The 71,265-nt window shown below is 39.5% G+C and overlaps 9 protein-coding genes and 1 pseudogene across 9 annotated transcripts; 4 read left to right on the top strand and 6 right to left on the bottom strand.

Annotated features, from left to right (window-relative positions):
* Nucleotides 1-3,997: 3,997 nt before the first annotated feature.
* Nucleotides 3,998-4,987, bottom strand: LOC112543160 (olfactory receptor 11H6-like). The gene has a single exon (XM_025177366.2). It carries the CDS (start codon nt 4,952-4,954, stop codon nt 3,998-4,000), a length of 957 nt encoding a protein of 318 aa, XP_025033134.2. The 5' UTR covers nt 4,955-4,987.
* Nucleotides 4,988-9,232: 4,245 nt separating this feature from the next.
* Nucleotides 9,233-10,192, top strand: LOC103062744 (olfactory receptor 11H6-like). The gene has a single exon (XM_088144112.1). It carries the CDS (start codon nt 9,233-9,235, stop codon nt 10,190-10,192), a length of 960 nt encoding a protein of 319 aa, XP_088000238.1.
* Nucleotides 10,193-15,990: 5,798 nt separating this feature from the next.
* On the bottom strand, nt 15,991-16,950 carry LOC103062982 (olfactory receptor 11G2-like). Its single transcript, XM_088144111.1, has one exon. The coding sequence runs from the start codon at nt 16,948-16,950 to the stop codon at nt 15,991-15,993; it is 960 nt and encodes a 319-aa protein (XP_088000237.1).
* Nucleotides 16,951-25,390: 8,440 nt separating this feature from the next.
* Nucleotides 25,391-26,353, bottom strand: LOC103063220 (olfactory receptor 11H6-like). Its single transcript, XM_025175917.2, has one exon. It carries the CDS (start codon nt 26,351-26,353, stop codon nt 25,391-25,393), a length of 963 nt encoding a protein of 320 aa, XP_025031685.2.
* A 4,794-nt stretch (nt 26,354-31,147) lies between these two features.
* On the bottom strand, nt 31,148-32,110 carry LOC103063458 (olfactory receptor 11G2-like). The gene has a single exon (XM_088144162.1). It carries the CDS (start codon nt 32,099-32,101, stop codon nt 31,148-31,150), a length of 954 nt encoding a protein of 317 aa, XP_088000288.1. The 5' UTR covers nt 32,102-32,110.
* Nucleotides 32,111-42,732: 10,622 nt separating this feature from the next.
* On the bottom strand, nt 42,733-43,713 carry LOC103063689 (olfactory receptor 11G2-like; annotated as a pseudogene).
* Nucleotides 43,714-50,003: 6,290 nt separating this feature from the next.
* LOC103063921 (olfactory receptor 11G2-like) lies at nt 50,004-50,969 on the bottom strand. Its single transcript, XM_088144161.1, has one exon. The coding sequence runs from the start codon at nt 50,955-50,957 to the stop codon at nt 50,004-50,006; it is 954 nt and encodes a 317-aa protein (XP_088000287.1). The 5' UTR covers nt 50,958-50,969.
* A 6,360-nt stretch (nt 50,970-57,329) lies between these two features.
* On the top strand, nt 57,330-58,283 carry LOC112543207 (olfactory receptor 11G2-like). The gene has a single exon (XM_025177438.2). The coding sequence runs from the start codon at nt 57,345-57,347 to the stop codon at nt 58,281-58,283; it is 939 nt and encodes a 312-aa protein (XP_025033206.2). The 5' UTR covers nt 57,330-57,344.
* A 4,254-nt stretch (nt 58,284-62,537) lies between these two features.
* Nucleotides 62,538-63,476, top strand: LOC103064270 (olfactory receptor 11G2-like). The gene has a single exon (XM_007445060.3). The coding sequence runs from the start codon at nt 62,538-62,540 to the stop codon at nt 63,474-63,476; it is 939 nt and encodes a 312-aa protein (XP_007445122.2).
* Nucleotides 63,477-68,915: 5,439 nt separating this feature from the next.
* LOC112543244 (olfactory receptor 11G2-like) lies at nt 68,916-69,890 on the top strand. Its single transcript, XM_025177480.2, has one exon. The coding sequence runs from the start codon at nt 68,931-68,933 to the stop codon at nt 69,888-69,890; it is 960 nt and encodes a 319-aa protein (XP_025033248.1). The 5' UTR covers nt 68,916-68,930.
* The last annotated feature ends 1,375 nt before the right edge of the window (nt 69,891-71,265 follow it).

The raw sequence follows: 71,265 nt of genomic DNA, 5'->3' as shown, positions 1-71,265 counted from the left end.
AAGTAACTGCCCAGAGTAAAAAATGTTCCAGCTACTTCCTTGAGTCCTTTATTAAATCCACCAGCAGTGAATAAGTGAGTCTCTTTAGCCACATTAATGCATCAGAGCAGAATCCTACTTTAGCTATTAATAGTGAGAGTTTGTGAAATGGTGGGGGCACCACATTTACCACCACTCCAACTCCTTGCCTGGCTATCGTGGAGTTTCACTGGTTGGAAGGATATGTCCAAAGATACATATTTTATCAGATTTAGTTCCAAATCCAATTTTATCTTCTTATAGGAGATCTGGAGGAAAGAGCACCTAATGCTAAATGGCTATTACTCAGTTTTGCTCAAGGAAACAGGGAATAGGAAGAGAGTTAGATTAAGTGCGGAGCTCCCAACATTCATCTTTCCCAAATTGCAGGCATCAGTCAATAAACCTGCTGCTTCTAAGAGAGGTGAAAGGGCAGTGCTGGTCAATTTCAAGCAGCGTATTGCTAATAAGCACCTCTCTCTCTGCTAGTAATTGAAGTTCTGGAATAGGACGTAGCACAGTTAAACTAACGACCATCCAGCCTGTGGCTCTGCTGATCGGAGGTGGAGACAGGACAAATGACTCGGGCCCAGGATTTAGATGTAGAATTTCAGCAGCCTCCTTGACACAACAGCTCCTTTGGATCTACGCCAGTCCAGAGATAGGAAATGAAATATCACAAAGCATTTCCTGGTGCAATTTTCCAGCCAAGGAGATATCTCCATTATTAATGAAAATGGGAATGTTTGTGGGAATGGAATAGATCAGGGGAAATTACTTTTGGAGGCTGGATCTAAACTGGGCATCATATACAGCCATCTCTCAGAAACATTTACAGCCACTGATAAATATTGCTGCTATTTCCTCTCCAGGCAGGTAGTGATCACTTACCATGAGCTCCACTCCTTCATCCAGAGGACAGGGATGGGTGGGTGAGTCTTTGTTGTTCTGTCAAGTGCAAATGTGGAATCAGGCTGAGGCTGCCTTGTATAAGGTGATCAATTAAAGTGACCTCAGTCTGGGCTGAGGTTTTGAATTGCTACAAGCATGGTCCAAAATCATTAGAAGTCACCCCAATGAACAAATGCTACTGTGCTATAAGATCCTGATTGGGCTTTTCTGGCAGATAACAAGTCCTTTTTGCATTAAGCAGGAGCATGTTATCCAGCATAGATCAAATCACTGGGGTGAACAGGATTGCTTGGGTGCACAGAAAAAGCCACCCACTGTCACTTTTAGCATCTTCTCACAACATCAACTGAACACTCCTGATCCAGTGGAGCATTATAAATAATTATTAGCAATTTAAAAAACAACAGAACACAGAAGAAGGTGCCTGGAAGCGATCAAGAGCGGTCGTCAGAGCGAATGCCCCAGATAAATTGTGGAGAGTTGCAGCAACAGGAATTCCCTGGGCTGGAGTGAACTGATTGGCCACCACTCGTGGGTTTAGAAGGAGACAAACTCATTGAACAAAGCAAATCCTTAAAAGCCCCCAAAGGGATTCAGTATCACCTGAATTCACAGAGAATTATTTTGCCTGGGGAGGATGTCAACCCTGGTTTTGGTCTTAACTTACAGTGAAAGATCGGCTGGTATACTCTAAATGCGGAGGGGAGGTGGCCATAAATATCAGCACTTCCAGCTCTTGGAAATCAAGCTAAGTGCTTCTAGCAAGTTTTATTCAAACACTTTGTCTTATTTTAGTGATTTGCACATTTATTTTTGGAACTCCTTGAGTGGCCCTCATAGTTGCATTATACCACAAGACTCATTGGAAGACAACGTGCAAATCAGGTCAGTTCATATAGAACAGCATCTCCATAAGGATGCATCCTTGCTCCACTCTCAGTTTTTACATCAGAGCAATGGGGCTACTTAAGCAGGGAGAACTGTTGTCTCCTGAAGTTCATCAGGAAACGTGTGGCAGCAGTGATACTGGATGAAGATAGAGGAGGTCCAAGAGCCCCAGAGGTTCTAAGCAGAACAGTGAAAGCTTTGACCCTTCACCGCACATCAAATATGAGAAAAGTATGGTTAGCTAATCTGTGAACAGGCCCCAAAATTTGGCCTGGTAGCATAAGGCATTGAGCAGGAGTAGTAAAATGCCCCCATTACGCATGCTTTCTTAAACACCCAAAGGAGTTCTTTGCCCATTCTTTCCTTCTTCTGTTCCAGAAGGGCAGAATATTTCCAAGCTATATAGACCTAAATAAATAAACCATAAATAAATGTATTTGAGGCCTAGACAAGGATGCAACTCCTCTACTTTTAAGGTCCCCTTAAAAGAAAAGAGTTCACCTCGTGTGTCATTGTCTCCTTATGACAACACACTAATTGGCCAGTAGATATAGACTTTCCAGGCAATAGGACATCATAGACAACTTGCAATGCCAGGAGACTCTTGGTGTCTTGGGAGGCAAAGGCAAATTTAAGCACGAGAGCGCTTTAGCACTGGATCATTCCAGTGACCCTGTTTCAATAAGATCTGTAGGAATTTCTCGGTATATTTTATGGACGACTCACATGACTGAATTAATATTTAAATTTAAAGTTCTTTCTGACATTTGGGCTTCAGAGAAAACCTTGGCAAAACTCTTGTCAATTTCATCTGGTTTTTAAAAAGTAAGGAGGTAAAAGAAAGGGCCCACAGTATTTCATCCTTCCTTGATATTTGCACTTAATGTTGCAAGACATAAATAGAAAATATTGGGTTGTGAATAAAACTTTAATCTATTTATCCCTGGGATATTTTCTAGTGTAAAAATAGCATCCCAAAATATGTCTGGGGTGAAGCAGGCCTATTATTTTGGATCAACTCACCTCTGAGGTAATAAAAAAAAAAAAACTTTTTCAGAATTTTTTTAAAAATGTGGTTTACGTTGGAATGCTTCTTGGCAGTACAGTTAACTTAAGTATTTCTTGTTTGACGTGTCTGGTCTAGATGCAATTAAAGGTTCTGAAATGCTTTATATAGCTGGAGGTTTTGGGGGGGCGGAATTATCTGTAGCTCTTATAAAGATAATCCATCTCTGTGGAATGATGAAGGAAATTGATTCTATTGATATTAGTTATTTGTACGACCTATATCAATGGAGGATCAACTTAAACAGTGTGAAATAATTTTCCTGTGACTGTAAATTGAGATTAGTACATTTTTCTGTGTGTGGATGTGTATTGGACACTTCAGAGTATGTTGATGGAAAAGAAACTCAGGAGTTGGAATATTAACCCATATTTATTTAATTATTTATTTATCCAATTTATATAGCCACCCATTGCACAAGAAGTGACTCTGGGCAGCGTACAACAAAGCTAAAATCATAAATACCTGAAAGAGTTATCAATTACTATTAGTAAAAATATAAAAAACTATTTTAAAAAAGCTAAGACCAAGAAATAAGGGGATGTTAATAATAATTAATTAATTTATTTATTTATTAAATTTATTGACTTTGGGTGGCTCAGTAATGGAGCCATCTCACTAGTTCAGCAGTCCCTTGGGGTCCCCAGACCTGATGACACAACCAGCTCTTGAGGAACCTGCAGAAGATCAGAAGTGATGGAGCCAAACTCAGCTCAGGGGGGAGAATATTCCCCAATGCAGACACACAGAAGTAAAATCCCACCATCTAGGGACCGCCAAACATAGCTCCCTCAACAACAGAACCCATAACATGCTCTCTCTGGTGGAACAGGCAGATGTAATTGGGAAGAGGTGTTCCTTCAACCCATATACTTTAGTCTTGTCTTATTATTGTTGCATTTTGAGTTGAGATCAATAGGATTGTTGATATGAGGCTGGATCAATTGCCTGAAATTTAGGATACATATGTTCTTCTTGGCTATGTCCCTGATACTTGAAATCTACTTAAAGAACTGGAGTTTAGGAGCATGGGAGTTCGTAAAATAATTTATAACACTGAAAATAAAGGTGTACACAGCTGGGTGATTAGATTTCTCCTTTCCACTCCTGTTTTCACAATGCCATCTTTTTCCTCAGCCATTGCTCCGCCCTTCTCAGCACTCTGCCCAGGGCTTCCTTCATCTGATTATTCCTCAGACAGTAGATCATGGGGTTGAGAAAGGGTGTAATGGCAGTGTAGAAGACAGTAACTATTTTAGTGACATGTGACTGACTTTTCCCACTTGGAGCTACATACATTCCTGCCACAGAACCATAGAAAAGGGTCACCACCATGAGATGGAAGGATATGGTGGAGAAGGCCTTCTTCCTGCTGCGTTGGTTAGAGGAGTTGATCAGTGTGAAAATGATAGTGCCATAGGAAATAGTTACAAAGATTAAATTGCCTAATATGATGAAAGTATTCATGGCAAATAGGATAAGTGGAGCATTTCCTAATGGAGGGCAAGCTAAGGACAGGATCCCTTGATCACACAAAAAGTGGTCAGAGACATTGGGGCCACAGAAGGATAACCTAGAGATCAAAATTACTGGGCCCGCATATACCAAAAAGCCAGCAATCCAGCAACCTGCTACAAGCTTGAAACAGGTTTTCTGAGACATAATTGTTGGGTAACGGAGTGGGTGGCAGATGGCCAGATAGCGATCCAAGGCCATGGCTGAGAGGAAGAAGTCTTCAGTGCTGCCAAGTGAGTAGAAAATGTAGAACTGAAGGAAACAGGCTTGGAAGGAGATGATCCCTTGAGGAACAGCCAGATCAAAGAGCATACGTGGCATGATGGTGGTCATGTAGCAGATCTCCAGCAGGGAGAAGTTTCCCAGAAAGTTGTACATGGGGAGCTGTGCTAACTGTGCATCTACATGTACCAGCATGATAATAATGCTATTCTCAGCCAAAGTGCTTATGTAGATTACAGTAAAAAGGATAAGGAGGAAGAACCGCTTTTGCTGCCCACCCTCCAACCCTAGCAAAATGAATTCCTGGACTGTGGTCCCATTGGCCAGCTCCATCTGGAATCAGGAAAAAGAATCAGAATCAGACATCCTTAAAGATTCACCAATATATCTATCTATTTCCATAAAGGATTTAAAAATGGCAGAGTGTAGAAATTGGCAGAATTACCAAATCAAGAAGAAGGATATACTGTATTCTGGCATTGCTTACCTCCTATAAGGCTGTCCTTAAGTAAACGCTGTTCAGGAATGATGGAGAATGAACAGCAGGTTAGAGAGGAGGATGGAAACCTTATAAACTCATCTGTAGCTCGATCACCAAAAAAGCAAAAGGAAATCACGTATCAACTTGAAAAATAAAAAATAAACTCTTCTATCACTGAAGTCTTTTCAACGTTATTACTAAAGTATCATAGAAATTCAAGAACAATTTATATGAGTACATCATCCACACTGCTGTCTTGACCTAAATATTTGAGTTCTGAACCAAACTTCAGATGCTTCATCACATCAAAGTAAACCATTCCATATAACATGGGATGTAGATGATACAATAGATAGTAGGAGACATCTGCCAATAGATACAGCTTTAGAACTCATAGAAGAGCTAAACCCCAAGAAGGAGCTGTCATAATTCAATGAATAACAGCACCAGCAATTAGACCCTGGAGGGAAGTCCAGACTTCCAGGAGTCTGAGACAGAAGCTTTCCATTCAATGCACTATGAACATCAAGTTCCCCCCAGATCAGGAGCAGAGAAGCTGATTAGAGGCATCCTACATGTCTAATACTTGTGTCCTGTGGGGTGTAAGCTCTGGCTTGACCTGAGAGGCTATCCTGGAGAGAGGAATGAGGCCAGCGGAAGAGAGGACCAAGAAAAGATCAGTACGTGGCCAGAGTCAAAATCTCTCCAGCTACTTCCCTGAGTGATTCAGTGATTCTTCCAATAGTGAATAAATGAGTTCCTGAAGCCATATTAATGCACCACAGCAAAATCCTACGTTAGCTATTGAACAGTGAGAGTATGTGAGGCAGTGGGGGCTGGCATTATTGCCCCCATACCCTCTCCTTGCCTTCCTATCATGACGTTTCTCTGGTTGGAAGGCTATATCAGTATGTATCTGTATGTATGTATGTTTAATCAGATTTAATTCCAAATTTGATTTTACTTTCTTACAGGAGATCTGGAGGAAAGAGAACACAAGGCTAGATGGTTATTCCTCAATTTTGTTCAAGGAAGCAGGGAGTAGGGAGAGAGTTAGATTAGGTGGGGAGCTCACAGCACTGGTTTCTCCCAAACTGCAGGCAACATTCACTAAACGTGCCACATTTAAGAGGGGTGCAGTGAGACTCCTGGTCAAAGTCAAGCTCTCCAGTACATTGCGGATAAACATCTCTCGGTCTCCTAGTGTATTAGAGATCTATGGACTGGATTGGGAAAGAGCACAGTTACACTAACAGCCCTTAAATGCTCTAGCGCAGCAGCTCTTAGGTAGAAAGTGTACTGACAGGACAGACCAAATGACCCAGCCCTGCATCTAGAATTTCAGCAGCCTCCTCGATGTAAGAGCTCCTGTGGGTCTACATTGTCTCCATTATCAATGAAAGGGGTGAGGAGATATGAGAAAGTTACCTTGGGGGCTGGACCTAAACTGAGCATCATATACAGCCATCTCTCAGAAACTTTTAAAGCCTCTGGCAAATGTTACTGCTGCTTTCTCTCCAGGCAGGTAGTGATCACTTACCATGAGCTCCACTCCTTCACCCAGAGGACAGGGACGTGTGGGAGAGTCCTTGTTGTTCCTGTCAACTGCAAATTTGGAATCAGGCTGAGGCTGTCTTGTATAAGACGGTCAGTGAAAGTGAACCGAGTCTTGGCTGAGATTTTGAATAGCTACATTACAAGCCAACCCCATGAAAAAATATTTTGGTGCTAGGAGATCCTGACTGGGCTCTACTGGGAGACAATAAGTCATTTTGCAGTAAGCAGGAGCATGTTACGCAACATGGATCAAAATACTGGTCTGAACAGGATTGCATGTGTGGAAGAAAAAAATCAGTGTGTCGTCTATAGCCTCTACTGGCAACATTAGAACACTCCTTATCCAGTGGAGCATTATAAATTGTTCTTAGCAATTAAAAAAAAAAAGATTGCAGAAGAAGGTGCATGGAGGCAATTGTGAGCAATTGTAAGAGTGAATGCAACAGGAATTCCCTGGGCTGGAGTGAGATGATTGGCCACCACTCCTGGGTTTAGAAGGAAAGAAAGTAATTAGGCAATTAGACAATTCAAACCTAGAAAGGCTCCCAAAGGAGGTTTAGTGCCTTCTGAATTCACAGGAAATGTTTATGCCTGGTGGGGATCCCAACCATGGTTTCCTCTTCCCTCACAGTAGAAGATCAACTGCTCTGTTTGGCGGGGGGGGGGGGGGCGGTTGCCATGATTATCAGCATTTCCAGGTAGTGCAAGAAAGACAATTCCCATAAACTAGCTGTGGGCCATCAACCTATGTGCTTCTAGCTCTGTTCCAATACTTTAGCTTATTTTACCGTTTTTATGCTTATCCTGGAAGCTCCTAGGCTGGCTGGAGACCTTGGCAGAATGGCAGGATGGCTTTAGATCAAACCAATCTGTGTGAGATCTGAACTCAGTATTTTACCATTTGATCCGAAAGTAGCTTTGTCAATTGCATTCATAGACTTTCATTGAAGGCTTATGACTCAGTATCTAGGGAAATCCTTGGGCAGATGAACTGGCTGGGTTTTGATCAAACTGTTCCATGCTGGATCTGAACCCAGTGCTTTAGAATGTGATCCCAAAGTAGTTTTTTCTATGGCTTTCACAGACTAACACAGACTTCTGACTGAGCATCTAGGGAAAGCCTTTGGTAGAAACTCAAAAACTCCTCAGTGAATTCCCCACCAGGCCCAGTAATTCCCTGTGAATTCAGCAGGCACTAAACCCCCTTCAGGGGGCTTTCTGAGTTTGATTTGCCTAATTAGTTCGTCTCCTTCTGAAACCATGAGTGGTGGCCAGTCATCTCTTCCTAGCTCAGGGAATTCCTTTTGCTCTTTATCCAAGGCATTCACTCTTGCAACTGCTCATGATTGCCTCCACACACCTTCTTCTGCAACCTTTTTTTCCTAAATTGCTCATAACAATATATGTTGCTCTACTGGATAAGGAGTGTTCAGTTGGGATTACCAGTAGATGATATAAATGACAGACAGTGCCTTTGTGTTCCTGTTCACATCAACGTTTTGACCTATGCTGGATAACATGCTTCTGCTTAATGCAAAAATGTAATGTGGGCATGTCCTTGAAGAGAGGTGGAGGAGCTGCAGCCTAGACAACAGTCTGATAAACAAAATCCGAAGGGAGGGCGTGGAGAAAGCAATTCAGAAGGACCCTTCCTAGTTTTCGGGAGAGTAAAAGTGAGGAAGGGAAGAGGTACTTTCAGACTCGCAAGATTCTGTACAAGTTACAGTACTGTTACAATAACGGTAGTGTTTGACCTCATGGTTGGTGCTTCTTGTTTGGATTACCTTGAAGCACTGACAAAAAAGGACTTCTTATACCCCAGTAGAGCCCAATCAGGATTGTAGAACAACACAGAAATTTTCGCTGGAGTGCTTTGTAATGATTTTGAGCAATGCTTGTAGTAATTAAACATCTCAGCCCAGACTGAGCTCATTTTGGTTGACCATCTTGTGCAAGGCAGCCTCTCCCTGAATTCTCCTTTGCAGGAGAAACAAGGACTCTACCACACATCGCTGTCGATTGGTGAAGGAGCAAAGCTAGTGGTAAGTGATCACTACCTGCCTGGAGAGAATTCAGTAGTAACATTGATCAATGGCTTTAAATATTTCTGAGAGATGGATTTTCCATGATACTTAGTAATAATCTTAAAAAGAATTCAGTGGAAGAAGGCCCTGCCAATAATGTGTTTCTTTTTATTTATTTTTCTAGTTGATACATGATTTCCTTTTCCAATTTCTGTGAAAGGGTCACAAATGAGTTCATTAGATTCCCATCCTTCTCTCTAACCTGCTGTTCATTCTCCACTCTTGAAGAGACTTTATTCAAGGACAGGCTTAGAGGAGATATGCAATGCCAGAAGATTTCTTTCTGATTACCAGAGTTCTTCATAGTCAGTTGGCACCTAAATCGAATAAATTAAATTAAATTGTTGATTTTGATTGTTTTAGCTCCTGGATGGAAACATACTGTATAGAAACATTTAACCAATTTTACTCCTGGATAGAAACAAATAGAAAGATTTGTGAATGGCGCTTCTTTAACAATGTGTGATCCTGATTTTTTTCTGGTTCCAGATGGAGCTGGCCAATGGGACCAGAGTTCAAGAATTCATTTTACTGGGTTTGGAAGGTGGGCAGCAAAGGCGGTTCTACCTTCTTATCTTTTTTAGTTGTATTTACATAATTACTTTGATTGAAAATGCCACTATTATCACTCTGGTACATCTAGATGACTGCTTGGCCCAGCTGCCCATGTATACCCTCTTGGGAAATTTTTCCTGGCTGGAAGTGTGTTATGTGACCACCTCAATACCTCGTATGATCTTTGATCTAGCTTCTCCTCAAGGAATCATCTCCTTCCAAGCCTGTTTCCTTCAGTTCTACATTTTCTTCTCACTTGGCAGCACTGAATCCCTCTTCTTCTCAGCCATGGCATTAGATCGCCACTTGGCCATTTGCCACCCACTCCACTACCCAACAATTATGTCTCAAAAAAACTGTTCCAAGCTTGTAGCTGGTTGCTGGATTGCTGGGTTCTTGGGATATGCTGTCCCAGTAATTTTGATCTCCAGACTGTCCTTTTGTGGCTCCAATGTTATTGATAATTTTGCGTGTGATCAAGGCCTCCTATCCCTGGCTTGCCTGCCTTTTAAAAATACTTCCCCTAGCATCCAGATGTCCATGAATATTTTGATTATATTGGGCAACTTTTTCTTTGTAATGATTTCCTATGGCATTATAATTGTCACACTGATCAAATCCTCTAACCAAAGTAGCAGGAAGAAGGCCTTCTCCACCATATCCTTCCATCTCCCGGTCGTGACCCTTTCCTATGGTTCTGTGGCAGGAATGTATGTAGCTCCAAGTGGGAAAGGTCAGTCACATGTCACTAAAATAGTCACTGTCTTCTACACTGCCATTACACCCTTTCTCAACCCCATGATATATTGTTTGCAGAACAATCAGGTGAAGGAGGCCCTAGGCAGGGTGCTGAGAAGAATGGAGCAACAAATGAGGAAAAAGGTGGCATTGTGATTAGGGAAGGGAAAAGGAGAAAGCAAATTTATTGACTGATTGATCTATTGATTGATTGATTGATTGAATTTATATGACCACCCATCTCATAAGAAATTACTATGGGTGGGTACAACAATAAAATAAAACAACAAACTTATAAAAACAATCATTATAAAAATATAAAAATCATTATTAAGAAATAAATGTTATTAAAAATTAGCAATATACAAACCACAAGGCATGGAGAGAGTGCGTATATCAACCACAACAGTGGAGCCATCTGAGAATGCCTCCAGTTCCCTGGGGGTCCCAGGCGCAGTGACACAATCAGGTCTTGAGGGGTCTTTGGAACGTTAACAGGGAGGGAGCTAACTTGACTTCAGCGGTGGGGGGGAGAAAATTCCATAAGGCGGGCACCACGGCGCCGATGGCAGAGAGTATCAGTGGTTATGGCAGAGATCATCAAGCTGTGTAATATTTACTGTGAATTTTTCCTCTACTTGTCTTTCTGAATAGCTCCAAAACTGAATCATTAAGTGGAATGGATTAAATTGCATTAGTTTGGCTTGGACTGCATGACAAAGTATCAAGGAATATATTGATATTCATGCAGAGGAATTATTTCTCTCACCTGTTTTAGACTAGCTAATCACATTGCCCAAAATTAATCAAAGGAACAACAAGCTCTTGAGAAATACATAACAGAAGGGGGAAAAACCACCTTTCTTTCTTGAAGTATTAATTATTTTCTGTTTTAACTGTTCTAGTGACTGTTTTGGATGGCCTATTCTTTGAAATGACCTAATGAAATAAAACTATAATATCCAACATCCTAAGTAATATGTAATAGATGGTTGCTTTTTGCGTGCAGGATGAATCAAATTAATTCTCTGTTTTCTGGGATAATTAAACAACTAGCAAATCTGGGGTGATTGGCACAACTTGTGGACATGGATGTACATGGATGCTTGTTTCTAGACCACGACAGTTTCACATCACGTTTTCTGTGACATGTGTCCACTTCGGCTTACCATTGAATTCTAAAAATCCAATAAAATTACCTTTAATTTAACTGACCTCCTGAGTGCTCTGGAACTAGATGAATGAGACCTAGAGCAGGCCTCTCTCTTTCCATCGTGTTTGCTTGAATTTGGAGGAGAGGCGTGTTTATAAGAGCATCGGAAGTCTTTTTTGTTCCCTCGGTCAAATTGACCCCAGACTCAGTGAAGCCCCTATCAAAACTGGACCCATTTTTTTTCTTTTTGTCTACCATATAACAAAAAGAGACGTTCTGCACCATTTGTATTGCACAGGACTACAAAGGGGACAAGAAAAACACAAATGTAGACAAATAAAAAAGAACTAGGTCCCTATCTCTACCTAGCCCAATGTCCTAAACTATTACATTACATATGCTATATTTCTAATCTACTATGCTATGTAGCCTTATACTACGCCTACTCTATTACTCTAATATCCTACTCTGGCTCTACTCTGCCTCATATAATATCTCTCACCCCGTATCTCAATGTTTTGCTAACTTTGACTTCCTCTACGTCTTTCCTAACTTTACTGTCCTCCTAATCTAAGCCGGTCCCTTTCTTCTGGAGTCTGGTTGGTGGTATGGTTTTATACGCTGCCTTGCCTTGTTGTATCGCATTAAAGTTTCTGCCATCCAATGGCTGGTCAGCAGATGGCAGTCCAGAGTTCTGGAATAGGAAGTAGCACAGTTAAACTAACAACCATCCAGCCTGTGGCTCTGCTGATCATAGGCAGAGACTTTATGACAGGACAGACAAAGTGACCCAGCTCTGCATCTAGAATTTTGGCAGCCTCCTCAATGCAACAGTTCCTTTCGATCTACATTAGACCAAAGATAGGAAATGAAATATCACAAAGCATTTCCTGGTGCAATTTTCCAGCCAAGGAGATGTCTCCATTATAAATGAAAATCGGAATGTTTGTGGGAATGGAATAGATCAGGGGAAATTACTCTGGGGGCTGGATCTAAACTGGGCATCATATACAGCCATCTCTCAGAAACATTTACAGCCACTGATAAATATTGCTGCTATTTCCTCTCCAGGCAGGTAGTGATCACTTACCTTGAGCTCCACTCCTTCACCCAGAGGACAGGGATGTGTGGTAGAGTCCTTGTTGTTCTGTCAACTGCAAATGTGGAATCAAGCTGAGGCTGTCTTGTATAAGACGGTCAGTGAAAGTGAGCCGAGTCTTGGCTGAGATTTTGAATAGCTACATTACAAGCCAACCCCATGAAAAAAATATTTTGGTGCTAGGAGATCCTGACTGGGCTCTACTGGCAGACAATAAGCCATTTTTGCAGTAAGCAGGAGCATGTTATGAAACACGAATCAAATCACTGGTGTGAACAGGATTGCTGTCATTTATAGCATCTTCTGGCAACATTAACAGAACACTCCTTATCCAGTAGAGCATTATAAATATTTATTAACAATGAAAAAAAAACAATTAAACAATTAAAAAAAACACACAGAAAAGAATACAGAAGAAGGTGCCTGGAAGCCATGAAGAGCAGTTGTCAGAGTTAATGCCCTGGATAAATTTTGGAGTCTCACCGCAATAGGAATTCCCTGGGCTGGTGCTAAATGATTGGCCACCACTTGTGGTTTCAGAAGGAGGCAGATTAATTAGGCAAATCAAACCTAGAAAGGTCCCAGAAAGGATTAATGCATTTGAATTCATAGAGAATTATTTTGTCTACCGGGGAAACCAACCCTGGTTTCACTCTTCATTGACAATGTAAGATCAGCTGATAAACACTAAGAGGAGGGTTTGCCCATAATTGTCAGCATTTCCAGAAAAGGTATGAAAAATTAACTAGGTCTTGGCCAGCAAGCTAAGTCTTGTCAGCAAGCTGTATTCAAGATCTTTAGCTTGTTTTACTGATTCTTATGCTCATCCTAGAAGCTCCTAGAATGGCAGGAAGGAGAAAATGCCTTGGTAGATGAGCAGAATGGCCTTAGATCAAACCAATCCATGTGGGATCTGAACTCAGTATTTTATCATTTCATCCAAAAGTAGCTTTGTCTATTGCTTTCACAGGCTTTCATAGAAGGCTTTTGACTCAGTACCCAGGGAAATCCTTTAGTAGAAACTCAAAATTTCCTCAATGAATTGTCATCTCCTTACCCTCTTGCTTTCATAATACCATAACACCTATTGGAAGATGAAGTGCAACCCTGTATAGTGAACATCTTTCATGGTCAGTTCAAATAGGAAGGTATGTAAAGAAGGATGTATGTTTACTTCACTCTCAGATTTTGCATTAAAGCAATGGGGCTATTTAACCAGGGAGGACCATTTTCTCCTGAAGTTCATCAGGAAATCTGTGGCAGCAGTGATACTGGATGAAGATAAAGGAGGTCCAAGAGCCCCAGAGGTTCTAAGGAGAACAATGAAAGCTTTGACCCTTTCCAGTAGGGAACCTTCACTGCAGATCAACTTTGAAAAAAGCAAAGTTAAATATTCTGACAATAAGTTAAAAACTTTGGCCTGGAAAATAAGGGATATGGCCCTGAACAGGAGGCATATTACAAATACTTAACATTTTTTACAATCTACAAGGAAGTAAAATGCCCACAGTACTCATGCTTCCTTAAATACTCAAAGGTGTTCATTGCCCGTCATTTCCTTCTTCTATTCCAGAAGGGCAGAATTTCTCCCAGCTATAAATAAACTGAAATAAGTAAATCCATAAATAAATGTATCTGAGGTCTAGGCAAGGATGCAACTCCTTCACAAATTCCAGCCAACCTCATTGATTGATTTTGCTAATTTTCAGCTGTTCAAACCAAATTTTGAAGAAAGTGATTTCAGGTAGGCTGATACGCGCTTAACACAAAATTAGGGCCAAAGTAGGTAGAGAACTGAGCAAAAACAAGCACTGATTGTGATTTCAATGATTGACTGAAGCTTAATTTTTTACACAAAGCTTGGTCCCACTAACTGTGAAGTAGAATCCATCCATGTTAGGGGGAGTATTGGATGTTCCTTGCAATGTCTTAAGTTGCTTTTTGTTCCAGGTCAGAATTGAGATCAAGATTATTTTTATCAGAATAGTTCACCTTGTCTTATTGCATCTCTATAAATGAACAACATGTGGTTTCAGAAGTGAAGCTGAATTTCTTACCAGCAATGTGGAAGGCCAATGGTGAAACTTTTAAAAGGGGGCTGAGGACAGTAACACACCTTTGGCCCTAACATAGGAACCAGCAGCAGGCAATAAAACTTCCTAACAGAGCAAAGATATGCAAACAATTTAGCCAAAATGATATGAAACAGGTATACAAATGATGTCCAAGATATGGGTAGTAATGTCACAAGTGTGTAAAGTATAACTATGTGGATGAAATGTGCAAAACAACAAAGACAATTCAATAAATTTACCCAGAAGTGCCAAAGAAATATGAATTTGAAGATGATTTAGAGTCAAATGATGTGGACAAGGTGAAACATTGGAAAGAAGATTGAGTTGAAACTGTACCTACTGACAAGATCTTCATTCTTTATTAGATTAATCATGCTGTGCAAGTCAGTTTAATAGCTGAACTCACTTTAAAAGGCTTTTTATATCAAGTAAAAATATTAGCAATACCAAATGCGTGAAAAACCATCCCAGGTCTAGAAACATCCAAAAAGTTACAAACAGTCTATCAGGTTGACTCAGTCAATTTAGAATTATCACAGGAAAAAAAATCTCCATGGTTAAGTAGATATGAAAATGTATTTAAAGGGTATCAGTTGTCTTCCAATAACTCATCACATAACTCATGTTAAAGATGTACAACTAGTAGTATATGCTAAGTGAAATGTGCCAATAGCATTGAGAACTGGACAAAATGGAAAAAGAGTACATTTTTTTTTGATCCAGTTGGCTTTCTTCTGTTTATTGATGTCTGGCAGGCTGTTTTCACATTCATCCTTAGCAGCATATTTGATTTCATTCCACAGCTCCTGTGGTTCCCAATCAATAAGGTTCAAGACTTCAAAGTAATTCTTAATGTTCTCCTTGAAAATGGTGGGTGTTTGCTCAAGATCATATTGTGGAAACTGGTTAGCTTGCTTCTTCTGTTTTAGTTTAACTTGGAACGTGCATAAAAGTAATTTGTGATCTGTTCTACAGTCAGGCCCGGACCATGTCTTTGCTATTATAACAGAGCTATTCCACCTCCTTCTATCAATTATGTAGCCAGGTTGACTTCTGTGTTCTCATCCAGTCCATCTGGTATTGTTTTGGTTGTTTGAAGACGGTTAGCACTGAAGAAAATCATTGGATTGGCAGAAATTGATAAGTCATTTTCCTGCTTCATTTCAATTTCTTAGTCTACAACTAAATTGTCCTCCTTCATATTTCCAACTTTGGCATCCCACTCTCCAACCACAACCAGCACATCATGCCTGCATGTTCTGTTCATTTTAAACTGAACATAAACTCATCAACCTTCTCCTCTTCTGCATCACTGGTTGGAGCATAAACTGGTACATAGTTAACATTTCATGAAACAGAGGTGATCTTCTTTCTTCCATTGTGTGGTTTCCCAAAAGCTTGTTCTTTCTTTGATTAATCTGGGGCAACAGATTTGGCTAGTATAAAACATGTGTGTGAGAGAAAATTCCTCTCCATGAATACATGACTTGATTTTTTTCACACAGTCCAATCCAATCCAAACTAATGCAACTGAATCAAACCCAATCTATTTAACAAGACAAATAGAGGAAAAATCACAGTAAATATTACACAATTTGCTGATTTATTTTCTCTTTCCTGTCCCCTTTCATACTGTCATCTTTTTCCTAAGCCATTGCTCTGTCCTTCTCAGGACCCTGCCCAGAGCCTCCTTCACCTGATTGTTCCTCAGACAGTAGATCATGGGGTTGAGAAAGGGTGTAATGGCAGTGTAGAAGACAGTGATTACTTTAGTGACATGTGACTGACCTTTCCCAGTTGGAGCTACATACATTCCTGCCACAGAACCATAGAAAAGGGTCACCACAATGAGATGGAAGGATATGGTGGAGAAAGCCTTCTTCCTGCTACTTTGGTTAGAGGATTTGATCAGTGTATGAATGATAGTGCCATAAGAAATAGTGACAAAAATTAAGTTGCCTAATATGGTGAAAATATTCATGGAAATCTGGCTGATATAAGAAGCATTTTTAAAAGGCGGGCAAGCCAGGGATAGGAGGCCTTGATCACACACAAAATTGTCAATGATATTGGAGCCACAGAAGGACAGTCTGGAGATCAAAGTCACTGGGACAACATATCCCAAGAACCCAGCAATCCAGCAGCCAGCTACAAGCTTGGAACAGTTTTTTTGAGACATAATTGTTGGGTAGCGGAGTGGGTAGCAAATGGCCAAGTAGCGATCTAACGCCATGGCTGAGAGGAAGAAGCATTCAGCACTGCCAAATGAAAAGAAAATGTAGAACTGAAGGAAACAGGCTTGGAAGGAGATGATTCCTTGAGGAGAAGCTAGATCAAAGATCATACGGGGCATGGTGGTGGTCACGTAGCACATTTCCAACCAGGAAAAATTTCCCAAGAGGGTATACATGGGCAGCTGGGCCAAGTGGTCATCGAGATGTACCAGAGTGATAATAGTGGCATTTTCAATCAAAGTAATTATATAAATAAACGTGAAAAAGATAAGGAGGAGAAATCGTTTTTGCTGCCCATGTTCTAAACCCAGCAATATGAATTCCGGGACCGTGCTCCCATTGGCCAGCTCCATCTGGAATCAGAAAAGAAAAAAAATCAGAATCACACATTGTTAAAGAAGTGCCATGCCCAAATGTATCAACACATTTCCATCCAGGAGCTAAATATGCTTACATATGGAACAGTCAAAATCAACAAGAAAGGAAATATTGTTTTATTTACTTGTGGCATTACTTGTGGATAAATAATCCAAAACTGGTGAGTTTTTGTCCGAAGCCCTATCATCACACTGTTACCAGCAGGTTTTGGGTGAACATTCTCTGAAACATATCTTAATGAAACATGGAAGAATCCAAGATGGTGTTGAGTTGACTTATGAAATCTGAGCCCCACACTGCTTTCCTATTCTTCTTTTAAAATTAAAGTTTTACAGCAAACCTCTTCAGTTTAGTCATTGGATTTTCTGTGATTTGCTTCTGGATTTTTTTTTAGGAGTTTGGGAATATGGGAACAAGATTAAACCAAAAAGGGATACTGAACGGTTGAATGAACACCCAGCTGATATCTAAAGACTCAGGAAGTGGTCTGAATGATATAAGCTTTCTAGCCTCTGCCTACATATTTGAGAATCGCCACCCCCAAGTTGGGCAAGAAGACATTGGCAAGTGCATGGCATATTAACATTTACAGAGTCAGCCATAGGCTCTCAGATGTGGCCCTGAAATGCTACCATTATTGTAAATCTGTATCTGAATTTATAGCTGATCATTGCTTTCAGATTTTGTAACAGTGATTTCTAGTTTGGAATGCTTATATATTGTGAAAACTAAGGTAGATGAACAAATATTGATTGATTCACAACTGGAGAATAGGGCAACCAGGTTCAGATAAGCTGGGACTGAGTATGAGCAGAATGGTGAATAATGAGAGTGGGGAGCGAAAAGGGAAAATGCAAGTTAAAAAGAGAAAAGAGAATAAGCATATGGTTATCTTTACCTCTAAATCTTTAACTCCAGGAATTAGCAGCAGTCCCGGATTTACCCATAGTCTTCAATTAAATTGATCATTTCTACAGATGTATTTTATGGTTGATTGCACTTCTAACCACCACAATTGCTCTTAGTAGTTTACAGTAATAAAGACAACCAAGGAATAAGAAAACATCCACCATAATATAAGCATTGCTGCAGAGAGGCAATGCCTATGAACTTCTATACGATGTACCTCATAGTAATGGGCATTACCACCACTTTCTCCCCAAATGCAAGTGTCAGGCAGGTCAATTCTGGGTGGAAAAGGTGTTACTGTAAATATTGTGGTTCCAAGCCTTATAGGCTTTTATAGGTAATGACCAGCAGTTTGAATTACACTCAGAAGCTAATAGGAAACCAGTGTAGGACTTGGAGCACATCTACTGCAATCTGTATTCATTGAATCTTCTGAGTGGTCTTCTAGGTCTGTCCCATATAAAGCACATTGCAGTAATACTACCTTGCATGAGTTACTGTTGCTGAGTCCTCCTGTTTCAGGTAGGGCCACAACTGGTGCACCAGCTGAATCTGCACCAAGCCCCTCCTGTACATAGCCTCCACCTGACCACGAAGAGGTAGCCTTGAATCCAGGAGGGCACCTAGGTCACGGACCTGCTCTTTCAGAGGCAGAGCCGCCCCATCAAGGGACAACACCAAAGCTGACAGCACCATTTCCCTCTGTTGATGTTATTTTTGGCTATCTTCTCTCACTTCGACAGCTGATTACATAGTCAACTTTATCATAGTGACTTAAAAAGCTTGTAGGCTTGCCATTTCATCCTAGGAAGGAGAGAAATGTATTCAGATTGAAAAATGTGGCCTTCCCTTTCAATGCTGTTCCATGTGGAAGAATGATCAGAGGGACTTCAAATAGCATTTCCTAGAGTCTGTTAGGATGTTCCTCAAACACTATTATTATCTCATCATGCAAAAAATGATGAAGCCCAGGAAGCCCAGCTCACATACAGTGCATTCATTGTTCATTGAACAGAATAAGGCAGGTGATCTGAAATATACAAAGGTGTATGGAACTTCTTTTATTTCCTCAAAGGCAGTCCTCAAAGGCTTTTCAAGAATGACAAAGAATGAACAGGAAGTTAGAGACAGGAATGGGAATTGTATACATCCATTTGTGGCCCTCTCTTAAAAGAATCAAAAGGAAATCACGTATAAACTGGAAAAATAAAGCAAACATATCAGTGGCATTTTCTTCTAACACGGAATCATAACCAAAATCATGATAGAAATGTTAGAATATAAGTCATGATCATATCATTCTATGAACACCTCATCCAAAACCTTAAGCTTTTGACCAGAACTTTGGAGCTTAGACTTCTGCACCAAAGTTGAGATATCTCCATCCGATCAAAAGCTGAACTGCGCCATAATGGACCAGAGCAGAGAGAAGTACTAATATCCATACAAACCTCACCCCAACACTTCAGATATAGACATCCAGGTCTTGTATCCTGTGGGTTGTAAGCCCAGGCTTAACCAGACAAGTAGTCATGATGAGAGAAGAATGAGATTGGAGGAAGAAGAGGGCAGGGAAAAATGGGAACAACTGACTAGAGCAGTGTTTTTCAACCTTGGCAATTCGTTATGCCAAGAATTCTGGGAGGTGAAATCGACACATCTTAAAGTTGCCAAGATTGAGAAACACTGGATTAGAGGGTCAAAATCTCTCCAGCTACTTCTTCTCTGAGTGATTCAGTGATTCCCACATAGTGAATAAGGGAGTCACCGCACTAATTCATTAAGGAGTGAGAGTTTGTGAAATTCTCTTTTGCCCCCTCTCCTTCTCCTTGCCTTGCTGTCTTCGAGTTTCTCTGGTTGGAAGACTATATCCAGGGATTTAATTCCAAATTTGAATTAATTCAGATTTAGTTCTAAATTTGATTTTATTTTCTTATAGGAGATCTGGAGGAAAGAGTACACAGTGCTAGATGCTTTTGCTCAAGGAAATAGGGAATAGGGAGAAACTTTGATTAACAATATTTAGCTCTACCAAATTACAGGCATTATTCACTAAACATGCCTCTTTTAAGAATGGTGCAGTCAAATTTAAGAAGGGCAGCACTGGTCAAATTCAATCTCTGCAGTGTATTGCTGGTAAACATCTCTCTCCCTCCTAATAGATTAAAGATCTATGCCCTGGATTTGGATGTAGCATAGTTATACTGACAACTGTCCAGCCTGAAGCTCAGCAGATCTTAGGTGGAGACCTTAATGACAGCGGGCCAAATGACCCAGCCCTGCATTTATAATTTCGGCAGCATCCTCGATGCAACAGCTTCTTTGGATCTACATTAATCCAAAAATGGGAAATAAAATATCACAAAAGATTTTCTGGTGCCATTTAACAGACAAGGGGATGTCTCCATTACAAATGGAAGCATTTGTGGGAATGGAAGATACCTGGGAGGTTACTTGTGAGGCTAAATGTAAACTAAGCACCGTACATAGCCATATCTCAGAAACATTTAAAGCCTTTGGTAAAAGTTATTGCTGCTTTCACTCCAGGCAGGTAGTGATCCCTTACCATTAGCTCTGTTCCTTCACCCAGAAAACAGCAATGAGTGGTAGAGTCCTTGTTGTTCCTGTCAGCTGCAAAGGAGGAATCAGAGAGAGGCTGCTTGACATAAGATGGTCAGCCAAAATGACCTCAGTCTGGGCTGAGGTTTTGAATTGCTACAAGCATGGTCCAAAATCATTGCTTTGAAGAATGAAGAAAAGAAAAGAATAGTTGACTGAACACCCTTTATTCAGAAGAAGCAGTAGACATCTTTATGAGCAATTTCAAAAAGCGTAGAAAAGGCTACCTGGATGTAATCAAGAAAGGCAGCAAGAGTAAATGCCCTTGATAAATATTTCAAACTTACAGCAACAGGAATTCCCTGTTGCTGGAGTTAGATGATTGGCCACCACTCACAGCTTCAGAAGGAGACAAACTAATTAGGACAATCAAACCCAGAAAAGCCCCAGGAGGTGATTTATAATTCTTAAGCTGAACTCTTCTATCTGGTGGGCACACCAGTCCTGGCCTCACTTCACTTATATCAAAAAATCAACTTATATATCCTATTGGGGGGGGGGGTTGCCATAATTGTCCAGGAAGGGTAAGAAAGATGAGTGCCTTAACTAACCCTGGGTCAGCAAGCTCTACATGATATCGATTTGTAGTTAATCCTTGAAGCTCCTAGACTTGCAGGAAGTTGGAAATACCTTGGCAGGTGAGCAGGCTAGCTTTAAACCAGAATGGTTTACTTTAGATCTGAGCTCAGTGCTTTACCATCTGATCCAAAAGTAGCCATTTCTGTTGCTTTCATAGACATTAAAAGAGCTTTAATTCAGTAACTAGGAAAGTATTTGATACAAATTCAAAGTCTCTTCAATGATTTGTCATCTCCTTACCTTCTTATTTGCATTACACCACAATATCTCTCTGAAAATAAGGTGCAACCCTGTAGAACAGCTTACAGGAGCAGTTCAAGCAGAAAGGCGTGTCTATAAGGATGCATCCTTGTCCCACTCTCAACTTTTTGATCAAAGCTACAGGAGTATTTGACTGAGGAAGACCGATGGCTCCTGAAGTTAAATACCCTCAAGAAATCTGTGGCAGTAGTGATACTGGAGGTCCAAGAAGCCCAGAATTTCTAAGGAAGACCATTAAAGCATTATAAAGAGGTCGCTCACTACAGATCAACTCTGGGGAAACCAAGGTTAGATACTCCAAGAAAAAGCCAGAATTTTTGTCCTGGAGTAAATATTTAGATTTGTTGCAAAGTATAGGGAAGTTAAATTCCCATATTACTCATGCTTCCTTAAGCACTGAAAAGAGTTCATTGTCCCTTATTTCCTTCTTCTAGTCTAGAGGTGCAGAGCATTTCTCAGCTATAAATAAACCTTAATAAATAACATATTTGAGATGTAGGCAATGATGCAACTCCTCTACAGAACCCAGCTAACTCCTGTGACACTAGGCTGAAACTCACAATTGCAGCCATGAATTAAATAGGAACTGGACACATGTGCAGAGAGGACAAAAGCTAGAAACTTGTCAAAAGATGACTTCAGAAATATAAAGACTCAAGTCATGAAGAGCCAGAATTTATACAAAAGAGATGCTATCGGAAGAGGAACTAAGGGAAGCTGGATGTGAAGCACAAGGAAACCTTAATTCCTTTGACAGCTGCCAAATTAACAAATCAATGAAACAAGAATATTTAGGGTAAAAAGGTGTCCTGGGCAACACCAGATATTTGAGTTGTTCTGCATCCAGTTTTGGCAGCTTCTGTTCTTCTAGCTAAGAGGCCAGAGTTGAGTTGGATTTGGGTAAATGGGGTGTGAGTGAGAACGAGTGAGTGTAGGCACAATTGCATAAATGAATCAACAAAGTTTTATTGTGGCCTTAAATTCAGAGGGTCTCTGTGTATTCCAATAAAACCTTGATTGTCTCAGTGCTTGATTGAAAATGGTTTGTGAGTTCTTCTCCCTGCTGTCAACCAAGACTATAAGATCCACTTGCCTCAACAGATTGCATGATTGAAGCAAGCAATCTTACATAAAGTACTTTGTAACACTCCATGGATTATTTTTTTGTAATTCTGAGGTGATCAAACCACGTTTCTAATAAAGTGACAGTTCATATCTGACCTTGGATGGGGTGGCACTTCCTCATTCAAGGGTGAGGCTCAACTTGAGGGTCTTCCTGGATTCACAGGTCCTGCTCAATGGGTGTGTGACAGCTGTGGTCTGGAAGGCCTTTGCATAGCTTCATCTGGTGCACCAGTTGTGCCCTCTCCTAGATCAGGGGACCCTTTAGATCATTCATGCCTTAGTCACTTCAGGGCTTCACTACCACAATGCTCTCTATATGGGGCTGCCCTTGAAGAACCATCCAGAAGCTTCAGCTGGACCAGAATACAGGGGCACAGGCAGTGATGGGCATGCCTTGGTATCCCCATATAACACATCTGCTTTGCGAGCTGCACTGGTTGCCAGTTTGCTTCTGGGTGCAATTCAAGGTGCTGGTTGTTACCTATAAAGCTTTACTGGCGTAGGACCTGGTTACTTGTGGGAGCTGTCTCCCACAGTATCTGCCTGCCCAATCTGATCTGTCATTGTTGGTATGCTCTAGGTTCCTTCAGGTAAACCATGCTATCTATCAGGACCCCAGGAGCGTGCCTTCTCTGTAACAGCCCCTGCCCTTTGGAAAGAGGTTCACCCGAAGATTTGAACAGCCCTCACCCTATTGGTGTTTCAAGGGCCCCTATTGGCTCTTCATCCAGGCCCTTGGTGAGGATGACTGGAGCCTTCTTTAACCTTGATTGATTTCCTTTGTTCCCATCCAGTTTTGTCATCCTGACAGCATATAGATTTTGATGATGATGATGATAATGATGATGATAATGATGATGATAATGATGATGATGCTAGGTTGTTTATGTGCACTCAGCATACAAATGGGGCTAAAGTGGGTAGAAAACCGAATAAGGACAAGCACAGCACCTTCAATGATTGACTTTAGCTTAACATTTTATGCAAGACTTGAGCCCTCTGTTAGGCAGTTGGGGCCTATCAAAAGTTGAACCCACCTATGTTATGGGGAGTAATAGGCTGTTCTTTGCAATATATTAAGTTCCTTTTTCTTCCAAGTCAGAGTGGAGTCCCAGCTGATCTTAAAAAAAAAACAGTTTACCTTTTTCACCATTTCTCCTTATCCACGAACAACATACATATTTTCTAATAGTTATAGATCTTGTAGGCAACAGGTCCCTGTGGACAAATTGCAATGCTAGCAAAGCTTTCCTAGATATTGCTGCTCTTGGGTTATGAAGATGGCACAGCAGAGCTTAAGCAAAAATTCTGAACAGGGAAACCCAGATTGAATTTAGCCCAAATTTATCAATAGTTGGGCTGGAAAATCATAAGAATCATTTCCCACCAGTTAGGTACCTCAAGCAGCTCACACTTCCCACATAACGCAGAGCTCCCACACCAATGCGATTTGATATCTTGTTGTCATCAGTTCTTGAGAATAAATTCAGAAAGGTCCTCTTTGCTGAAACAACCCATTCTTGTGTAATGGTGGCCATTGAAACATTGGCCCATATCCTATTATAGGGTGACTTTTAGAGAGATTCCCATAGTACTCTTTTTAGTGTCAAACAAGATACTAGAACCATGCTTGTAGCTAAATAATTTGCAGGATTTGTTCAGTATTAATCATAGATTAAGCTATAGCAGACCTCTTACTCAGCTGATTTAACATAAGGGAGCAGCAAGATCATTGTAATGTGGTTTGCAGCTCCTCTATCTATAATCTATCTTCAGGGATGTTCTGATGTGTTATTTCTGCTATATTTTGTTTTATCTTACATTCTTTACTTTTATTATTTCAATATTGGTCAGGGTCTTTGTACAAATTATTTAATTGTTAGGTCTGTTACCGGGATTATTCATCTGATTGAATTACTGACGTGTTTGTTTGTTATGTGTTTATTCTGCCTCTGCTAAAAATTATTCCATTGGCTCTTTTATGCTACTTTTAACTTTTGCCTCCTACTTACATTGATATTTCATATACTATACTACTCCTCCAACCTCAAGTGAACATGAGGGAGGAGGGAGGATCCCTATGGATCTCATTCATTTAGATTCATAGTACTTAAATAAACAAGTGCTCGCTCTTTGCTATAGACAAGGAATGCTAAAGGATTTTGTCTGGTCTGTATTTTTAACTGAACCAACCTACTTCACATTTTCCAGATGATTATGATGATCAGATTGAAGTCAGATGATGCTCATTTCAAATTTTAAAATGCAGTCCTCTGCTCAAATAACAAAAATGCGTCTTAGGGAAGGGAGTAGTTATTTTAAAGGTAATTTGACATCGTTTTAAAAATTAAACTGCACACTGATATGGAAATGTGTCAGAAAAGGCACGATGATTTGCTTGCAGTTTAAATATTCCAGAAAAACAGAAACAGTCATATGATTCATCCTGCTGTGCTAAAGAGCAGACCATCTATTTCATTTAATTATGAGGTAGATATTATATCATTATTTAACCAGGTCATTCCAAAGAATAGGCCAGCCAAAACAGTGACGAAAAGAATGAGGGCAGCTAAAAATGGAGCTTAACAAAGGATAAAAACAAAGAGATAAAAACGATTTACATGTATTAATGAAGTGCAGAAGAACATAATGATTCCTTACTACTGGATTCCAGCCCGCTAGAAAATTTAAGTAAGGGCACATGTAATCTGCTTCTAAATTCTGTTTACTACAGAATATATTAATTTTGGCTAATCATAAAATACAAGGGAAGAGGAACAGTTCATACATCTGAATAAATTCCTTGTTATTTTTTCATGCCCTCCACTCCAACTGATTGTCAAGCAATTTAAAGAGACAAATGAACTAAAAATGTAAATAGGTGTTATGTAGGGCAGTGATTTGTTTCCTTCTTCCTCGTGTTCATATTACATCCTCCTTCCGCAGCCATTGCTCCATTCTCCTCAGCACCCTACCCAGAGCTTCCTTCACTCGATCATTCCTTAGACAATAGATCAGTGGATTGAGAAAAGGAGTGACTGCGGTGTAGAAAAGAGTAACTATTTTAGTCACTTGCAGATGATTTTCTCCACCTAGGTGTACATACATGCCGATTGCTGAGCCATAGTAAAGGGCAACCACCAAAAGGTGCATAGATATGGTCGAAAAGGCCTTCTTACTACTTTGTTGGTTAGAGAACTTTATCAGTGTGAGAATGATAGTGCCATAGGAAAGAATCACAAAGACTAAGTTGCCTAATATAATTAGAACATTCATGGAAAACTGAAAGATAAGGGGAGCTTTTGGAAGTGGAGGGCAGGCTAGGGCCAGAAGGGGGCCTTGATCACATAAAAAATGATCAATGATATTGGGGCCACAGAAGGTCAGCCTGGAGATCAAAGTCACTGGGACAGCATATCCCAAGAACCCAGCAATCCAGCAATCAGCCACAAGCTTGGAACAATTTTTTTGAGACATAATTGTTGGGTAGTGGAGCGGGTGGCAGATGGCCAAGAAGCGATCCAAGGCCATGGTCGAGAGGAAAAAGCATTCAGTGCTGCCCAGTGAGAAGAAAATGTAGAACTGAAGGAAACAGGCTTGGAAGGAGATGATTCCTTGAGGAGAAGCTAGATCGAAGATCATACGGGGTATGGTGGTGGTCACGTAGCACATCTCCATCCAGGAGAAGTTGCCCAAGAGGATATACATGGGCAGCTGGGCTAACTGGGCATCTGTTTGTACCAGAGTGATGATAATGGTGTTCTCAATCAAAGAAATTATGTAAAGAATAGTAAAAAAGATAAGGAGGAGGAACCGCTTCTGCTGCCCACCCTCCAAACCCAGCAAAATGAATTCCTGGACTGTGGTCCCATTGGCCAGCTCCATCTGGAATCAGAGAAAAGAGTAAAAATTACAAATTGTTAAAGAAGTACCATTTACAAATCTATCAATATGCTTCCATCAAGGATCTAAAAATGCTTAATTATAGAATTGTCCAATTAACGAGAAAGAAACGTTCTGGCATTGCTTGTGGATAAATGTTCCAAAACTGGTGTGATTTTATTAGGGATAATTCTACTACCTCCTGGTGTTGGGTATTACATCCCTCCCAACCAGGAATGGCAAATGTTTTTTGATTCATTTACCAAAACAACACCCCCCCCCCAAAAACAGCCTCATTTGTCAAGTGAGATATTGAAATACTTTTCCTTATTTTCTAATACAGTGACAGCTTCACAACCTGTTTAGGGTTACTGTTCCTTAATACAATTAATAATATTAATTGGCAGCACACTGCCTATTGGGGGATTGTGTTTTTTTTTCCTATCAGAAGTTAGGTGGGATCACAAGGAGTTGTGTAAGGATGAAGTCCACCTTTATTTTATCAGTTGGAGTGACTGACAAGATCAACTTTCCTAATCTTTGGTTTGTGATGATACCACTTAACATAAAGGACCTCAGTTGGAGGTCTCAGCTAACAATGAAATTAAGCAGGAAGGCTGTACAATGACAGCTGTTTTTAATAATAAAGGCAGCACCTTTGAAAGAATTTGGAATTACTCAATCTTTGAGCAAGCTGCCAATCAAAGATGCTAGCAAGGTTGAAGCAGCCCTAGGAATGGGCCACAGACATTCCTGGGTGTTCTGTTTCAATTTCCTTTGTCTTGAGCTCTTTCTCATATCTACGTTCTTTCTTGCTTTGTCTTCACAATTTCCCCTTTAAAGATTAAACCCTTATATTTTGTCTTTCTTTCAACTTTTAAAAATGGGTACATGCAGAGTACAACTGAAGGCATACCCAATATTTTCATTTTTCTAGATGTTGTCTTGGGGAAAATGAAGAGTGATCAGGGTAGCAACTCTGCTGAGTTAAAACAAAAAACAAAATATGTAACACTAAATTTGACAATATTAGATTAAGGACATAAGAACAAAAGGAATGCCCTGATGGATTGGGCCCCAGCCCATCTATTCCAACAGTCTGTTGGAACGATGGTCAACCCAAGTGCACAAGGAAGCCCGCTAGTCTCCCAGCAGATGGCCTTCAGAGGCGGTCCTCCAGCCATCAAGGCTAGTAGCCATGAGTTAGTTCAACCCTTTTTTGAAACCAGCCAAACTGGTAGCCAGCACTACATCTTGCGGTAACAAATTCCAAAGTTGAATTAAGCATTGTGTAAAAAATAAATAAATAAATTCCTTTCCTCTATCCTGTTTCTTCCAGCAGTCAATTTCACTGGGTGACTTCTGGTTCTAATATTTGGGAAGGGGAAAATAGCTTCTCTTTGTCTACTTTATCCACACTGGGTGTAAGTTCATACAACTCAATCATTTCCCCTCTCATCCACCTCCTTTGTAGACTAAAAAGCCCCAAATGTCACAACCTTACTTCATACAGAAACTGCTCCAGCCCCTTGATCATCTTAGTTGCCCTCCTCTGAAGCTTCTCTAGGTCCACCATATCCTTTTGAGGTGCAGCAACCAGAACAGCACACAATATCCCAGATGCAGTTGCACCATTGATGTATATGGGGGCATTATAATATTGGGATCTCTATTTTCTTATTATCCCTGACATGCTGTTGGTGTCCAATAGTCCAACTCTGTACCACTGTTGCTGATCAGAATCCTGATCTAACTAAAAATGAAAAATTAGGCTGATTGCTAAAAGCAGGGCTGCTGCAGAGAATCATAGTACTGCTGATCATTCCTTTTTACTCATTTCTATGATTCTGAAAGAATCATATCAAAATTTTTAAAAAATAGAAGATTTTTTTTTCTCCAGAAAGTGGGACAATCTGTCCCAACCCATATCCTTTACCATGGTCACAATTCATTTTTGTTTTTTTTACCTGTATTGCATTTAGAAAGCTATTTCATCCAGCAGAAGTCTTGCTACAGTAGCTCCACTGCAGTATGGTGTGAGGACAATGTCTTTTTTGCTGTGTCTTCTTCTGTTAATGTGGCCATAGGTGCAGAAATCATAGACAAAAGTGAATAGCAACACCTTACTTGCCTCCGATCAGTATTTCTTAGCCTTTGTGAAAATGTCCCTCAAGATCACTTCATTATCCTCCAGAATAGCATCTCATTGGGGACTGTCACCTTCTTCGAAACAGTCATTTTTTAATTGTAAATACTTTCTGGAGTTCTTTGTTAAGCATAAGAACTTTGGAACATGAAGATTTTACTTTAAATAGGTAGCAATTCCCTTCACTTACATGTTGTCGCTGTACATTATAGTTCTCTTTAGTTTTTTGTGTGTGCAGAAGTGTTGATGTGTGTCAGTTCAAAGTTGGAACCAGAGTGGAAACCAGCACCATCTACGTGATTCAGTATCCTTGAATCCTTTGTTAAATATGAGTTATTTTGAACATTTAGATAGAGAGATGCAACACTTATAGAGGAAATATCTGCTGGCTTGGAGATGAAGTAAAAGCAACATTCTGTTTGGAACATTGTAATAATTATGCTGATCTGAAGCAAAAGTTACTGATGTCAGAGCTTTTAATGGATCTGTTCAGCATTTTATCTTGGTATTCAGTGAGTTTTTTCCCCACTGAAATACAGTATACTGATCTTCCTGCTATATAGTGAATCTTTCCCCATTGGACCCAACATTACATGGTGTCATTTTCCCTATGTTCCATCACACTGATTTCATCTTGCCCCCAATCCATGAATTTAAACGGTCTCTAGTGATAGTGCTGTTAGAGTAAATCTTTTCTTCCTATGGGCTTTCTTGCAAAATGGCTGCTGTGGGTCTTGATGCTTCACAAAGTCATAGCCCTGGGAGATATCATCAGATATCAGCACTGATATATCAGAACACAAATGGTCACTCCCTGGTTCCCCAAGCAGCAGGATGTTCTGCTTATATTTGTTCTTTTTCTGGAAATACAGTGATACCTCGGGATACGAACGCCTCTGCTTGCAAATTTTTCGGGTTACGACCAGCTCCGGCCCCAAAAATTTACCTCGGTTTGCGAACTCCGCCTCGGGGTACGAACCGGATCGGCGGCCATTTTCCACCGTGACACGTGGTCCGCGGCCATTTTCTGCCCGTGCCACGTGGTCCGCGGCCATTTTTCTGCCCGTACCACGTGGTCCGCAGCTGTTTTTCCGGCCCTGCCGCGTGGTCCGCGGCCGTTTTCGCGCTGCACCGCGCCGCGCGGGGCCGTTTTTGCGCTGCGCTGTGCCGCGCCAGGCCGTTTTCGCATCGGGCCATTTTCGCGCCACGCCGCACCCGGCCGTTTTCGCGCCCCACCACGCCGGGCCCGGCCGCTTTCCTGCCTGACGCGTGGTCCGTGGACGCCAGAATGGATTAACGGTAATTACATTGAACCTTATGGGAAATTGCCTCGGGTTGCGACCAAATTCGGGCGGGGGGCGGAACGGATTAACCGGATTTACATTGAACCCTATGGGGAAATTTGCCTCGGGGTGCGACCAAATTTGGAGGGCGGAACAGATTAACCGGATTTACATTGAACCCTATGGGGAAATTTCCTTCGGGTTACGACCAACTCGGGATACGCCCAGAGTCACGGAATGGATTAAGTTCGTATCCTGAGGTACCACTGTACATTATCTCCAAGAAAAGCCCTGGGATGCATCATTCTCATTGTTTTTAATTTGTAAAAAAATTGTGTGGAATCAGAATCATAAAGCTGAAGGGGCTATTTGGGCACTCAGTATTGCTCAGTTGAAGAATCCAAATTTAAACATCCCAGACAGAAGGTTGCCCAGCCTCTTGTTGAACACACCCAGTGAAGTGGACACTTTTTCTAACATTCACATGGAGTCTGCCTTCCTGTGACTTAAATTCCTTCTTCTGTGTCCTGCACTCTGGGACAGTAGAAAACAGGTCTTGCTTTTCTGTAGTGTGACATTATTTCAGATATCTGAAGAATGCTGTTGTATCCCTCTCTCAATGGTACACGTCCTCAATTCCTTCAGTCTCTTTTCATAGGAAAATCTGATCATACTTGTGGTCCGTCTCTGGACCTATTCCAATTTTTCTGATCTCTTAAAATGTATTGTCTAGACATGGACACAGTACTCAAGAACTAGACACAGTACTTGAGTGAAAAATTGTAATTCACAAACTATATATATATATATATATATATATTTGACATATAGACATAGACGTAGACATAGCCTAAATGTGCACTTCCCCTTTTTGCAGCCATACAAAATGCAAACTCATATTCAGTCTCCAGTTAATATTACAAGATTGTTCTAGCCATTAGTAAACCAGATATTCCCTATCCTATAACTGTTCTTTTCATCTTTGTTTCCTAAGTGAACTTTGTAACTTTCAGTCTATTTCTCTACCCCTACCAAGATTTTGAATTTTATATCTGTCTTCTAGGATATGAGCTGTTTCAGTGAGTTTGTGCTTATCTGGCAATCTGATAAGTTTTCTCTCAATTTATTTGTTCAAGTCACTTAAAACAATTGAAGAATAGAGGACCCAGAATTGATCCTTGTGGTACTCCATGTGGATGTTATGAAGTTCATGTAGTAACCAAAAGCCTACTTGGACAGTGGAATTTTTCTTTTCAAGATGACACAAATACTGTTTTTATTAAAGAAGTATGCTTTTGGCTTAGATTGTCTGTACATTTTGGTGCTTGAGTTTGATTTTGCTTATATCCCTCTTCTGCAATTTTTAGACTACTCCTTGTTCCATATCAGTCTCACCTTTCTTCTTAGCAATCTGCCCATTGCTTCTTTCACCTGATTGTTCCTCAGACAGTAGATCAAGGGGTTGAGAAAGGGCGTAACGGCAGTATAGAAGAGAGTCACTGCCTTAGTGACACCTAACTGACTTTCCCCACCTGGTATTAAGTACATCGCTATCACTGAACCATAGAAAAGTGAGACCACAATTAAATGGAAAGTGACAGTAGAAAAGCCCTTCCTACGACTACCTTTGTTGGAGGTCTTCATTAGAGTGAGAATCACAATGCCATAGGACAGAACAATAAATGACAGATTTCCTAGGAGCAGACCACTGAGACAAATCTGACTCAGAATGGAAGCTTTTCCAAGTGGAGGGCAAGTCAAGGATAGGATTGGACCAGAGTCACACAAAAAGTGGTCAATGACGTTGGGGCCACAAAAGGACGACTTAGAGATCAACGTTGCTGGAACAAGATACCACACAAAGCCAAAAATCCAACAAACAGCCACCAGAATGTAGCAGACATTTTGAGACATAATATGTGGGTAATGCAATGGGTGGCAGATGGCCAGATACCGATCTAAGGCCATGGCTGAGAGGAAAAAACATTCAGTGCCACCTAGGGAGAAGAAGATATAGAACTGGATGAAACACTCATTGAAGGAAATGATTCCACCAGGGACGGCTAAATCAAAGAGCATGCGAGGAACTGTGGTGGACACATAGCACATTTCCAGCCAGGAGAAGTTGCTCAGCAGGATATACATAGGAAGTTGGCCCAGGTGGGTGTCCAGAAGCACCAGGATAATAATGGTGATGTTCTCAGCCAGGGTGAGCACGTAGAGAATAGCGAAAAAGATGAGAAGCAGCAAGTGGTTGTGCTGTCCAATTCCAAACCCTAATAAAACAAATTCCTCTACTGAAGTCAAGTTGGTTGAATCCATCTGGAATGAGATAAGAATTTACATCTTGACCCATATTCTGTTACCTCGTTTTACCAGTCACCTTCCTAAAATACAAACTAAGCAAATATTCAAGTTTATGTGTGAAATAGGATGGGGTGGATGGAGTGGTGCACCAAGGTTTCAGATTTCAAATTGTGCTTTAATATTGCAGTAATCAATTGGTACAAACAAAATGAACTGAATTATGTAGTACATTATAGGAATATTAACCAACCATATTGCTTAAAGTAATCATTTGAATAGTACACCTACAATATTAAAATAATGGAAGGAAGGAAGGAAGGAAGGAAGGAAGGAAGGAAGGAAGGAAGGAAGGAAGGAAGGAAGGAAGGAAGGAAGGAAGGAAGGGAAATTGGAATTTCAAGATGATTATTTTATATCAGCTGCCCTTAATATGGTTTCCTTCAGATTAATTTGACTATCAATTCTAGAGATGATGAAAGTTTGTAATTTTAGTGGTCTGTCTGAAACGAGCAAAGGAGACATCAGCATGACTGTACCATTTGTCATAGGGATTTATTTATTTATTTATTTATTTATTTATTTATTTATTTATTTATTTATTTAGTAAGGCACTCTTTGCTACCCAAGTTTCAAAGAGAGAGCCAAACAAAAACTTGAGATGAGACTTCTTTGAAAGTAAACAGATATATTTTGGCCAAGGCACATCTGGGTGAACCCAATCAACATCGTGGCAATGAACACTGATTGAACCAACCCTTGCAAAGCAAGCATCAGAGGTTTTATAGAAAGGTACAGCTGTAAAAAATTCAAATCAGATAGTACATCCTCTCAACTCCATATGAGGGATTTTTGGGATGGTCTAGGGGAGGGGTAAAGGTGGGTCCTAAAGAGGTGAATCTAAGTTTTATCTTTCTTTTCTTGTGACCAAGGAAACATCACGTAAGCCTTTGTTCCTCTTTGTTCCTCTTTAGAATTTAGGGTCCCTCTTTCTTGAGGAACTTCCTTTGTCTGATACCAAGTTAATTTACAACTTGTTTATTCAAAGGCAGGCATCTAGAGGATGGCTTCCTTGGGGCAAAAGAAACAAAGGAAATGGGGTGGGGGAATGCCGTGCTCTTTAAAAAGCAAAAAGCAAGTTGCAAGTTAAAGTTTTAGACATGATGGGAGATAGAGTGCATTATTAAATAGAGTATAAAATTGTGTATTAAAATAATGCCCTTCAATGTATTTATTTATGCCATGTGTATGGCCCATCTATCCAAGAAACTCAGCAAACAAGCAAAGCAAAGGATCACATTAAACATGAACAACAACTAAAACAGCACTGAGGTTCAAGAAAAACCCTAACCCTTAGACAGGTGCAGTCATTTGGAGCTCCCATTAATGTTCCACCCCCTCCTTCCCGTTGTAGGATCTGCTCAATATTTAGTAACTGTGAAATCTGTACGAAGGAGAAATTGGAGTTAATACATGAGTTACCTTGAACATACAAATACATGCATGCATTATGATGGCCATGGATACAATTCATACCTACTGATATTTGAAGGGGGGGGGCGGGCAGGTTAGGCTGCCTATTGACTATTATGTTTTGGGGTGATGGAGTTCTGCAAGAGACTTTACCAAGGATGTAAACAGCCCAAAAGAGACTGGGGGAGGCCTATGAATTGGCAGCCAAGACTGTGCTAAATGAAATGAGAGGAATAAAACTGCTGATGACCAATGGGTGAGAAAACAAGAAGCATCCTAGAGCACAGAACTTTGCTGAAAAATGGGAGTTTGCAAGGGATGCATAAAATCACCAATAGCCTAAGTAATAAAGGAGAAGTTGAACAATTCCAGTCTCTCCCAGCCCTAGGAAGGAGGCAATGACAGGTCGCTTCCAAAACATTGCCAAGACAACTCCAAGGACTAGTCTAGGCAGTTGCCAGGAGTCAAGAATGACTTGAAGGCAAACACACACACACACATACACAGAAAAAAGAGATCTCCCTCCCCCAAACAACCTTAAGGATCCACCTCCTCACCTAGCCTTTCCTTGTGTGACTCTTTGAGACATACTTGTATTTTATTTTTAGCAAGGGTGACCTAGAGCTAAGCAGCTTCTTGAAGAACAGTTCAGAGATGCTGGGAAGCAAAACTCTTTCTCCAGTCAACCAATGGCACAGCCATATATCCTGCTTGCAGTGGTGCAAGGAAAGTCTTGAGTATTTCTTGTACAGAAGTGCACTACATCATCCTCAATGTCCCCACAGTCTGCTGTCAAAGGAGCTTCTGCTGTAGTTTCTGACTCCACTAGAAAAGGGGTGTTTTGCAGCCCTGCAAAGAAGCTGCTCCATAGCTTCACTGTAGGGATGTCATCAGAAGCAGCCAGCAACCGTGCAAGGAAGACCTGGGCAGCCTTTGCATGGGCTGCTGGCTGCAAAGCTGCTCCAATCAGAGAAAGGAGCTCTTCCCAGTTATTCCTTCTTCTTCCCCCTGCTTTACCTGAGTGGCAGGAGAAGAGTTTCAGAGATGGAGGAACAACTCTTTGGTTGCTCGTTCCCTGATCCATGAAGTGATCACTGCATGGGTTGGAGAATTGACAGTAGAAGACCTGCTATCCCCCTTCTCCCCCAATACAAGAAGTGGGGAAAGAAAGCAGAATAGGGCTTCTTCTTTCTCACTGCCTCTCTTGCCATGGGTGGCAGGAGAAATGGGGGAGGAAATTTGGGTAGATAAGCAGCGGAGAATGGGACCTTTGGTGCCAATCCTCTGATCCCATGGAATGATCATCCCTTGGCATCAGAGAAGTGACAGGAGAAGAACAGTAGGTCTCCTGCTGCCAGTTATCAGCACCAAGTGAAGTGTTCCCTACATATTCCCTCTTCCTTTGGGCTTTCAATACAGACTGAACCCTGCTCTGTTTCTGATCAGCACTTCTTGAAGCTGGCAGCATTTTCTGCCTGCTCCCACACTGTATAACTCCACTTTAGTTGATTTAAATAACTGCACACTTGATAGCTACCATGTGGAAAAACTGCGCATCTTGCTCTCTGGCATCTTTGAGTGTATCATGCCATTAGCTAAACGATATGCCAATTATTTATTAAAAAATCTGTTCCCAAAGGTAGAAAATATTTTACCAGGGTTCAGGGCTCTGTTGTACCAGCTGTAGAAACGGACAGCCTTTTCATTGAGGTAGGCCTGATGTAAGTTTGATAGTGATCAATGTGTAAGATTTGCCAGCTGCTATGTCAGTAAAATATGCTGACTTTTCTGCAATGGAGCATATTGTTTTTGGCAGATACAATCCAAGATATTATAAAAGAAACATGTTCCCCCCCTCCCCCAACATACAACCCATAACAAGACATAATTAACTGCCTTATGTGTCCTGGATCACAATACACATATCTATTTTTAAGTTCAATGTGTAGTGAGAAGCCAGTCTCTAAATGGTAAACCTACTGAAACTATCCAAATCTTGCAGACCCAGTGGAATGATAGCCAATCTTCTTTTTTCTTTTTGCTAAACAAACCATGTCTTGTCAACAGATGGTATTAATCAGCATTCCCCTGCAATATGGAAGGAATATTTTATACCAGATTCCATCTCAAATGGTTGGAGATGCAAGGACCCATTTCTTGCAACAGCAGAAGCTGAATTTGGTCCACAATGGGGAGAAATGCTGAAATAATGGCCTATGTTATAGCATAACTGCATATAGAGGCTAAAAGAATTAGGAAAACGAAGCATATTAATCTGTGCTCTAGTGAAGATCATATCCTTTCTCATCTATAAAAATTGGACTAATCAATGTATGTTTTATCTTCCATTGAAAATATCATTCCAATGGAATAAGGTTGTTTTTATTAGCAAGTTTATGGATACATTTCATCAGGAGTTCCATAGGAGTGATATATTGTCTACTCGCTTGCTCCTTTTAAATCACAGCAGCAGATAGATTTTTAAAAATTGGGGCCATAGAATAAGTCTTGAAGAAATTATGCTAACTTGGTGGCTTAGATTTTTTTTTTTTTTGGAAGAACAACCATGAGTTCAGAAAGGAGAAAAAGAAACTCTCTAGAATGCTATTTCACATAGCATATATTCTGTAACTAATGAATTTTTTCTCTCACTACAGTGCATCTGTGGCTTTTCAGCATCAGATATATTCATATAGGATGAATCTGTCTATGCTTATTAGAAGCCACCATGGCTAACTGTTGGAGCCTCTGTGAAAATATATTTCCAAGGGATTCAGGAGTTAGGTGATCTTTAGTGGGGAGTTTCTGGATAGGTTTCCATAGAAATGACACAAGTTTGATATTCATAATATATTCTCCACCTGCTTGTTCTTTTCAAATCACTACAGACACAGCAGTGTGTGTGTTTTTTTTTAAAGGGTAACATCACATGACTTCTGAATTGCTACAGAAACAATTTGCCTTAATTCTAATTCTGCTTTTTACTGAGCCCTTGCAGTTTCCAAAGAATGAAATAGCTATGCTCCACTGACAGGCAAGAATTAGCTGAATTATAGATTGAACATTTCGTGTACTTCAACCTGTACAATAAACTTAGGACAATTTCTCAGATTCAGCTGATTAGCTTAGGAGGAACTCCAAAATGAAGAAAACACACAATGTAATGTCTCCAACATTACATTCAAGAAAGATTGCTTGGATATGAAACCCAGAGATATATTGCCAGTACTAAGAGAAGCTAAGAAAATAGCAGGTTTATTAGGGATGTCCTTCTAGAACCTTCCTGCAAGAAGAAAGGGAAGAAGTAGTTGAAATCATCTGCTTCAATATAGCCCCATGGTTGCAATTATTAAAATCAGAAAAACATTTAAGGTAGAATATGCCTCTATAAAAGTTTTTATTTTATAAGATTATTCTGCTAAGTCAATACATTTCAGCCATATATTGCACATGCATTACCTTCCAAGTGGCACAACAACATCTTACCTTGGTCCTTCTCAAAGGTGTTGGTCAGCCACCAAGTAGGATCTGCTAATGATATAAGTTACGATGTGCTCGATGCTGAGAAATTGTTTGAAAGGATTCTCATCATAGGGCTCTGATAGGGGACTATCACCAAAGGATCTCTCCAAACTCCTAGACAAACTGTCTTGTGAAATCAGAAAGGAGTTAAGTTTGAAAATCTTCCTGGCATGAGTTCCCCAGCAGTTCTAAGCTTCATTTCTTCAACCACATTGACTTCTGCTCTACCAACCACAATTGCAAGCTTTCCAAGGTGAGGCTCTCTTGGATAGTTCACCTGTGAAAACATTCCAAGCATTCCTCTTCTCTCACTGTCTGTGGAAAGTGTCAAGTTTCCATAAGACAATACAGTAATTCCAGTGAGATTGCTACAGTCCCTTTCGTCCTTTCCTATAGGTTGTTAAAAGTTTGTTGCTCCTGATCTTGACCTCAAGAACTTAATAATGGGAAAGAAAGTTCTTTGAATATCTCAAAGTTGAAATACAGAATATCAAGCAGTGTGTTTATGACACTTATTTTTTAAATAGCAATAACAACCCATCATAAATCCCCCAAACATTCACAGAATATAAATAAAGCAACTAATCTTTATCAGCTATAAAAATAGATTACTAAAGTACTCTTTCTGTACTCCTTCCAAGAAAATGACACAGATGTGTCTGTCTAGACCCCAGGAATCAAAGTTGCTCAATAGATGTGTGTGTGTGTCTGTGTGTGTGTGTGCACTCACACATCTCACAAGCTTAACTGAGATTTTATAAACTCTTATTTTCTGGCACTGGACACGAAACTGTAAAAGATGTAGATTTTTTTTGCCAAATTGCCTAAACAGGTTTCTGGGTATTGATTTTAGTGTCGGATCATTTTTCCTTTCCTATGAGATATTCTACTGCTGGCCAAAGTGCTAAGTGCCCTTGTGCTTTTCCAGTTCTGCAAAGTAATTCCTGTTATTGCTGACCGCAATCTATATACCCAAACAATTTGGGTGATGCTGAACAAACCATCTATCAAGACCAATTCATAAATCTGGGCTGTGGTCATCTTAAATAAGAACAATTGGAAAAATTGTTTTCCAAAAACAGAGACTTGACTTATGAGTACACAATCTGTAATTTGTTATGGATTTTTTTGCTTGCTTACACAATTACCCATTTGATTCCACAAGCTTCATTCAGCTCACATAAAAATATTATCAATTAATAGAAAGGTCCTTTAAAGCAACAGCTATTACAACAGCGCAATATGATTGGTGTCTCAAGCCCTCAAACTCCTTGAAATAGCAAAATCTTTATATCTGCCCGGAATTCTACAAGCAGGGCTCCATCTAAACTCCAGCCAGTAGGTTATTCTGGAATGATTGGGGTCTCCCCAGAAAAAGCCTCCTTTGTAGCTCTTGACCCTCTAACATCCCAAAGAGAGGGAACCAGTAGCATTACTGTACTTCCAGGATGATCATGGTGGTAACAGGGATCCTAGCCTTATGGGGTTTTATAGGTGAAAACCAATACAATATTGTATGTAACAGATGACACTAATGTTGTTCAGAGAAAGTAATGAGAACATTTATATGTAATTGATCCTTTCAACAATCTGGGTCACAACGTAAAGACTTCCTTAGTCTTTCTGTTTCCAACTATCCAAAATCAGAAGTGGACTAATATTCTTCAGATTCTACCCCCAAAGACTGATGATGCTCTTTTAATTGAAATATAGCATGTGAAGACCCTTGGTATGCTATCTGAAGATGTGAAAGCAGTTAAAAGATTTCCCAGGTATGCAATTCACAGGAAGGTTCCTGTTCCCATCCTATTTTTCCAGAGTAAGGAATGACTACTGATAGGAATATTGGGATTATGCCATAAAATCATTTTAAAGTTCTTTATGGATGTTCTTTAATGTTGAATAAACTATTCCAAGTATCTCCCACTATTGTGGTCATACATTAGGCCACCATATTTTGTATAATTAGATTCTTAGATTACCAATCCATTTAACTGAGAAATGTTTTATATATATACTGTATATATAAACATTTCTCAGTTAAATATATATATATATATATATATATATATATATATATATATGACTTATCAACGTATAATTGGTTTGTTGCCTAAAGTTAATTTGCATGATCAAGCTTGGGTGAGTCTCTTGGCTGAGACTCAAAAACACTAAATAGTTAATCCCTTGAACTAGATCAATTTCATATATGAGTTTAAAGCCAGGAAGACAGTATTTTATATTCATTTTTATTAAAAACCCCCATATGATCCTGAATTTAAATTCATAATCTCAGCTTCAAAGTAGAAATTTTTCATCCAATATATGATAAACTGAGAAGAGATAGCCAAAGACTGCATTTTGTCCACCATTCCAGTACATTCAGACAGATTTCTTCAATAATTTAAAACTATGGGTTGTGCTTGTTCTTGGAAGACCTTACAATGCAATCCTATTAATGTTGATTAAAAATAAAGTCTCCTGGATTTCATTGGAGAACATTCCAGAGTATGTTGTCTTTGTTTTCTAAAGTGTATGAGAGAGAAGTAGATTCATCTGAGAAATGGTCGAGATTTTGTAAGTTCCCAGAGGCCTTCTCCTAAAGATTCAGATTCCTGGCAAACATTAGTTAGGTAAAGCTTTGTTTCAGAATATTTTAAAACATATTTGGTGTTGGTATGATGGGGGAGGTCACTCCCTTGGCCCTTCCTTTATGGGGTACCACAGGATTCAACCCCCCCCCTCCATTTAACATGGACATGAAACCACTGGATAAGGTCATCTGCCAGTTTATTGGCTGGTATCATTGATATACTGATGATACCCAATTATATCTCTTGATCCCAAGCTGGCCAAGTGATGCTGTTGAGGTCCTATCCCAGTGTCTAGAGGCTGTGAGGTCTGGATGGGGAGAAGCAGACTTTGACTTAATCCTACCAAGACTGAGTAGCTGTGGATATTAGGGTCCGCCAGATCCATGGATTTTCCACTTTTAATCTTGGATTGCACTTCCCCATTCAAGAGTGGTACACAATCTGGGGGTTTTCTTGCACTTTCAACTCCTTTTAGAAGAACAGGTGGAACCTGTGGCCAAGAAGGTATTTGCCTCTCCAGTTGTGCCCTCTCTTGGATCAGGAAGCCCTTCAGACAATCACTCATGATCCAATCACTTTGGGGCTTGATTATTGCAATGCCCTTTACATGGGGCCACTCTTGAAGAATATTTGGAAGCTTCAACTGGTCCAGAATGCAGTGGCATGGGAAGGGATGAACATACCCCTTCTTTGTAAGCTGCACAAGTTGTTAGTATGCTTCCAGGCAAAATTCCAGGTACTGGTTACCAACTGTAAATCTGTACATGGTATAGGGCCAGGTTATTTGAGGGACTCTCTATCTCCCATGGTATGTGCCCAGGCAGTAAGAGCTGGCGAGTTGGTGTTCTTCAAATCTCCTTGATTAAACAATGTCATCTACTGGGACCCAAGAAGCATGCTTTTTATGTCACAGTGCCTGCCTCTGGAACAAAATCTCCTCCAAGATATGTGTTGTTCCCACCTGATGTTATTCAGGAAGGCTTTGAAGATCAGGCTGTTCTTTGATATATTCACCAGGAATCAAGAGTGTCTTTATCATTACCTTAAAAAGTTACACTAAAAGGATTTTTTTTTTCATTTGGAGGAATATAAATAAACTTCCCTTTGCTCTTTTCTCCACACCAAGAAGATGCTGCTTGGTGTCCCCAGCTTCTAATAAGATGTCTAATATCTTGGTAGACTATCCATTTGCTTTCTACTGGGGCCAGAGACTGGGCATTTATTTGGAAGTGACTGTTATGGTGTATCAAGAAAGAACTTACAGGAACTCTTACTGAGGGTGTCCTTGTAAAATGTTAGAAAGATTTTCATAGCAGGAATTCTGCAACTTGTCATTTTATGAAAGTCAAAAATCATCTAAGATCTGGTAGAATAATGGTTTATAGTGTCTGGAGATGCCTTAAAAATAATTGTGGGAGATGGGAATACCTAGACTGTGTATATTATACTTAGGAATATGCTATTTTCTTTGCTATTCTTAATCCTCGAAATTGCTGTTGCAAAAAATTATTAGGAGATAATAATTCCAGTAAGATTGAAAGATAACATTCAGCATTCCTTAATAAATCTTTGCTTCCTTGAGCTGGGAAGACAATTTAACACTATGCTTTGACATTTTAATTTTAACTGTATTGTGATATTCAAACAATAGTTATCATTTCATGGAATCACCCATTTGTTCTCTTTCTGAAAATGTACCAACTATCCCCAAGCAATGCACTGGGATTCAGCTTCTCATAATATTTATTTTTTAAAATCACATAGAATCATGGGATCAGAATGATAAAGGTCAAAACAAGGCCATTCAGACCAGCGAAGGGTGCTCAGCACAGGAATCCAAATTGAGGCATCTCAGATGGCTTCCTAGCCTCTCACTGAACACATCCAGTAAAGTGGATTCCTCTACCATTCTGGGTCACTGCTTCCACTGTCAAATAGCTCTGACTGTTAAGATATTTTTCCTGACATTGAAATGGAATCTGCCTTTCTGTGACTTAAATCCATTGTTGTGTGTTCTGCATTCTGGAAGAGTAGAGAACAGGCTTTTCTTTTCTTTTGTGTGACATAATTTCAGATATTTGAAGAGTGCTCCCATATCCCCATCTCAATGGCACACATGCTCAGTTCCTTTAGTTCTTTACCTAGGAGAATCTGGTCATCATTTCTGGTTCTCTGGGCCTGTTGCAATTCTCTGACTTCTTCTTAAAGTGTGATCTCCAGAACTGGGCACAGTACCCAAGTGGACCCGAGTGAAATAATGTCCTGTGATTTGGGAACTATATACTGTATATTTTTTGACACAGGCTAAATTTGTACTTGCCTTTTTGAAGCCACACACAAGGTAAATTCACACTCAGTCTTTAATCAATTAATATTCCAAGATCACTCTATCCATTGCTTTGGCAAGCATTCCCCACCCTATAACTTAATTTGATTTTTGTTTCCAAAGTGAAGTTCTTTCTGTCTTCTAGGATATTAGCTATTCCACCCCATTTGTCTCATTTGCAAATCTGGAAAGCTTTGCTTCCATTTCTTCATTCAAGTCATTAAAAATATTGAAGAGTAGACAACCTGTAAGAGATTTTGGGGAGGCTAAGAAAGGAAATGACAAGAGAATAGACATGAACAGTCAAGAGATAGCTGACAAATCAGGAGACAGCTTATCTCATAAATAGCAACATGCTCAGATTGAAAGAAACCTGGGAAGAATTACTTTAAATTACTGAAAGAGATTCTTACTTAATTAACTCAGTATACAGTAAATAAGGCTAGAATTTTTTTCTTACAGTTATCAAACTTCTGCACTTATACCATATTACATTAAAACGCCTTATTAAAATCTGTGTACTTTTTCTCCTTTGATTTTACCCAGGTGTGTGGGGCTTGGCAAGACCCAGGACTGAGCCTTGGAATAATCTAGATGGGGTATTATGAGGACGAGATGCAGTCCAGGGATGCCGGACTTCGAATTTTCAAGATGACATAAACATTTACTTTTTAAAGAAGCATGTTTTGTGGTTTGCATTGTCTGTAGGTTTTGGTGTTTTAGTTTGATTTTGCTTATATATCTCTTTTGCAAATATTAGATAATTACTTCCTCCATATCAGTCTCACCTTCCTCCTTAGCAATCTGCCCATTGCTTCTTTCACCTGATTGTTCCTCAGACAGTAGATCAAGGGGTTGAGAAAGGGCGTAACGGCAGTATAGAAGAGAGTCACTGCCTTAGTGACACCTAACTGACTTTCCCCACCTGGTATTAAGTACATCCCTGCCACTGAGCCATAGAAAAGTGTGAGCACAACTAGATGGAAAGAGATGGTAGAAAAGCCCTTCCTACGACTGCTTTTGTTGGAGGTCTTCATTAGAGTGAAAATCACAATGCTATAGGAGACCACGACAAAGGAGATATTGCCTATGAGTAGTCCATTGAGACAAATCTGGCTGAAAATGGGAGCTTTTCCAAGTGGAGGGCAGGCCAAGGATAGGATTGGACCAGGGTCACACAAAAAGTGGTCAATGACATTGGAACCACAAAAGGACAACTTAGAGATCAACGTTGCTGGAACAAGATACCACAGAAAGCCAACAATCCAACAAACAGCCACCAGAATGTAGCAGACATTTTGAGACATAATATGTGGGTAGCGCAGAGGGTGGCAGATGGCCAGATACCGATCTAAGGCCATGGCTGAGAGGAAAAAACATTCAGTGCAGCCAAGGGAGAAGAAGATGTAGAATTGGATGAAACACTCTTTGAAGGAAATTATTCCACCAGGGACTGCTAAATCAAAGAGCATGCGAGGAACTGTGGTGGACACATAGGACATTTCCAGCCAGGAGAAGTTGCTCAGCAGGATATACATAGGAAGCTGGCCCAGGTGGGTGTCCAGAAGCACCAAGATAATAATGGTGATGTTCTCAGCCAAGGTGAGCACATAGAGAATAGTGAAAAAGATGAGGAGCAGCAAGCGGTTGTGTGGTCCAATTCTGAATCCTAGCAACACAAATTCCTCAACTGAAGTCCAGTTGGTTGATACCATCTGGAATAAGATAAGATAATTTCCATCTTGAACCATATTCTATAATTTCAAGTTACCACTTCTCTTCCAAAAGAAGAAGCTAAGCAAAAATCCCTGTGTTTGTGTATGTGTGCATGTATATATGCTTGTATGTGTGTAGAGATGGGGACATCAAAGTACTCTAACATCTTCTAACTCTAATTTTCCACAACAAATCTGTAAATATTTGGTACAAACAAAGTAATTACTAATGCATAGTCTATTATACACTTATTGACCAGCCATGCTTTTTAAATGAATCATCAGCAGGTTATTACATTTTTGCATACTGTGATTAAAAACTAATCAGAAAGAGGAAGGAAGGAAGGAAGGAAGGAAGGAAGGAAGGAAGGAAGGAAGGAAGGAAGGAAGGAAGGAAGGAAGGAAGGAAGGAAGGAAGGAAGGGGATGTTTATTTATATCACCCTCACTCAATGTGTTCCCTTCAGATGAATCTGAACACAATGTCTGGAGATCATGAAGTTTGTAATAAAATGGCTTATTGCCTTCTTGAGGAACTGTGAAGCGAGCAAAGGAGACATCAGCCTGACTGTACCATTTGCCGTAGGTCTGGCCAGCTTGTCATCGCTCACTGCTTCCTATGCAGTAGCGCTCTCTGTAGCTATAGAAGGCAGGATAAAACACTGATGGGAATTTCCTCCCACCCCTTCTTTCCAAAAGCTGCATTGCCATCACTAGCTCTCTTAGGCATTTACACAGAGTGCAAGAAGACTTAATCTGTGAAATTCTCAAATATGATATCATTTCTTGAGAAAAAACCTTGTTTGGAAATATTTCTGAACTTCTCCATTGAGTTTCACAGGAATGTAGGAAACTCCCTTGTGTCAGATCAAACCTTTACTCCATGAAATACAATATTGTTTCCTCTGGTGCTCAGGCACTCCTTCCTCATTAGGTGCTCCTTAATCCATGAAAGGAGGTTCCATTGCATTGAAACAATTGCTCATTATTCATTTATATTCCCCCCAAACCTTTCTTTTTTGGGGGCTTAGTCTTCCCCATTTGAGAAGGGATTTCTCAGGGAGGAGAAAGCAGAAACAGAAAGCATTCTGTTAGCAAATAGTTTAGGCGAATCCTTCATTTAAAGTCCAACTGCACAGTCTGCTTTCCCAAGGGAAGGACCTGTTAGTCTAGAAATTAAACACCATTTTGTGCTGAAATACAGTATAAATGCAAAGTAGAAGAGCTAATAAATGGAGTTGGACATTTGTTAACTGTTATCGCTGAAAGCAGGTAACCCATGTATTTGTCTGACTGAATTACAATTAGAAATGTAGTTTAAAAACCAAAGCTATGGTTTACTGTTGATAGTCATTACTTATTGTTGTCACAGCATCGCCCTGACCAAACCTCTTCTTTCTTGAGAAGGTGGTAGCTGATCAAATTAATCCCTTCATGGTCCTTCCTCACATTGTAAGTCTCTCTTATCTTAGAAGAATAGTTCATGCTTTACCTCAGTGTTACTCCCTCCTACAGAAAGGATGTTCAGATGGAATGAAAATTAGGAATGAGAAAAAGCTGTCATCTTCTCATTCTTATAGTGGTGCTTAAAAATCACATTCAGGGACTGAGCAGGAAGAAAGGATGCGCTGTGTGACTCCCAAGCCTTGAAGGCTGGTGTTAAGTATTGGATGTCCCTTGGAAATTGTGTGTCTCAAGAACAGAGATCATTATCCATAAACCCCAAAGGTGTTTCTTTGGGCCTACTTAAGTTATGAATGGAAAGATGCTATGTTTTCTTATGGTAGAAGGCAGTTAATTCTTACAGATGATCATTCCTTTCATCTTGCCTAAAGGTCCAGCTTTGTGGGCTCTGAAGTGGAGATAATGTGTTGTAGAGGAGGCAGTCACATTTGAAATATTACAGAAAAATATTCAGCTGCTAAAATAAAATAATAGTAAATACCCAAGAACTCTGGAGTCATTTTTCAAGATCTTGCTTCACTGGATGGGAATCAGATATCAGAATGTCCATCTGTCCTAATCCTGCAATATTTTGCAAACAGGCATTGCTGTTTCCAGGCTCAGAGACTTGGCCTTATGGTTGGTGCAGTTTTGCTGCCTCTGATCACTGGTTGTTGTCGAGCTCCAGGAGGAGTGACATAGCTAGGTGGCAGGTTCCCAATGACAATATATTTACAGCTACAACATCTGTTATCAACTTTGTTTGGACCAGCAGCATTTTCAGCTTCTGTGACACTTGAGATACTAGAACAACTTGTTAAATCCTTTAAAACTAAAGAAAAACGATTACTTTTTATAGATATTTGCTATCAATAAATCAGTTTGATCTGCAGATGCTAAGAGATAATTGGAATAAAGAATTTGAGGTTCCTATGTTGCCTAGACAATGGGAGAATGTCTTAACTTCTATAACAAGAGTGTCAGTGGACCTTCAACTATGACTTATACAACAAAAAATGATCTTTAGAACTCATTGGACTCCATGACATTTGTATAGAAAAGGATTGTCTAAGACAGCATGTTATTGGAGATATAATAAGGACAATGCCTCTCTAAAACACATATTTTTACAATGTACTATCCTTGCTAAGTTCTGGGAGAAAGTAGTGGACTCTATAAATGTGACTGTGCGACAAAAGCTAAAATTTTCAGAGGATAATATTCTTTTGAACTATATACCTAGTACATGGAATTTGACATCTGGACAACGGAAATGGATTCTCTATGCCCTTACTATGGCTGAAAGATTGATACTGCAGCATTGGAAAGACAGATGTATGGCCCCGTTCACTCAATGGATGGAATTCCTGTTTGCACTTGCTACTTATGAATAGATTGCCTATAGACTTTGTATGGACAAGAATAATGAAATATGGGATGCATTTATGCAAAATACAGTAGGTTAAAAAAAAGCATGATAGTTATATAAATGTATTAGAAATAAATATAGAGATACTTCCATAATGTTTGTATTAGAAAATTATATATAGAACTGTAACTGTTGCAATGACATATTAGACTTTATATATATTTTTTCCGGTTTATTCTTTTCACTTATTTCATTCTATTTCATCAATGTGGCCTGGCATTGGGCAAGAATGATATAAATCTATATTTTTATTAAAGTTTAAAATCTTTTAAATTTAGATTAATAATGATCTTCCTTCCAGTTCCTGCATTTCTGACACAAGACAAGACTTATTTCATTTTTAAGCTGTTGTTATGTATTTTTATTTGATAATGTGTGTATTTTTGTGTTTTGTTCCCTTTTTTTTCTTTTTCTCTTATTTTAAAAGCAATAAAAAAAATAGATTAAAAAAATAGCTAGGTGGCCAGCTTGGCTCTTCCTGGGAGGAGGAGTCATGAGCTGCCCTGCTGGGTAGTGCAGATTTAGGGCAGTGATTCTCAACCCTAGCAACTTTAAAGTGTCTGGACTTCAACTCCCAGAATTCCCCAGCCAGAACTCTTGGAGTTGAAGTCCTGACATCTTAAAGTTACTAAGATTGAGAAACACTGGTTTGCGGCCTCATAATCTGCAGGGCCTCACAAAATGTCAGAATATCAATTTTTTTCATTTTGCAAATGAGTTCATTATTACTTCTACTAATAAAAGTGATCCCAATTACTTATTTTGTCAACATTTTTTATATATATTCATGTCTCTTAAAATTATTTTAAAATTTACATTTAAGTCTTGTTTCCAGGGAATACTACATTATAATCTAAGAGACAAATCAAGCCAGCCAAATGATAATTATGTAATCAGTAAATGCATTCATTTGAAAATAATTTGTATTTTTCATTTTAAATACTTTGCAATTAAATAATTAAAGTGTGTGTGTGTATGTTTTCAATTTTTTTGCAGCGACCCAAGGTCCTGATTTGGTATGCACCTTAGTGAGATCTTCTGGCATAACTTTTTAACATTGAGCCTCCAAGGTTTATATAGCTTAGGGCCTCACCAAGTCTAAATCTAGCACTGCTGCTGGGTGAGATATTTTGGAGTGTAATAAATCTAAAGTTTCCATAGATCCTAAGTATTTGTCTCTTGGTGTCAGATGTCTTGCCCTTGGCCTGCAATCCAACTTCTTCAGCAGTTTTACCTCCTTTAATCACCAAAGTTGCACATTTGATGAGATCGAATTGCATTCCTGTGTCCTCATTCAATACAAGCACAGTATTCAATAAAATTCAAATTGCCTTCTTGTATCCTCACTGGATAGAAGGACAGTGTTCAATGTATATTCAAGTTCTGCTTTTGATTTTATAATAATTTAAAGGGGAAAGTAATAGTAGCAAATAGCAAATAGTAAACCAAGAGAATGACCTGGATAATATCTTTTTATTGAATAGTAGCAAATAGCAAATAGTAAACCAAGAGAATGACCTGGATAATATCTTTTTATTGAATTTACAAAAGTGGCTTGGTGAAGCCTCGAAAAAGCCTTTGCGATGGGACAAAGAAAAATTGAAGAGAGATCAAATCCTATGACAAAATTTAAATTAATTAAACATTAAGATTTTCAGAAGTAAAAGAAAGGAATATAAAGTTGGTTTATTTGATCAAGGTTAAAATAAGGCATGTTTTTATAAAGTTCTAGCAACATTTTACAGCTTTTTTGCTGACACTGGGATTGAAAAGCTGATGTCTTGTGGATTTGCTTATAGATAAGGAATGGGTTATGGGAAGAAGAGATATCTGTTTGTAACCTTATAGGGGTGAAGAGCTACCAAACTTGTTTATACTTGTTGTGATGAAGAATAGAAGTCACTTCTTTATATATTTCTTTTCTTTTTCTTTATCTCACTCTTTCGTTTTTCTTTTTCCCCCCTTCATTGCACATATTACTCTCTCTTTTCATTTTCATTTTCTTCTCTGAGTTTAGTTTGTATTAGTTTTTATTTCTGTAATTAAAAATGTGTGTGTGTGTGTGAATGTATGTGTGTGTGTGTGTGTATACAGTATATATATATATATATATATATATATATATATATATATACATACATACATACATACATACATACATACATACATGAAATAGTTGATTTAGATATACTAGTGTAAGTAATAATAAAGCATTCCCACATTCCTATTCCTTTGTAGCTGAAGCAGAGAAGGAATAAAGGTGAAGGGAAAAAACATGCTTGGTTAATTGCCTTAACTGAAGACTGCATCAATTGCTTTACGTGCCAGAATATGAAATTAAAATTTGCCTCTCTCTTAAAAAACATGGGAAAAAATCAGAAGAAGGATTCTGTGTGCTGTGTGTTAGATCTTTCCCATGAAACCAAAACCTTTGTGATGTATGTAGGTGCTTTTCATTTTAGGAGTACAGCAAAAGAGAAGTCCTTCCCCAACAAATTCTGTGACTCATGAACTATTGACTTGTTCCTGTATTCTCCCAGGAGTTCCGGTATTCTCAACAATTACCTAACATAGTAGCACTTGCAGGATCTTGCTGCTTTCAACTAAAACATATCTGCTGGTCGGAATTTCATCCAGATGAAAATTTCTATAGTAATCAACTGTCCAGAACACCATGTCTAATTGCTAACTGGAATTTAGCTTGTTTGCTAGCTTTAATAATTAATCATGGTCCAGCTCTACATCAATATCCCTCATCTGTCTTCTTTTCTCAAAGCAAAATATGTTCACCTCCTTCATTCTCTTTTCATAAGAAAATCTGATCATTCTTGTGGCCCATCTCTGGACCTGTTTCAATTCCCCTGAATCCTTGTTTAAAGGGTGGTGTCTAGAATGGACCCAGAACTCAAGGTGGATCCTAGGGAAAATTATGTCCTGTGATTTGGAAACTATGCTTCCATTGATGCACCTACATCTGTGTTTTGCTTTTTGCAGCCATTCACAATGCAAACTCAAATTGAGTTTCTAATGAACAAATATTCCAAGGTCCCTCTGGCCAATACCAAGCAAGATGTTTCCTATCCTATAAGTGTTCATTTGATTTTTGTTTTCTAAGTGAACTTTCCTCTGCTAAATTTCATTCTGTTACCTTCAGACCATTTTTCTAGCCTCTCGAGATCACTTGTATTTTTGTCATGTAGGATACTAGCTATTCCATCCCATTTTGTCTCATGTGAAAATTTGATAAGCTTTCTCTCCATATTATGGAAGGCATGTGAGGCTTAGAAGCAGACTTGGACAAAGGAATTTTGCTTTTCAGGATGACGTAAGCTTTATTAAAGAAGCATGCTTTGGTTTAGACTGTATATTTTGGTGCTTAAGTTTGATTTTTCTTATATCCTTCCTCTGCAATTTTCAAACTATTCCTTGTTCCACCTTTGTCTCACCTTTCTTCTTAGCAATCTGCCCATTGCTTCTTTCACCTGATTGTTCCTCAGACAGTAGATCAAGGGGTTGAGAAAGGGAGTAACGGCAGTATAGAAGAGAGTCACTGCCTTAGTGACACCTAACTGACTTTCCCCACCTGGTATTAAGTACATCCCTGCCACTGAGCCATAGAAAAGTGAGACCACAATTAGATGGAATGAAACAGTAGAAAAGGCCTTCCTACAACTGCCCTGGCTAGGACTCTTTATCAGGGTGATAATTACAGTACTGTAGGAAAGCACAACAAATAACATATTGCCTATGACCAAACCACTGACTAAAATCTGGCTTAGAATGGGACCATTTCCAAGTGGAGGGCAGGCTAAGGATAGGATTGGACCAGTGTCACACAAAAAATGATCAATGACATTGGAACCACAAAAGGATAATTGAGAAATCAACACTGCAGGAACAATGTACCACAAGAAGCCAAGAAGCCAACAAAAAGCCACCAGAGCATAACAGAAATTGTGAGACATAATATGCAGGTAGTACAGTGGGCAACAGATGGCCAGAAAGCGATCTAAGGCCATGGTTGAGAGGAATAAGCATTCAGAACTACCTAGGGAGAAGAAGATGTAGAATTGGATGAAACACTCATTGAAGGAAATGATTCCACCAGGGACTGCTAAATCAAAGAGCATGCGAGGAACTGTGGTGGACACATAACACATTTCCAGCCAGGAGAAGTTGCTCAGCAAGATATACATAGGAAGCTGGCCCAGGTGAATGTCCAGAAGCACCAAGATAATAATGGTGATGTTCTCAGCCAAGGTGAGCACATAGAGAATAGTGAAAAAGATGAGGAGCAGCAAGCGTTTGTGTTGTGAAATTCCAAATCCTAACAAAACAAATTCTTCAACTGTAGTCCAGTTGGTGGACTCCATCTGGAATGAGATAACAGAAGTTCCATCTTGAATTCATATTCTTTAATTTCATTGTGACTTCCCTCAGTGTGCTTCCCTTCAGATGAATCTAACTATAATGTCTGAAGATTATAATCTATTTAATATCTTTGTGTGGTTGTGTGAAATAAGTGAAGAAGACTCTTCTATTTTCTACAGGACAGGCCTGCATTAGGGGTTTATCACCCCTTATTCCTTTCCACACAGTTCTGCATTCTGCAGCTATGGAAGCAGGAGGAAACCTTGTTTGGAATTTCCTCTCACTCCTTCAAAAAAACACATTTCAAATGCCAGCTCCCTTGGAGTTGTTTATAGAGTGTGAAGTAGGGAGCAGGAAGCTCCTTCATATCAAATCAAATCAAATCAAATCAAATCAAATCTTTACTCCATTAAATATAATATTGTTTCTTCTGATTGACAGCAGGGCCTCTGAGGCTCAGGCAAAGCTGCTTCTTCATTAGGTGCTCCCTAATCCTTTGAAGGAGGTTCCAGGGACCTTTTGCATCAAAATATGTGTTCATCATTCAGTTATACTTCCCCAAAACCTTTATTTTTTTACGGATTAGTCTTCTCCATCTCAGAAGGAATGTTCAAGAAGGAGAAAGCAGGAGTTGCACCTGTTACTCTATTACAATATAGTTTAGATGAATCCTTCATTTAAAGTCCTACTGAACTGTCTACTTTCCCAAGTCAAGGAGCAATTAGTCTAGCATTTAAACCCTATTTCCTGCTGAGATCTATATGCTAAATGAAAGAGCTACATGTTTAAATTAATCCTTTCATGGTCCCTCCTCAAAATGTCTCTCTTATCTTAGAAGAATAGTTCATGCTTTACCTCAGTGTTATGCCCTCCAACAGAAAGGATGTGGAAATGGAATGAGAATTAGGAATGACAAAAGCTGTCATCTCCTCATTTTTACAGTGGTGCTTAAAAATCATATTCAGGGACTGAGCAGGGAGAAAAGATGTGCTGTGTGACTCCCAAGCTTGAAAGCTGGTGTTAAGTATTGGGTGCCCCTTGGAGATTGTGTCTCTCAGGAACAGAGATCATTATCCATAAACCCCAAAGGTGTTTCTTTGGGCCTACTTAAGTTGTGAATGGAAAGATGCTATGTTTTCTCATGGTAGAAGGCAGTTAATTCTTACAGATGATCGTTCCTTTCATCTTGTCTGAAGGTCAACTCTTCTGAGCTCAGAACTGAAGATACTGTGTTGTAGAGGAGGCAGTCACATTTGAAATATAACAGAAAAATATTCAACTGCTAAAATAAAATAATAGTAAATATGCAAGAACTCTGGAGTCATTTTTCAAGATATATACAGTACCATCTTGCTTCACTGGATGGAAATCAGATATCAGAATGTCCATCTGTCCTAATCCTGCAATATTTTGCAAACAGGCATTGCTGTTTCCAGGCTCAGAGACTTGGCCTTACGGCTGGTGTAGGTTTGCTGCCTCCAATCACTGGATCTTCTTGAGCTCCAGGAGGAATGACATAGTTAGGTGGCAAGCTTGACTGCTCCTGGGAAGCCCCTCTCATGAGCTGCCCTGCTGGGCGAGATATTTTGCAATCCAATAAATCTAAAGTTTCCATTGATCCTAAGTATTTGTCTTCTGATGTAAGATGTTTTGCCCTTGGCCTACAATCCAACTTCTTCAGCAGTTTTACCTCCTTTAATCACCAAAGTTGCACATTTGATGAGATCGAATTGCATTCCTGTGTCCTCATTCAATACAAGCACAGTATTCAATAAATATTCAAGTCCTGTTTTTGATTTTGCAATAATTTTAGGTCATACATATATAGCAAATAAGTTGTTTTTGGACCTTGATTTGAGAGCTGATAGTCTTTCTTTTTTTTTTTTTTAAGTGGGATCATTGCTGAAGTACATAGTAAAGGCGACAATGGAATATTCTTTCTCTAATTTTGACCTTGCTGATCTCTTTATCATTAGCTATATCAGATTTGTTTTCCATGCATTCATCAACACTTAAGTAGTTCTGAATGTTTTTACTAAGCCCCTCCCCCTCAGTGTAGTCATTTTCTGATCTAGCTATGAAGATGAGAATCAAATGCCTTTTTATAGCGTATCTAAGCCATAAAAAGGTGTGCTTTTCTTCTCTTTGAGTTTTTAAGGATCGTGTTGTCCATTAGTAACTGGTCTTTCATGCCACATGAATTTGTGTAAGTTCCTTTTTGCTCAGTGGGGAAAAGTGAATCTTCTTTCAAATGAGAATATAGTAAGTTTGCTAGGATTCCTGTAAATAACTAAAATGTTGTGGGATGGCAAATAAAAGGCCTATAGTTGTCAGGATTAGTGCTTATTCTTTGTGCCATACTGGGTGGGATATTTTTTACAAAGGTTGGTCTGTTCTAAGCAAGACACAGAAGACTGTTCCTCTTGTAGAATGCTGCCTCTGATCAGTGTGATTTCTTTTTTTATATAATAATTTTATTAAAGATCACATTGTACAGATAAAAGATTTTTTAAACTTGTACTTAGAATTTATTTTGTAAAGGATCGAAGGAAACACACCCATGAAAACCATGAAATTTGCTGCTCTGGAGGTTCTCAATATTTGAAAAACCATAAAAAATTAATTCCAAAGCAATTAAAAAATGAGGACTGGTTGAACCTTATGTCCTTACAGGCTACATTAATGACCATGAGCTTTGGTTGAATCCATAACTCCCAGCCACTTAACACACAAGCAGATTGCAAAAATATTGGTTCCTGCTGTCTTCTCATGAGGAGCTGCTGTACAGAATACACATGGACACTCTCATGATCTATTCTTTCCCCGGAGGGATTTTGCCAGTCCGGATCCCACATCCGGACACCGATTTCATCCGTAATGTCATCCCCACTTCTTCAGGGACGACTTCAGTTCACTGTGTCCTCACTGGAAGTCTGATCACAACCCTAACCTTGAGGAATAGGAGGAAGAGCTCCAAACAAGGCAATGGTCACATAAATGAAATCTGAGTCCAGGACAGAAATATAATTTGAGAAAACATCTCAGACATGGCCTTCCCTAGTTCTCATGAAGATAAAGGGAAGGGGGAAATGCATTCAGATTTGCAAGATTCTGTTACTGTAACATTAAAATACAGTAGTATTATCATTCATAACTCTGGTTTCCTAATCTGGTCTACCTTGAATGGCTGACATTGGATAAGTTGACTCAGGTTGGAGACAGTAGTCCTGCAAGGATCTTCATGTCATGTCATGTAGACAGCAGGAAGGGAAGGGAGTTTCTATCTCTTCTACTTCTTCATCAGGAGCTCCTCCCATTCTAGAACTCTTTGTATCAGGTTTAGGTGGAGCAGGTCATACAAATGTCTCCTACTGTTTCTCCAAGCTGGTCTTTCTCTATGATAGAGTCAGAGTTACTGGTAGGTTACAAAGCTGGAACTTGTACCTGGTCATGTGGATTTGGCTGTGAGGATATTGAAGACAGAGCTGTTACAGTAGAGTAGGCAAGGAGGTATGTATGTTTTGTACATCTTCCTATGATTGTTCCATGCCTGGGTGATCCTTCCAATGAATCAAATACCCTCTTATACTAGGAATAAAAAACACATTCCACTTTGAATTCTTCTACCTCCATAAGAAGGGGGGGGCGGATAGTGGAGGGGAGAGAAGTGCTCAAGGACTTGGAGGGAGAGGTGGAGAATTGGATGTATTTTCAGTGCAGCTGGAAGCCTCAGATGAAAGGCTTCAGGATTGATCTGTGTAACTACAGAGAATGGTACAATGAACAAGGCATCCAGCATTTTAAATAGATACATGGAGGGGCCAAATATGGTAGAAAGCCAGATGATTCAGCAATCAAAATGTTAATATAGTAGTTGCTTGTTTTGTTTCTGCCATTCTTTAGGAGGGGTGAGGGGGGAAGTGAAAGTAGAAGGAATGGGTACATTATCAAAGGCCAGGAAGACGGACTGTTATCAGAGGTTAGGAATGTGCAAGGTCGCACCTCTGTGAGAACCACAATTGGCGCCTGGAAAGAGGGGGGTGAGAAGTAGGGGTAAAAGTTAAGTGGGAAAAGTGCAGGCTTTAATTTTAGCAATGCTTTGCTTAGAGTTGCACGTACGTTCTAATAAATGAAATCTTTTTTGAACTTAACTTGGGTTGCATGAGATTTTTCTTCATTGGGATTTGAACATTGCAGATCTGACACCAGATGTGGGGTCCAACAGCAATTGGGGGTCTTTGGGTGATGATGGTTAGCAAAGTGTTTTCATGAGGCCTTGGCATGGCTCAACTGATCCTTGAGTGACTTGTAGGGAAGAGTTGGGATGCATTTGGCAGCAGGCAGTGACCGTAGGTGACCTGAAATGGCAACATTTGAGTACAAGTAGGAACTGAATTATTTATGAACAAACTCAGCCATAGATAAAAGATCAGGCCAATGGCCCTGCTGTTGGTTTACATAGACATAAAGATAAAGCCCTGAAATGGCATTTGTCCTCTCTATTTTTTCATCTGACTTCAGGTGATAGGGAGAGGATTGGTGGAGCTTACATCCAGGAATTGAAGTACAGCTTTCTCACAAGGCAGTGTGAACTGTGTACCTCTATCAGGGAAAATATGATTGGGGAAGCTTTGGTTTCAGATAACGTGTTGAACAAACAAAGCATTCCAAGAGTACAGAGGAAGCCACAAGAAAAGAGGTCAGCTGGCAACCATGCCTTTGACACGTGGAAATCAATAAGAAATTACAAGAAATTCTAAGACTCCTGTTTGGAGATGCAACAATCTAGCCAGTTTATTAGTGGCATGGAGAAAAGTGTGGCAAGAGAAAATGCCTTGGCCTTGACACCCGCTCTAATGCAAACCCTCTAATTCACAGAGAGGAAATGAACATTTTAAATACTCCAAAATGTCAGCCAGATGGGGGTTATGTATAGCTGCAAGATGTCTTCCCTTAAGGAAGGAGGAATACCTAGCCAGCTGTGAAGCGGTTCTCTCCATTTAAAAAAAAAAAAAAGTGAGGGAGAAGACAAAGGTTTCCTCTGAAGAACATCCTACTGAGCCTGATGGAAAGGAGTTGCTGAATACATGGCGAGAAGACTGCCTTCAAAAGTAGATTGTAAAAATACAGCTTCCAAGGTGAAATCAGCAATCAGCCTGTATAAAAAAGGGCATATGTTATCTGGATATTGGATGATGAGCTGAAAAGTGAAAGTTTGTTGGAGTAAAAGAAAGACCTTGGGGGCACTGGAATCCCATTTCAGGTGTACCTTCTTCTTGGCGAGATGAGTTGGTGTTGTGGTTACAAACTCCCTTGTTTTCTAATTTGCTAAAACCGTGTGTGTGTGTGTGTGTGTGCGCGCGCGCCTGGGAATCACTGGTCTCCATCTTGCCAGCTTCAGTCCTTACACCTTGAGTCTTCAAGTTGAATATCCTTAAGAAACTTGTCCTCCATTGATTTAACCAGTCTCATAGGAGATCTTGTTTTCATGGAATTAAACCTACTCTCAGTAGGGCAGTTCCCAAGAGTCTTTTCTTTGTTGGATGAAACTTGTAGCAGCCTTTCTGAAAAAAATGATTTAAGTTCAGTATGAAACATACAACCAAACTTAAATCTTTTGTCTCTTCATTACCAAATGAAACTCTGAGCACCAGACATACCGCCATGTCTTTGCCTGGTTGGAGCTGCTCATCCTGTACTGTTATGCTACAGAAACATTTCTTAGCAAATCAAAAGAGGATAATGTAAGCTTAGAAGCTGGATTTAGTAAGATTTATTAACACCTGAAAAATGGTCTGGACTGTTCTAGATGTTGTTGTTTTCCTGGAATATACAGACTTCATTAAAGAAATGGGTCTTGTTCAAAAGTAGTGGTGGTGGTGGGGAATGAGGATCACTCTGGTTAGTTTCTGATGGACTATCAGTGGCAACTGACTTCTAGAATTTGCTGGGATTTTCAAAGAATTCTACACCAGAGCTGATTCTGAAACATATTTTCTCAGGCAAGAATGTGTGTCCAAATTCACAGAGTACTAACTATTTAAATAACCTCAATGTGAAGTGAGAGGACGGGGAACAACATTTAAAGGGGGTCAGAGAATCATGAGATATCTAGCAAAAAGAAATAGAGCAGGTAAAACTGAAATCAACTTCTCTCTTTTTAAACAAGTATCTGGCTTATTACAATCTCATTTACTAATAGAGAAATGTATTGCATCACAATCTAGCAATTCTACAGTAGGATGGATTTCTTTTGGCTGCTACTTTCAAAACCTGTTGCCTGCTCATGCTTGAGGAAAATTCATACCATTTCAAAAAAAAGTTGCATCGGTTCTGAGGATAAAATAGGGAATCTTAGATCAACTGTCTCTCTGGGGACTGTGCTCCAGATGGAACAGTTTAATGCGACCACAGTGAAGGAATTCATTCTGCTTGGCTTCAGAGTTGGACAACAAGGACGCCTGCTGCTTCTCATCTCATTCACAGTTGTCTACATCCTCACTTTGGTTGAAAACTTGATCATCATCATGGTAGTAACTCAAGATGCTCACTTGTCCCGACTTCCCATGTACATTTTGCTGAGCAACTTTTCCTGGCTGGAGGTCTGTTACGTAAGTGCCACAGTGCCACGGATGCTCTTTGACCTGTCCTTCCCAGGTGGGGGCATCTCTTTCCATGCCTGCTTCTTCCAATTTTATGTCTTCTTCTCCCTTGGCACTACTGAATGCCTCTTCCTCTCAGCCATGGCCTTGGATCGGTATTTGGCCATCTGCTGTCCACTACGGTACACACAAATTATGTCTAAAAAGTTCTGCTTCCTGCTGGTGAGCATTTGTTGGATCACTGGGTTTCTCTGGTACATTGCCCCAGTGTCCTTGATCTCCAGGTTGTCCTTTTGTGGCTCAAACATCATTGATCACTTTGTGTGCGATTCTGGACAACTCCTAGCCTTGGGCTGTCACCCACCAGCATACCTTCCTCTCTTCTGCTACATTGTAACATCTTCTGTAGTTCTGGCCACCTTTCTCTTCATTATGGTCTCCTATGCAGGGATAGTTTTCACCCTGGTGAAAACATCCAGAAAAAGCTCTAGCTTAAAGGGCTTTTCCACCATGTCTTCTCATCTAGCAGTGGTGGCCATCTTTTATGGCTCTGTGGTTGCTATGTATATAGGACACAATGGAGAAAGCCATACTGAAAACACAAAACTGATGACACTTTTTTATTCTTCCATTGCCCCTCTGCTTAACCCTTTAATCTACTGTCTCCGAAATGATCAGGTGAAGGAAGCTTTGATCAGGTTGTTGAGAAAGAAGAGGGTGGCATAGAGAATTTTTGGCAAGACAAATAGCTACTGAAGATGGAAGGATGTTGTATATGTGTTTGTGTGGGGGGTATCACACACAAAGCTTTGCCTCAGACAGCATTGTAAAACAACTTTATTTTACAGTGCTATCTGAAATAAAACCTTATGTATAATGTTAATACTAACAATCATAATAAATGTTAATGCTTATATTTCTTGTAGTTCCAGAGTGCCATTGCCTTATTTTGATGTTGCTGTTGTTGTTATTATTTTTGACTACTAGTTCACCAGGTTTTCACTGTTCATAACTGGTAGTCTAGCAGTGAGTAGGCAATGGACGTGTGATCCATCTAAGTAAGCCCTATAAGGAGGCCTATCATTTCCTTATTCCTGTTTCTTTTCAGGTGTCTATGTTCTCCTTCACTTATCTATATGGCTTCTGAAAACTTCTGCAACTTCCAGGGTGGTTCTTCCCCAGAAAAATTCTCTGTTCCATAATCTGATGTAACTTGTGTTGGTTGATACCCATACAGATGAGTCTGTGTTAGAGAGAAACTGATGGCCACTACTACAAAGGAAATGCATTCCATAAGGACAGAGAATATCTGTTAAAACCTCAAGAACTTCATAGGCCTGCTTAAGACTTGGATACTGTTAATCTAGTCAATTTTTTGATGGTCTGTAAATAAGGAATATAGGACAAAGATAGGGCTTTTTGAGGACTGGAGCAATTACAGCCTGAACACATTTAGAGGATATTGACAAACAGCAGATTTGGTTTATTGGAAGACAGAACTTGTCAGAATTTGAAACGTAGACCTGGACAGAGTTATTTAGGACATCAAGCCTTATCTTCTGCTTAGTTCCTGAATGTAAACCATCTCAGATAGATAATTCTCTAGTCTCTGATTAAACAAATTCAATGAACCAGGATCCCTCAACTTGCTGAGTAATATTCAGTTTGCTGCTAACTATTACTAAGTCAAGTGAAGCTTAACTCAGGCTGGCTTGGGAGTCAAAAGGATTGCTTAAAGTTACAACTGAAACCAAATATTTCTTTAAATGCACCAGGAAATCATGTTTTGAGGAGTCAGGTTCTGAACCAAAGTTTCCTGTAAAGAACCTATATTCATCTGAAAGATGCAGAGTTGCAAGAATAAAAGCTGTCATATGTCAGGTCAAGAAACAGAAGCAGCAAGGTTTCCTGGAATGCTTTTTATTGTTGTAGGGTAGGAAAACATAGTCTTGAAATTCTCTTGGAGTTTCTCTTGCTGCATCTTGCACCAAACCAAATCAAGGCAGGGTTGTTTTGAATTTCTTTCAGGATTGAGTTGCCATTTTTCCTCCCTTAACAGTTCATTGCTCTCTTCCCTTTCCCAAGACCAGGTCTATATTCTTTTACAGCATATAACTTAAATTCATGGAAAGGTTTGATGGGCAACAAATCATAGTTATACTGCATGTTGTTAGAAGTTATTTTGAAATCTGATGAAATTTTTGCATCTTCAGTTCTTCATAATAAAAATAAGCAATCAAATCTATGACATTTATCTATGTTTATAGCACTCCCATCTGATCATGGAGTAACACAATACTTGTTAGAAATGATTAGAACTTATAAAACTAACAGGTAGAAATAAGAAAATAAAAGTTTCATTAATGTTATTTAAATACATTTAATTTTAGTGTCATTGTTGTGGTATTCTTACTTTTCTAACATACGTTCTTGATATAGATTAGCAAATTGTTGTTAATAGAACATAAGAGATGCACATTTTGTCTAGTTTTGATGAACATTACTTTGATGGGCTTTGCAATGTACCAGCAATAATAAATGAACATAATTAACAATAATTGCATATTTTCCTTTATTTGGTTTATCCTTACATTTATTTCTAATTTTTACTTTCAAAGAGGGTTTTTTTGAGATTCCAGGTTAAAAGTATCATTTGAGCTTGGCAATCCAAAAAAACTTTGAGTGCAAAGTAGGGAACATGTAGAGTGAGCAAATATATGACTTGGTTACTGATAGGAGAGTTCAGGTGTGAAAAACCCAGTGAAAATGCATGGGATAAATTAATAATGTTTCGGGCTCAAAATCCACTGATTCAGTTTTAATTGATTGGTCCTAGAACATAACCAACAGCTAAAGAAAATCTAAAGACCACTGATTATGATTTAATAAGCTGACAAGACTATATTGCAGCTGCTTCATTTATTCTGCTTTAAAATACATGGATCACTTTTTATCCTGCTTTCACTGTTTTTCTGTGTTTGACAGGTTTGCCTCCTATCCCAATAATGCTAAATTATTTTCTTTTTTGGTGCAATCTTAATTCAATGGTCAGTTTGCATCACCTTGTGGGAGCAATACATTAGAAAGCAATAAAAGAAACCATCTTCCAGATGGAAATTTGCTACATTTTACTACATTATAACTCATGGTGTTTCCACACAGAATCACTGCTTTTCTCTTTAGTACAATGGAAACCTTTTGGATCATCAGGTGCATATAATTTCTTGTGGAAAAAGGGCTGTAGTAGCATTTGTAAAAATTCTGCTATTACTTCAAGTATCCCAGAGATAATCTTCACAAGAGAAGGAGGTATGAGGTCAGGCACACTGTTCTCCTTCAGGGCAGTATTTTGACTCATCAAGAAAGTCAAAACTGGTATGGGGTAAGGCAATTCAGAATAGGATTTTTCACTCAAGGTAGCATGGACATGTCTCACTTTGCTCCATCACCACTTTGAAATATTCCACAGAGCAACACACTAGCTAGGAATTTTGGGAGTTGGAGTTCCAAAACATCTGGAATATGCCTTAGATTGTTGGGGAAGGCTATCTAATTGCTGGGCAGCTGTTCCTTTAGCTCTTTTATTCTAATTGATCCAAGAACCTTTTCAAATTATAATCAATGCATCTTCTTTTCCCCAATAAGCTGTTACAGTTTGAAGTAATACTTGATGGATTGGATTGGGGTGGGAAGTCCAGATTCAAGTCCTCACTTGATGGTGAGTAACTAGGTGATGCTGAGGAAATCACTATTTGTCAACTGACTTATCTCAAAGAGTTGTTGTGGTGAAAAGTCCCAAGCTCCATCTTTGACTCTTACAGAAGTATTTCTCCAACCTTCCTGTTCCCAAGTTGTGCTGATTTCAACTTCCGAGTCCCAGCAGGAACTATGATTTCCAGGGATCCTGGGTGGTGACATCCATATTTTTGGAAGCACCCAAGTTTCAGAAAGCAGTGGAAAGAAACAAAAAACAATATGTTCCTTCTAATTGTGGCCTATATTTTTAACTTCCATTTAAAACTAAATTTTCTTTTTTAGTGTTTGGCCTACCTGGTTGCAGGTACACTTGTTTGCATTGTGTAGCAAACAATGGTCAGACAGCAAAGCTATCCATGAATGATGCAATCATGTTTATGCTTCAGCCACCTTATTTCAGAGTCTAAAGCAGTTTTGGGCTGAGAGAGCAGTCAATTTTCATGCCTAAGGGAGGACCAGAACCTGGGTCTCCCCACTCCTCATCCAGCACCTTAACAACTCCACCACACTGGCAGTCATCAAAATCACATACCATTCTCTTAAAAAAGGAGAGGAGAAAAGGCACAAAATCCATCCAACTTGGAGGGCCTGGTATAAAGGAATACAAATATATTTTAGATTACTGGTTCCTGAGCATTCTCCAAGGCCATCTTGTTTTGATGAAAGTTGAACTATTCTCCATAGGCCAGTGCCTGAGGGCCATTCCTTTCTCGAATGAATGTTTCAGCCAGCTATTTAAAATAATGACTTCACTTCAGGATAGAATTCTGTATAAAGCAACTAACTGTTCAATGGAACTTCTCTCATCACAACAAAGTTCAGGTTTGAATCTGGGGCATGAAACAAAGAAGAAATGCCATTTTATTGGTGTTATGTTTCTGGATGTTTGAAGCAGCTTATGTGATAGTAAGGTCCAGAAATATTGTTTTATTATCAGATCAAAAGATATTTACTAGGAACCTTAAAGAACAGGGCTTATGAGAATGCAGTTTCTGAAAAATGCAGGGAAAAATTACTGTACTTTCTTCTTCAAAATCTCAGCAAAATCCTCTGAAATGAACCGATAATAGTCTTATTTCACAACCACCTGCATGCTCTTGTTAAAGAGAATTTCCTATCGTATCAACTGATGATTCATTTAATCCAAATATATGATAGTAAATCTAAAATCCAGCTCCACAATGAATGGTTAGCCTCTTTGCAGCCTGGTTCTATGTATTGCAGATGGAGTTGCTTAATTCAACCACAGTGAAGGAATTCATTCTGCTCGGCTTCAGAGTTGGACAACAAGGTCGCCTGCTGCTTCTCATCTCATTCACAGTTGTCTACATCCTCACTTTGGTTGAAAACTTGATCATCATCATGGTAGTGACTCAAGATGCTCACTTGTCCCGACTTCCCATGTACATTTTGCTGACCAACTTTTCCTGGCTGGAGGTCTGTTACGTAAGTGCCACAGTGCCACGGATGCTCTTTGACCTGTCCTTCCCAGGTGGGGCCATCTCTTTCCATGCCTGCTTCTTTCAGTTTTATGTCTTCTTCTCCCTTGGCACTACTGAATCCCTCTTCCTCTCAGCCATGGCCTTGGATCGGTATTTGGCCATCTGCTGTCCACTACGGTACACACAAATTATGTCTAAAAAGTTCTGCTTCCTGCTGGTGAGTATTTGTTGGATCACTGGCTTTCTCTGCTACATTGTCCCAGTGTCCTTGATCTCCAGGTTGTCCTTTTGTGGTCCCAACTCTATTGATCACTATATTTGTGACTCTGGAGGACTCCTGGCCCTGGCTTGTAATCCCCTGGGATACCTCTCTCTTTTCTGCTATGTCATCACTTTTGCCTTGATACTGGGCACTTTCCTTTTCATTGTAGTCTCCTATGTGGGGATTATTTTCACTCTGATAAAAAGGTCTAGTGAAAACTCTGGAAACAAGGGCTTTTATACTGTGTCTTCTCACCTAGCAGTGGTGACACTCTTTTATGGTTCTGTGGCCACTATGTACATTGGACACAGTGAGAAAAATCGTACTGAGAATATTAAAGTGATGACACTCTTCTACTCTGCTGTTGCCCCTTTGCTTAACCCCTTGATCTACTGCCTGAAGAATAGCCAGGTGAAAGAAGCATTGGCTAGGTTCTTGAGAAGGAAGAGGGTTATATAGGGAAATCAAAGCAATTGGAATGGATTCTATCAGGTTGATTATTATATATTCTTGGTAGGATGATAAATAGCTGTGAAAGTGAGGGTGGGGTGGGATATATTACTGGGAGACCAACTTCTTCTGTGGACAATAAAGAGTGAGGAAATATGCAAGTTAATAGTCAGGTACCATTACACTTGTTAATAGTAATTGTGCCTTTACTACCAATAATGTTTATTCTTGCAGTTGTTATTTCAAACTGTAATATTTCAAGGAGGAAGTAATATCAGAGCATTTCAAAGTATCATCAAAGGAACATTTCATTTCCACAGCAGGTCGCAAAATGACTGTTCTGGAAAAGTAGGGCTAATAGCTCCATCAAGTGAGAAATTGTTGAACTCACATACATCAAAAGGATTCAGGCAATCTCAAAAGGTCTCAAAAAACACAATGGGTTTTTAACACATTGTAGTTGTTAATTGATAAGGTACTTGTAATCTGTCATACATATAACCTGTATCTGTATAACCAACCTGTCTTCCCCTCCTTTTATTCCCCACCTTTCCCCTACCTCTTCCCAATTTAAATCCTACTTCTGTCTAGCCACTTTATGCATCTGATAAAGTGAACTGCAGCTCATGAAAGTGTATGTCTTTTAATAAAATTTGTTACTTGGAAAAGATGTTTCCAGACTCCTGATTGTTTGCCATAAGAATCATGTGATTGTCATAGAAAGTTTAGATCAGGATACAACCAACTAGGCTACGGTTGGGCAGCATTTGGTAGACCTCAAAGAGAGGCTACTTGCAGCATGTTGGAAAGGATTTCTGACTCCCACATTTATCAAGAGCAGCAACAAAACAACTCTTCCATTGCTATGGATTTTATGGAGGAAATGAACAAGTTTGGATTAATCAGGATAGGATTTTTTGCATAAGCATTCCATTGCACTGTTCAAACATAAATTCTAAGTTCAAAATTCTTTCATTCTAAATTTACCACATTCTACAAGCATTATTTTTCCTACCATTGAACTAGGCTGAATATCGAGCATTGTTATTAGTTTTAAGGAAGAACAAAACTGCAAAAGGAAGGAGATACAACTAGGTGTAGTGCCATTTACTGACTGAACTAGACCATGACATTGATACACAACAAGGTGTTTATGATTATAGTCAATAGTCACTACGTTGCCTGCGTTATGATTTTTCATTGGGGATACTTCTAGGATAGATCAACCGATGCCTTCTGGGAAAAGAACATTATTTTTCCACATCAACACACAAGTCCAAACCCCATTATGGAGGAATAGATTGCGAACTGGTGGAAATGACAAAACTGAGCTGTTTGGTTAGGGAGAAAACAAGTACTTTTTTGAAAGACTGGAAACCTTTTATGGACTTTTTGCTAAAAGAAGAAAAAAGTGAAATGATGATTTATGGATTTAATTAGTGAAAAAGATGAGGACTAAATAAGGGGCTGAAGGGATCTCTGGAATAGTTAAAAGGGAGGGGAGATGGTAAGTTTGTTAATATCTGTTGAAGTTCGGAAGTTATTTATTTTAGTTATCTCCCCTTTTTTCTTCTTTCTTCTTATCTTTCTTTCTTCTTTTCTTCTTTCTTTTCTTTTTTATATTTGTCTATAACTTACGAAAAAAATCTTTAATAAAATATATTAACAAACACACACATGTATACACAAGTTCAAACCATATAGGTTTCTCTTTCAAATGACCTATTATGGATTAAATGTTTATCCCATCTCCTCCAAAGAATACTTGCCTCTTGGAACAGTTCTTTCCACCCATTATATACTGACATTTACTCTATGACAGTAGTTAAACTGAGAGATATTGATTGGTCCAGGATCCTCTGGTTTGGTTCATGATTAACTGGAGATTTAAACCCATGTCCCCTTGGTTTTTGAGGTAGAAAACTACGCTACTTATTCCACAGAATCACAGAATCAAAGGATCATGGAGGTCTTCTAGCGTAATGGTATGTGAGAATGACCATTGATTGGGAGACAGGAGGGAGAGCTGCAAACTGGACAACCAGCACGTAAAAGATGTCTCAGCCCACAGAAGGGAGGATGGCATGGGAAACATTTCAAAAGGGACCCTCCCTAGTTTTCCAGACAGTAAAAGGAAAGGAGGGGAGAAATACTTCCTTCTTCAACCTTGCAAGATTCTGTTAATGTAACCTTACAATAAAGATAGAGCTAGTACTCCTGGTTTTGCTTCTTATCTAGACTACCTCACAGGACCAACAGCTAGTACAATCCTCACCTATAATTTTTTTTAAAAAAAGAATGAAGCTGACTTACAATTACCGACAGATAAAAATAGTAATGTATAGCATTAAGTAAATTAATATCAACATGTTAATTTATGAAGGTGGGAAACAAACAAGGCACCAACCTAACTAAAATGGGTAAATATTCACTTTCTTGATGGACACCTATATTTCATGATAAGGAGATAACACTAGACTTTTGACTGGAAAGTTCTTTCTTAGGTATTACCCACTTTCAGAAAAGATGGGGAATTTCAAAGGTAGCACTTTCTTTTTAGGGTAAGGTCGTGTAGGGAGCATAGGGCTTTGAAGGACAGGAGGAAGAGCTGCTACCAAGTCAATGGTCAGATAAGAGGGGCTTCAGCCTGGGCCAAGAAAATAACTTGAGAAAAGGCCTCAGGCTGGCCCCTCCTTAGTTCATACAAAGATAAAGTGAGGGAGGAAGGAAGGAAGGAAGGAAGCTCATTCAAACTTGCGAGATTCTGCTATTATAGCTGTTATAATAAAAATAGTCCTAATTTATATGGCACTGATTTCTTAGTCTGGTCTACCTAATAGGGCTGGCAGATTGTTAGTATACTGGAGATTTGAAGAATCTGCATTTCTTATCTATACACATATTAAATGCATTTATAAGCATTTCTGCAAAATAAAATATCACCTAGAAAGTTAATTATGAAGCTGTAGTTAACTATGCCCATTTCTATGTATGTCCAAAAGATTTTGAACTCCATCTCCCTTTCATACACATTTTATTCCTACTATCTTATGCTCATTTGCCAAATCTCTGTGTTTAGATATTTGTTCTTCAATATCTGCAGAAGTTGGTAGCAAAACTGCCATTTGGTGAGTCATTATGGGGGGAAACAGTGCTTTCCTCTCCTGCTGCCATGTATTCATTGTGGATATTTGGAGAACATTCAATAACATGATTTCCCATTTTGGAGAGGAAAGGAAAAATTCTTAGATGTTTGATCTGTAAGATCTCTTGGGGAAAAAATGGTGTTGATACAATTATTGTTCCCAGGACAGGCTCTTTGGGTGTAGAATGGCATCATTCCTGAGAAACAGTTGAAAGGGTCTGGAGACTGATTCAAGAAACTATCTTTCTTTGGAGAAAGATCTCCAAAGTGATCCTTCAGAACAAGTTCCACATCTACCTGGAAGATAAATCTCCAGGGTGTTTATTCAGAAACAGCTGAGTGAGTCTATAGATACACACAGTGATTTTTTTCCTATGATCAAGCAGAAAACAGTGTTGCAGAAAAGCAGCAATGTAACATGCAGAAAGCAACATTCATCCACCCAAATGTTATTTCAGTATTTCTGATGAGCCTTCTGCTGGATGGAAGAACATTTTGACTTCAGCTGAGGTACAGAAATGGGAGTTATATAAAAAAAAGAATTTTGGATTGGAACTATAGATAGATGGATGGATTAGGTGACAATCCCAGTATAACATTTAGAAATTTTCAAAGGTCATTTTGATAGACCACTGAAAATTATGTTAAGCCAAAGTAGGAGGAAGGGATTGTGGGAGGAGAATTCTAGGCTGCTTCCCAGATTTTAATTTAATTAAGTGAAAGATTTTCATCAGTTTTGTTCCATCATACAGATGTTATAGTTTTACTATTTTTCATGGGCACATATTGCATCCTGTGCAGAAGTCTATACAACTATTCAGAAATTATCAGAATTACAAAATAGAAAACTTTCAATCTGGTGTGTGGATCTTTGTGCAACATCTCATGCCCATTCAATTTTACATAGAAATAAGAAATAGAGTATAGTTTCTAAATATTATTTCATATTACTCAACTTCCCTGCACAAATTCCACAGAAATTCCCAATATCTCCTTATAGATATCAGTAAAGATTGTAGCCTTTGTGGAGCCCTTGGGGTTCTCTGAGCTTGGTTGTTTTCTTACAGATGTTTCGTTACCCGACTAGATAACGTCTTCAATGCTAGGAGGGAGTGGAGTTTGTATGAGCTGAATTTCTTCTGTTTCTTATCTCAATCTGCACTCTGAATCATTTGATGATTTTTCAGTTCTGGCCTTGATTGCATTAGTTCGAATAACTTGCTCTTGAGCAGCCAATAGCAAGCCTTCAGGTTTTTTAAAAGTTCCATTGGTGAGCCATTGACAGGTTTTATCTTTATCCACTTTCCTTTCGATCTTTCGTAGAAATTGACCATGTAATGCTTTTCCTTGCCAGCATTCTGTTTGTGTTTTTATTACTTTGTTTCGGTATTCACATTTTGTTTCCTGTGCATTCAATAAGTTTGAACTTGGATCAGTGCTTGTTCTTGACTGTCTTTTACATAATCAGTCAATGCATGCTTTTCTTCTTTAACAGTTTGTTTGATTTGAAGTAAACCTCTGCCTCCATTTCCGCAGGGCAGGTATAATCTGTCAATATCACTACCGAGATGTAATGCATAGTGAATAGTCCTGAGTTTTCTTGTTTTTTGATCCAAACTGTCTAGTTCAGCTTGTGTCCAGTTAATAATTCCAGCAATGTATCATATAACAGGTATGGTCCAGCTATTGATGTAAAATGCCCAGATACTTGTAGGCTTCATCCTGATGGCTCCTTATGGTTTGTCCATTCGGCATTTCAATTCCATTACTTTTCATGATTTTACCCCAATTTATTGCTACTGTAGCACATTTCTCTAGGCCAAATTCCATTGTTATATCTGTGCTAAAAATGATGATGATGATGATGATGATGATGATGATGATGCAACTTTTCTCCAACGTATTGTGAAACTAGATAAAATAGCTAGCTGTTTAACATAATCTTCTTTAATTATTGCAAATTTCAATAGTTTCTTATTCATGAAAATGTTCCTTATGAATATATGCTATTTTTAAAATCATCACTATTTATATTAATGAAGGGATATTTTGAAGAGGGAATAATAGTCTAGTACAATCTTAACTGCTTAGCATTAGTCTTTCAGGGAACTGTTCTCTGTTTACACTTCCTAAATTCTGTCCCTATCTGATTTTAGTATACTTTCCCCACTCATCCAGGCCTCTCCCAGTATATTACTTCATGCATCTGATGAAGCAGAGTTGCATCCTAATGATTTGTTATTCGCTTTTAAAGAGCCGCCGGTCTCTTAATATTTTTAGGATGCCTAAAAGAATGTGATTCCCCTTTGTGATTCCAGATGGAGTTGGCCAATGAGACTACAATCCAAGAATTCATTTTGCTGGGATTTGGAGTGGACCAGCAAAAGCAATTCCTATTACTTATCTTGTTCTGCATTCTCTATGTGCTCACTCTGGCTGAGAACATCACCATTATCATACTGGTATACCTGGATGCTCATTTGTCCCAGCTTCCTATGTACATTCTGCTGAGCAATTTCTCCTGGCTGGAAATGTGTTATGTGAGTGCTACTATACCCTGTATGCTGTTTGACCTGGCATCCCCTGATGGGATCATCTCCTTCCATACCTGCCTCCTGCAGTTCTACATCTTATTTTCTCTTGGCAACACTGAATTCTTCTTTCTCTCAGCCATGGCCTTGGATCGTTATTTAGCCATCTGCCACCCACTATACTACTCAAATATCATGTCTCCAAATTATTGTTATGCTCTAGTGGCCAGTTGTTGGAGTCTTGGTTTCCTGGGATATATACTGCCAGTGATTATGATCTCCAAATTATCTTTCTGTGGACCTAATATTATTGATCATTTTCTATGTGATCCTATGCCAATTCTGTCCTTGGCTTGTCCTCCCCTTGGAAATGTTCCCCTGATTTGCCAAATTGCCATGCATACTTTTTTCTTAGGCAATGTCTCCTTTGTTGTTTACTCATATAGCACTGTGGTTGTCACTTTGATGAAATCCTCCAAACAAGGCAGTTGCAAAAAAAGTTTTTCTACCATCTCTATGCATCTCTTGGTGGTGATACTTTTCTATGGCACTGTAGGAGCTATGTATGTAATTCCAGGGAGAGAAAACCACTCCAAAATTAACAAGTTAATAACTGTCTTCTATGCTGCTGTTACACCTTTCCTCAACCCCATGATTTACTGTCTGAGGAATGATCAGGTGAAAGAGGCACTGGGAAAGCTGCTCAGAAGAATGATGAGATTGTTGATGACAAAGATTACAGAATAAACAGGCCACATTTTTCCCTTTCTGTAAGATCTGGGTAGTTCTCTCTCTTCTTCCCACCACACAAAATCAGGTGAAAGACATGAGATAGTTTTGAAAAGAGGAAGCCTTCTCAGAGTTCCTGAGCCCTATAAATTCCATGCCAAATGCTAGATTCTCCTTGGACAATCTTACTTGGTTGAAAAGACATGAGTTCCTTCTTGGTCACAGATCGATTTAAATTAAGATGGATTCAGGCCAAATAACTAAATTCTAGTTTGCAACTACTTGGGCTACTCAGCAAATATTTCAAATGACAAGCACAAGATAAAGGGGAATATAGATTGAAAGTAATTTCCAGTGTGGGTGAAGTGTATTAAGGGAAAGAGGACCTTACTGTTGAGCCCTTCTTCTACCTTGAAAAAAGGTCTTTTAACTTTTGTTAATTCTTCTGACTGTTAATTATTTAATTTATTAAATGTATCTATTTTATTAGGTTTTGAGACTGCCCAGGTCCAAAAAGACTCTGGACAGCTTACAATACAGTGGTACCTCTACTTACTAACTTAATCCGTTCCGTGACTCTGATCGCAAGTCGAGTTGGTTGCAAGTCGAAGTAAATTTTCCCATAACTTTCAATGTAATTACCGTTAATCCGTTCCGGCGTCTGCAGACCACTCGTCAGGGGCGGGAAAATGGCCGCGGACCACATGGAATGGGTGGAAAATGGCCGCGGACCACGTGGAACGGGCGGAAAATGGCCGCGGACCACATGGAACGGGCAGAAAATGGCTGCGGACCATGCGGCAGGGTGGAAAAACGGCAGCGGGCCACGTGGCACGGGAGGAAAAATGGCCGCAGACCACGTGGAATGGGTGGAAAATGGCCGCGGACCACGCGGCAGGGCATAAAAATGGCCGCGGACCACGTAGCACGGGCGGAAAATGGCCGCGGACCACGTGGAATGGGCGGAAAATGGCCGTGGACCACGTGGAATGGGCGGAAAATGGCCGCGGATCCAGTTCGTAAGTCGAGGTGAGTTCGTAAGTAGAGGTAAATTTTTGGGGCCGGAGCTGATTGTATCTCGAAAAATTCGTAAGTAGGGGCATTCGTAAGTAGAGGTACCACTGTATTTAAAAAGACATGATTTAAGAAACATGACCACCACTACAAAATCACACAAGTAACATTTTTTAAAAAAATCATCAGGGGCTCCTGAAACACCCTAACCCCAGGCCTGGGAACAGGTCTTAAGAGAGCTCCAGAACACTGGAAGAGTGGAATTCATGGTGTGTGTGTGTGGGGGGGGTAGACTGCTGTTTGTGTACTATATCCTGGCCTGTAACCTGACTTAAATGGGTCCAGGTAATCCATTTCCTCTAAGACCCTCTGCAATTGC

The sequence above is a fragment of the Python bivittatus genome, unplaced genomic scaffold (assembly GCF_059951505.1).
Source record: "Python bivittatus isolate LINGU-HERP-01145 unplaced genomic scaffold, Pbiv_v1 ctg000430_np1212, whole genome shotgun sequence".
Classification (NCBI taxonomy): domain Eukaryota; kingdom Metazoa; phylum Chordata; class Lepidosauria; order Squamata; family Pythonidae; genus Python; species Python bivittatus.
Note: the sequence above shows the minus strand (reverse complement) of the source record. Positions and strands in the feature narration are given on the sequence as shown.

Excerpts from the sequence above, each read along its gene's own strand:
- LOC112543160 (XM_025177366.2), bottom strand. The coding sequence starts at position 4,954 with ATGGAGCTGGCCAATGGGACCACAGTCCAGGAATTCATTTTGCTAGGG.
- LOC103062744 (XM_088144112.1), top strand. The coding sequence starts at position 9,233 with ATGGAGCTGGCCAATGGGACCAGAGTTCAAGAATTCATTTTACTGGGT.
- LOC103062982 (XM_088144111.1), bottom strand. The coding sequence starts at position 16,950 with ATGGAGCTGGCCAATGGGAGCACGGTCCCGGAATTCATATTGCTGGGT.
- LOC103063220 (XM_025175917.2), bottom strand. The coding sequence starts at position 26,353 with ATGGAGCTGGCCAATGGGACCACAGTCCAGGAATTCATTTTGCTGGGT.
- LOC103063458 (XM_088144162.1), bottom strand. The coding sequence starts at position 32,101 with ATGGATTCAACCAACTTGACTTCAGTAGAGGAATTTGTTTTATTAGGG.
- LOC103063921 (XM_088144161.1), bottom strand. The coding sequence starts at position 50,957 with ATGGAGTCCACCAACTGGACTACAGTTGAAGAATTTGTTTTGTTAGGA.
- LOC112543207 (XM_025177438.2), top strand. The coding sequence starts at position 57,345 with ATGGAACAGTTTAATGCGACCACAGTGAAGGAATTCATTCTGCTTGGC.
- LOC103064270 (XM_007445060.3), top strand. The coding sequence starts at position 62,538 with ATGGAGTTGCTTAATTCAACCACAGTGAAGGAATTCATTCTGCTCGGC.
- LOC112543244 (XM_025177480.2), top strand. The coding sequence starts at position 68,931 with ATGGAGTTGGCCAATGAGACTACAATCCAAGAATTCATTTTGCTGGGA.